The following is a 71,816-nucleotide window of genomic DNA, read 5'->3' as shown; positions in this document are numbered from 1 at the left end:
ATTTGAAGTGACCCCTATCAGGTGGCAGAGGCCCTGGCAGAGATCTGGGGTCTGGATGGGGTACTGGAGGTGGTGGCTGACTGGCTGAAATAATGATGTTTACCCAGGGTGCACCAGGTGTTTTGAGTGGTGACAGCTGCTGGGGTCTCCTCCTCTCAGACCACGTTTCTGAACCTTCTGATATACCACACGCTGCATGCCTCTCTGATGCCACTGGAATGACTGGAGTGTGTGTGTGTGTGTGTGTGTGTGTGTGTGTGTGTGTGTGTGTGTGTGTGTGTGTGTGTGTGTGTGTGTGTGTGTGGGTGTGTGTGTGTGTGTGTGTGTGTGTGTGTGTGTGTGTGTGTGTGTGTGTGTGTGTGTGTGTGTGTGTGTGTGTGTGTGTTATGTATCAAATCATTATTTTACGACGGCTACCAGACACTGTATCAGTGGCAAGGCTAATGATTCACTCCGATAAGACACACACTGCTGGGGGAGTCAAAGTCAGCAATCACCATAGTCATACTCTCACGTCAGTATTGCACACTGCTCATCAGGGACACTGTGCCACTATAGGTCAACAACAATATATTGTCCAGCTCCTCCACAATACCCAGCGTTGAGGCTTGTTTAAGGCTCCCACTGGGTACAGACTTAATGTCAATGTCTTGTTTTGATTTACATTTACATTTACAATACAGTTGGTTGCGATATCAACTAACGTGAATTCAACGTGAAATCAGCAACAACAAAATCCCCATGTCATTGGATTTAGGTTCAAATTTGGGTGAAAGAAAGACAAAATTCCCTTACGCGAATTACTTTTTGCAAATCTAATCCGTTTTCCATGTTGAGTCAACGTCATCAACAAAAGAATTGTTGAAACAATGTTGGTGCAGTCAGTTTTCTCGCAGCCAGAGCTGTTTTTCTTTCTGTCTCTTTGTCTGTTTGTCTCTCTCTCCTGGGTTAGTTTAGGGGTGTAAGGACCGTGTAGTGGGCTGAGGCAAGCCCTGAGGGCAAAGAAGGAAAACCACAGGATGAAAAGCCAGAAGACACAATCTGCCTGCAACACACACACACACACACACACACACACACACACACACACACACACACACACACACACACTTTTAACAAAACTACCGAAATAGCCAAGCAAAAGCCAAACGTGTTTACTGAAAAAGCCAAACACACACACACAGGTCAAAAATAATTGAGCTAAGTAAACATGAGGTTCTGTGGAAGCTTTGTTAGAACTGGTTCTGTTTAAATCAATCAAATCAGGTCAGGAGCTGCATGCAATGGGGGGGGAGAGAGAGAGAGAGAGAGAGAGAGAGAGAGAGAGAGAGAGAGAGAGAGAGAGAGAGAGAGAGAGAGAGAGATGGGGGAGAGAGTGTAATGTGTAAAGTTTACTGTTAATTTTTATTGTTTACTTCACTTTTGTATATTATCTACCTCACTTGCTTTGGCAATGTTAACACATGTTTCCCATGCCAATAAAGCCCCTTGAATTGAGAGAGAGAGAGAGAGAGAGAGAGAGAGAGAGAGAGAGAGAGAGAGAGAGAGAGAGAGAGAGAGAGAGAGAGAGAGAGAGAGAGAGAGAGAGAGAGAGAGAGAGAGAGAGAGAGAGAGATGGGGGAGAGAGAGAGAGAGAGAGAGAGAGAGAGAGAGAGAGAGAGAGAGAGAGAGAGAGAGAGAGAGAGAGAGAGAGAGAGAGTTCTCTGTAACAGCCATTTGTTCCACTGCAGGAGAACACTTAATTCGGATCGTCCCATTGGTAGCGGTGGACAGGGGGATACAGTGTCACCCGGTGAGTAAACAGGATGGGTCCTTCTGGGCAGAGCAGCTCTCAGACACAAACAAAGGCTCTCTATCTCTCCCTCTCTGCTGGCTCCGTGCTGCAAACTTCCTTCCCAAAAGCTGCGCTAACCAAAATAAAACGCCTAGAACAATCGCTGGCTCTGACAGCACTGGGCGCCCCCCAGGGAAAAGGTTCATTGTCCATGAGCATTGGGACTCCGTCACGTGAAAATCTCCACAGACAGGTGGAGAGAGAGCGATGTCCCCTTTATGTGATGGTGAAACCCAGTGTCCCGAGGACATTGATGACTAGATTTTTTAATATTAAGAGATTGGAGATGACATCACAACGTTAGGGAAATAGATGACAGTAGTTCACTGATAAAGAAAAGGGAAAAACGCGCCGGTATAAATACGTTTAGGATATGCAGATCTCCCTCCTGATTTTCATGGATTAGTTCACTGAACAGCGTAAAAACCTAGTGTAGAAAGCTATTTTGTAGGCCTACCATGTGTTATCAGACCCTTAGCTTCCCCCATGAATATTCAGCTGCTCAGTGGATACCTATGAGCTGTTCCTCAGGTAAAGGCACTACACAAATACGGCACTTAATAATAATCTGAAAAAACAGTTGGGGCGGGGGAATTAGACTGCATGCAGATGTTTCCAGGGGCTTCCAGCTGTTCTTGTTCCCTACCTGGCCCTCAGGTGACCGGGGGAGGGGGGAAGATACAGCCTGATGATACACGCACACACTGGGCCCTGACGCCCCAGGCTGTCATTTATCACTGACTCACTGGCTTATGTTCTCTACTCCTACACACACTTAAATATCACACACACACACACACACACACACACACACACACACACACACACACACACACACACACACACACACACACACACACACACACACACACACACACACACACACATGATTCATGAAAACACGGGATACTCATAGAGAGACTGCATGGATCAGATAAATATCCTAATGGAACTGGCTGAACAAGATCCTTTACTTCTGGCAAATCACACATCATATTCAAACATGATGCCTGTACGCCAGTCATATCATACGGAGGCCTTTTACAGCTAGCATGTGTGTGTGTGTGTGTGTGTGTGTGTGTGTGTGTGTGTGTGTGTGTGTGTGTGTGTGTGAGTGTTCGTGCGTTTGTGTGTGTGTGTGTGTGTGTGTGTTTGTGCGTGTGTGTGTGTGCGTGCGTGTGTGTGCGTGTGTGTGTCATCAGAAGGAATGTAAAAAAAAGAGTCTCAGTGGTCGAGGTACGTACAAACACACTTTGTTTAATGTGATTGCCCAGAGATTTCACTGAGTACACACAGGAGGTAGGGGAGGAATTGACATAAGTACTTTAACACCCAGTCCGAGTCCTTCACATTCAGTATTGGCCATGTGCAAGACTATTGGTATTTGTATGTTGCTGTGTTATGTTTAGATAACTAGGCCTACAACTAGAGGCAAGATAGTAACGGGTTTGTCAGTCTTGAGATTAGATTTGCACTAATCCATCCATGGGAAAGTGACAGCTGCTGTATCTACTGAGATATTATCCTGTTGTTCATTAATGACAGATAAAGTATAATATATTTGCAACCTGACTAAATAAACAAAAACCTGAACTGATAAAAAAGTAATGAGTGTATTTGTATCCAGTACATAGTCATTTCATATCTTCAAATTCAATGCATATCTCACTTGGGAGCCCAAAATAAGGCAAGTGAGTGCTTGTGTGCTTTTTTTTGTTTTGTTTTTTACCTTTATTTAACTAGGCAAGACAGTTAAGAACTAATTCTTAATTACAATGACGTCCAGAAATAAATAACAATTGTGTGGAGCCTTAGTGTTTTTCATCTATCTGCCTTGTCAGATAGATGTTGTGTGTTGGTTGTGTAATGTTTGCCTATGCTCTCATCTCACACGTCATACTGTATTATTCCCTTGGAGCCCAGAGTGCTGACAACCAGGCTTCTTCCCAAACAAGGACTATGTTTTTTCCCCCTTCTCCAGGAGAATAAAACACACTGTAAAGCCACAGCCACGGAAACAACTCCCATGAATATGACTCTATATCTGAGATTTCTGACAGGAATGAATGACCGAAACCAGCCATAACGCTCCACAGTTTACCATATACTTTTCCGGAAAAAAAAAGTTGGAGCATTTTCATAAACAGTTTATCTAACACTTCTCTCATAAACACCAAAACTGAATAGCAGAGAAAAAAAAGCCTTAAAATGGAAGTAGTCTGAAACACATCGCTGGAGCTCAACGGCCATGTAATGTGCCATTAGAAAAACATTTACTGACAGGTTGGAACTTTTCGAGGGAGAAATTTCAACCTCTCGTTTCTGTCCTCAGGAGTCCCTTTGGACCAGACCACTGGGGAAGAAGAGGGAATCAATCAGGGGTCATTTAGGACAGAACCACTTTGAAAACGAGGGAAGGGGAGCTATCCTGAGGGGGCATGGTAAATATGCTTTTTGGCCTTTGATTGAAACGGAACTCTATGGTTAGAAATGGGAGAAGTTCCATCATTGTTGTAATGTCTTACAGTGTCTCCTTTGAACCGTCAAGACATGTGACTCCTAGCTGACTAAGGCCATTACCTTCAGTAAGTAAAGGGGTTATAGACACTATAAACAGTCTGCCAAGCATACGGTCTGGCTGTAGGTAAATAGATAATGCACTGTACTCTGACACAGAGCACGAGAGATCCTCTGACTCAGATCAATGCATCTGTGAATCACAGTCTAACATTAACGCAACGTAAAACAAACATTCTCAAACCCCTCTCTTAGTCAGGCGACCCGGCGCAATACGATGGCTCGAAAACATTTCCCAGTAATCCCTAAGTTAATCATTGAATAAGTCTGGTTTTCAGTCTGCTCCCAAGGCTAAACAGACAAGCAGTTATTCTCCAGAAGTGATGTAATGTAATAGATAAAATATGGGTGTGTTAGTGGGCCACGGAGCGCTGTGTATTTGACCCACTTTGAGCCACCACAGATCACACTCTGTCCACACATCTTTTACTAAAGGGTAAATACACTCTGACCTTCCATTGATGAGAAAGCACACTGGCACACACCCATTGAACATAGCTAGACATGTTATGTCTGATATAGCAGTGGTATGGCATATTTAGAGTCATGTAAATGTTTTGGGATTATGGTTTAGCTACTGCACTACAAATTACTGTGAGTTATTTATCTTTATTGACAGTATAGTACAGTATACTGTGTTTGTGGGTGTGTGTGTGTGTGTGTGTGTGTGTGTGTGTGTGTGTGTGTGTGTGTGTGTGTGTGTGTGTGTGTGTGTGTGTGTGTGTGTGTGTGTGTGTGTGTGTGTGTGTGTGTGTGTGTGTGTGTGTGTGTGTGTGTATGTGTGCGTGCGTGAATGTGTGTGTGCATGCGAGTGTATGTATGTGTGTACTCATTGAGTGTGCAGCCAGCTAAAGGTGGGCTGGGTTCGAGTCCACAGATGGGGCGTTTATTTGCTCAGCCCCTAGGATGTGTGTGTGTAAGCACACAGAGGCCGCTCAGAGTGTGTGTGTGCCATGGAGTGTGTGTGCTCTCCCACACTACTCCCATGAATGAGCAGCCTGAGCGCGGGGGGATAAAGGTGGTCTGTGCCTAGACTCGGCCCTTGGTCCACTGACCCTTAAAGGCCTTATTGATGGAGGTGCTGCAGTAGGCCTTAGAGGAGTTGCACTGCCAAGGGCAAAGGGCTCCATGTAGGTGAAGAGACTCTCTGTACCAAACACATGGGAACTGGGCCTGATTTCCCAGCCAGAGGCATGGTCATGTAATAGCTTCAAGTTTCTAGTTTTATTAGTTGTATGTACGGGATACGCATGGAATACATTGTCCAATTAAATGCTTACTTGCAGGTTCCTTCTTGACAATGCCACAACAATAAGAAATAATAGAAGATAAGAATATGAACACAAGATAAGAATACGAACATAATACCGGTAATATCTGTGTAATAACACGATATGTGTGATAGACAGTCCAAAACATGACTCGGATTACAACAATCAGGTTGATGGTAAAGGCAGAATGGTGACACCCCAACATTCGGTTGATGACTTTCTCGAAACGCAACACACTTTACATTGTATGGGGTAACTCACCACTCCACTACCAATGTTTATCCCCCATTTGGGTGATGCAAGGCAGCCATAGTGCACCAGAACACTCAACACATTGTGGGTCAAAAGATACATCTTAGTTAGGAGGATGTGGATAACACACATAATGTGTTTCGATGAATGCTAAACCAGTGTGTGTATGGGTATGCAAAATCCTAACACAACTAGCCTATATATGTGGTTAGGTAGAGTAATGAGACAGACCAAAGGAATTAGGAATAAATAGAAACATAATTCGCGTGTACAAACAGTTATTTCCTGCCCTCAGTAAGGAGATTGTATCAAATCAGCCTTTGTTTGAAAACCCAGTGATATGAAATATGGACGTGAGTAAGAGCACCAACACCAGAGCCAAACCCAGCCGTCTCTCTCCCGAGCAGTTAGTCAGTCTCCCCAACAACATTCGTCTGCAGACGACCTTTGACCTCTTTAACTTCTTCCCAGATTCAGGTCAAACCTCAAAGGCTTTCTCGTGCCGTTTTAATGGAACTGGCTCTCTGTAGCTTTCATAGAAAGAAAAAAAACGTTCCAACTGCATGACAATTCCACACAGCCTCGCCTGGGTAATCACTGAGAGGACACACTTCTTCACGACGACACTCTCCTACAGTACACCACGGCAACTCCGCATAGCTACGCTATTTGTGTAGTATAAACATTTTGGATGATTATACGTAATTACTCAGTGGTGCACAAACACACACATATATATATATATATATATATACAGACACACACACACACACATGCATGCACACAAACACCCACACACACAGACACATATATACACACACACACACACACCTCAATGATTTCTGTTCCATGCTCCAAACTGTTTACTCTGTAATATCATAAGTGAAAGGAGTCATGGACTTCAAACCTGCCAAGAACTACCTCAAAGAAACAATGACATATTTTCAAGTAAAATAAACTACCATAAATAAGATGTTTTATTGTCAGATACACCGGATAGGTGCAGTGATATGTGTTGTTTTGAAGTACCGCTCCCACTTAAGGTACTATTCCATAATTCTACAGTGTGTGAGACTCTGTGTGCTCAACCCACAGCAACCATAGTGAGGGTTCATTCATTGAAATTGTGAAACGACATGCACTGCCAACATTCGGGGGTGGTAAGTAGCCTAGTGGTTAGAGCATTAGTGCCAGTAACCAAAAGGTTGCTAGATTGAATACCCGAGCTGACAAGGTAAAGATCTGTCGTTCTGCCCCCGGCAGTCATTGTAAATAAGAATTTGTTCTTAACTGACTTGCCTAGTTAAATAAAGGTTAACTAATAAAATAAAATCAGGTGTGTAGCTCACTATTTCAATACTATGGGCCTAAGGATGTGTACAAGACCACATAATGAACATAAGTGGATCCTGTATTTACACTAACAGTGGCCTTTTTTTTTAATAGACCACCCTCTCAGCTCACTGACACCTCCCTATCACCATGCTCTCAGATGTCAATCATGCGTGAGTCACACCCAATCTAAGTAAAGCTTCACTGAAATGGCCATGTCACATTTCAGAGCTTCCCCAAATACCCAAGCCAGACTTTGACCCTCCCTTCTCTGTGTGATACACACACACACACACACACACACACACACACACACACACACACACACACACACACACACACACACACACACGCGCACACACACACACACACACACACACACACACACACACACACACACACACACACACACACACACACACACACACACACACACACACACACACACACCATGTTTGGCTGTTAATTGTACATGTGTGAAGGCGGCACATATAGAACATCGAAAAAAAAAATTCTACTTTGGAACAAAAGTATACACCTCACACATGGTTATGGCCTTTAAAAAAAAGAAGACATCTGTACCATGTCAGACATAGAGTTGAAATGTATTGAAGTTTGAGTTTGCATCCTAATACTACACTTTACATACATCGCAGAAGACTGAAATATAACAAAACCGTTTGGCAGGTTTAAAAAAAAATATGTGTATTAATTATGATAAATATTAATAACATTCCACCCATGAGACCACTAGAGGGCGATTTGGTCCTGCGACTGCAGGAAAGGGCTACACCAATATGTTGGATGTACCACAAGGAGATAATAACATAATACTACACCTATCTAGTCATTTTATATTAGTGAATACTGATGTAGGAGTACTTAGGAAAAAGGACTGGAGACTGAAATGGCACACTAGTTACATTCTAAAGAGAATAAAAAATAAAAATAAAGATTTAATGAGAATGTTCCACCTGCAACGATGTGATGTCAGAGCCTCAGCCTGTATACAAGGCAGACCGAGGTAAACAAACACAGCAATCCCATCGTCTTCGCCTCGCGATGGGGTCAACACCCATGCTTACCCCAGGCCTAGAGACCATAGTCCAGCCACGTGCCTGTCCCCCATCCATAACTGTTGATTCATGTTTTTTTACTCTGGGGCTTTGTCCTAAATGACCCTTATTCCCTATTTAGTGCACTACTTTTGAAAAGGGCCATGTGTTAGTAAACTGTGGAGGGGCATGGGGAAGTATGTAAACTGACACATGCTGCCCTGGTTTACTCTTGGCGTCTATGGATGTCGTCAGCACTCTAGCTGAGCGTCGCCCATCCCCAGTAAACACTAACCTCTCGCTGATGCTCTGTAAATATTTATCGTCAGGCAGACTGCAAGGGGAAAGGAACGTGGAGTGCCCAGCGCGCCAGGAGAAATGTGACTATTTCCCTCAAGTTGTACACTAACTCAACCAGCACCATTCTTTTTCTCACATCCCGCACCTGGGCTCGAATTCATTAGGGCACACGTAGCAAAACATTTTGCAATGGAAACGAAAACATGGATGACTTATTGGACAAATTCAGGTAGTCCCTCCCTGTTTTTTTTTATTAAGAGTTGCATTGTAATAGTCATGATGTTGCTCACGCCTTACTGAGCATGACAAAAACAATGTCAGGGCAAGCCAAGCTGCCCTCAAGCAATGCACTGTTGCTCAAATAGTAACCTCTAGAAGCAGCCATCCTACTGGACCCGTCAGTAGAGGAAAGTAATAGGACAAAAACAGCTGGGGAGAGAAAAGGTGGAAATGGGTGGTGGTGAGGAAGTGGGCTCTTCCTGCCATAATCAGAACTCTGAATATTTCCTGTCATTGTAAGAGCTCCTGAACCATTAACCGGCAAGCCACACATACACACACACACAAGCATATGCGCGCTCACACACACACACAAGCGCGCGCACACACACGCACGCACGCACACACACACACACACACACACACACACACACACACACACACACACACACACACACACACACACACACACACACACACACACACACGCACACACACACACACACACACTTATATACAAACAAAAACAATACAGGTATGTGAATCCTACTTGGCACAGGCGTTCTGCATTGTGGGCCCTTTGGCTCTCCTCTTGATAAACACATCTTGATAAATACTTCATTATGAAATCCTGAGGACACTGTAAATATTTGCTCATCCTTTATCACCCTCCCTTATCTTGGTGTGAACCTTCCGCACTACATGGCTTCTAGGGCTTTATTTTTTTGAATGACTTTGTGGGTTCTGATAACTTCACAGAATAGAACATGGAAAAGAGTGGAGAGTTCCTTGAGAGGCTCCTGGAAAAACAATTATTGCTGCAATACATTTTAAATGGTAATGATTTCCTTTGACTACATATCTATAACACATTCATTACACATCTATAAGCATTTCATGAACGTGTTATAACAGGTCCCAACCACATTATTAAAGGTTGGTTAATAAAATATATCCATATCAAATATATAGTGCATTATTGTCATGCAATAGCTCATATTTAGGTATCTAATAGATGCATCATTTTACCTTTATTTAACTAGGCAAGTCAGTTAAGAACAAATTCTTATTTTCAATGATGGCCTCGGAACAGTGGGGTAACTGCCTTGTTCAGGGGCAGAATGACAGATTTTGACCTTGTCAGCTCGGGGATTTGATCTTGCAACCTTTCGGTTACAAGTCGAACGCTCTAACGCTCTAACCACTAGGCTACCTGCCGCCCCAAGCCAGTTGGGGAAATGGGGCTGGTCAGGCTATACAGCAACATTTTCAAAACCTGGTTTGGCCTTTTGGCATATTCAATAACACTGGTATGGCAGAAGCACACTTTTGAGAACAGCCATAATGATGACATTTAACTGTCATTGTAATGATGCATCTAATAACATACCTAAAGATGAGTATAGCATGACATGAACGTGCTATAGATATGCTACGGATACGTTTAATTAACCTTGAACAATGCAGTCGGGACCTGTTATAACAGGTTCATAAAATGCTTATACATGTGTAATGAATGCGCTATGAATACGTAGTTAAAGGAAATCATTTCTGAGTAGGAGACTGAGGCCTCTGCATATGTATTTCAAGACCAATCATAACAGAGGGTATGGCTACTCTCATCCATTCACAGATAAAACATACCATGTGGGGATGCAGGAAGTTGATGTCATATGTGACTCAACTTCTTGGCATCCCATTAGTGTAGTATGCATGGAGACTGCTTTATTTCCTAACACACACCACACCCTACCTACTCACAATTCAGATTTGTTCCTAGGTCTGTAAGGGTAATAAAACCAAATTCAAGTAAAGGTAGTAAGTTCCTCAACCTTACCTCCCACTAGCGCGGGATTGGGCTGTACTTGTGGAGTCTGAAAGTGTGGAAGGGCTGCTCTACAGTCAACACAAAGCCCCATTGGCCCCTAGCCAAGACAAGTAGGCTGTGTTTACACAGGCATTACAAATCTTATGTTTTTCCCCCCACTAATTGGTCTTTTGACCAATCAGATCAGCTTTCTTGCCAAGAATTTGGCAAAAGATTAGAATTGGGCTGCCTTTGTAAGCGCAGCTATACAGTCACAGAGCAGGCCTTGGAGACCAGCCACTGTACAGGTATGCCAGAGATGGGGGTGCATTCACACTAATGGTTCCAGCCTTTCCCCTCAAATGATGGGGGAAGAGTTAATGGGAAAGAGGTGATTTGTATTTAGCACTTAGTGTATGTGTTAAAGCTGTAATCCTTAGTTGATACATAGATTTTTGGATGTATAAATGGTTTATGTATACCCATTGATTCATGAAGAATAACTTATGACTCAAGAGTTTAGTTCAGCTCTTGTACCCCATCAGAACCCAAAATATACATTTGTTTTACTCCAATGCTTGCGAAGAACATAAACAAACACTATAGCTATATAGACTCAAAACTATAACTTTGATATAGGTGGCCAGTCCTTTCATCCACAGCCATCTATGAATTTAAGTGGTTACATTTCTCCAGGCCCATCCATCAGCTTTTTAACAAATCAGAGGCAGGGTGCCAAGGATTCTAGCTTTCAGAACATGGCAGAGCAGAGCTGACCACTGCATTTTCAGGAGGCAGTATCGGTCCCTTAGTATGAAGTGATGAAAGGGGGCACTGTTGAAAACATAGGTTTAGAATTATAATTTCTATGGATGACACTCTACTAGGGGAAGGTCTTACTGGAAATTCCAACACACTTGCATCATTCTTTATGTAAAAGATAAAACCAAGCAGCACAATACTATTTTTCAAAATGATTTTATTGGGAGAACTACAAAAAAAATGTACAGTACAAAGTTAAGTCTTACACTCAATTTGTAGTGAACCGACTCCCCCCGCAAAACAAATTACTACAACTGTCTTTTTGTCCGTTTTTAATTACATTCAAAAAGCTTTACTTCTGATAAAGTAGTCAAAAAGCACAGTGCGCAACCCCTGTACCTACTATGTACAAACGTTCAATCACTCCCCCATCCAGAAAATTCTGAAGACTGCTTTTTCCCCCCTTGAGATTGTTTGACTAGTCAATCTAAATAAGTGTAGAGAAACAGGGAATCTCCCCCCCAAAAAAGGTATAGTTGTCCCAAGATGTCTTATAAAAGTGGTAACCACCTGCAAAAGTAATTCAGCTCCAACACTACATTCAATTCAACTTGTGTAAAAGATACATGTAGGAAAAATACTTTATTTGGTTAATGTTAAGGCATGTAAGATGGTGAATTCCGTAGGCACTACACAATAATACTGGAGCACAAGGGGTTGCTACATTCTTTAGCACGTGGCTGGAATCAGTGTGACCTCGTGCAAACAGAAGAAAACAAAAATACTTTTTTGGTTAATTTATTTACTTGGGTTCTTTGTCACTGAAGTCTGATCTATATAAAAAAATAAAATTAAAATAAAAACGTAAGGCTAGCTCAGGTTTGGACGGTCTGCACAACCACATCGTTTATACAGAAACATCTAGACATGGACTCAAAAAAAAAAAGAGAAAAAAAAGGCTTCCACAGCGCTTACAAGCAAACTCTGAACAAACAGCAATCACGCAAACTTGTTTTAATAAACGTAAACAAAATTAATGAAATAAATATCACGTGTCCTCTTAAATTAAGATCTTTTTTTTTACCCATTTACAATAAAAATAAGTGAAGTTACAAAATGGAAACCAAAAACAAAATATATATTACTGTGAAAAGAACATACACTCCACTTTATGCAGATTAATAATGGCGATCATAATTTAAACATAAAAGAATATAGATCTATTGCTTCATCATACTTGATAAATACAGTATGGACACAAATTACCAATGATGTATAGCCTATACTTTTCACAAGATAATAAATAAGTTAAATAGTTCATAGCCAGTTACACACTGCTATGTAAATCACTCAAAACAGCTAAAAAAAAATATATAATGATTCAACCATCAGTGATTTCCCCAAACAAACCGAACTCGAGTGCTTTTCAACTAAGCAACAAACCACTGTTGTGGTGCTGTGAAACAGATTAAAGTCCTGGAATGGAAGTTTAAACGTTCATAAAGGAACACATACTTTTGAAAAACAAATGTTACATTGTGTCAAGGCATATTCTTGGCGGGATGGAGGAAATCTGAAACCACTTTGCAGTGTCAGTGTCAAGTTCTGTACACATCTATCCCAGGGAAGTGTGGCTTGCCTGATAGACCAAAAATACTGCCATTAATTGCAGCTCAAATAAGTAAGTCGCTGATGGAATGCCTTCTGTTGATATCTACTTTTATACAGCTATACCATTACAAAAAGGAAAAACAACTAATGCCATATCAAGGATAATTTTCATCCATTGAAAACAACATGATAGGATGTTTAGTCATCTGAAATCGACAGCCTGCTGAAGATTGGCAGACGTTTCCCAGCATCCAAACTTGGGGACTCGGAGCCGCTGAGACTCCCAGAAGAGCTGAGGGACCCGCTCGCATAGCTCTCCAGGTCTGAGAGGGAGTCGGGTGGGCTGGGAGGCGAGTCGAACACCGGCGACTCGTTGAGGCGGCGCAGGGACTGCAAGTGGCTCATGTTGTATGAAGGGGGAGAAGGGGGGCACACGTTAGCTTGAATGTTCCCGTAGTAGGCGTTGAACTGGTTGTTGGCATAGCCGTTCTGAGTTTGCATGGCAAGGGGAGCAAGTAAGGCTTTCAGGTCCTGCCCAGGAAAATTGAATGCACTGTTCACACAAGACATGGAGTTGGGAGACAGCATGTCCTCATAATAGTTGGGAGAGCAAGAAGAGGGGGGTGGTGGGGTGCGCGACGTGGGGCTCTCGAGCAGTGGCGACTCAAGTCCATGGTGGCTGGAAAAGCCGGAAAAACTCTGGCTGTGGTGAAGCTTTGGTCTGTCCCGGTTGTGCCCACCTTGCTGCGGAACAACCTCCCTTTGACCATAGCCACAGAGCTCCCGAGCAGACTTGGGTTCCCCCTGCATGTTGGCGTTGATTGGAGCAGGTCTGCGCTCATCAGCGTTGTGGATAAAATGACAGCGGGGACCGTAGGGGCAGAAGCCAATAGTGTGGAAAGTGCGACATGGCTCGGTTTTGTACTTGGGGTGACGAGACAAATTTCTCAGCTCGTGGTAGCCGTGAGCAAACTGGCACTTCTCTCCATATTTGCATGCCCCGTTCTCCTCGAAGGGCCTGCAGAGTTCGGTCTTGTAGCGCGTGGAGTTGATCTGAGAGCCCGGCTTCTGCTGTAGGATCTGCAGCTGCTGGCTGCGGTCACTGTTCTCGCTGTATGCCCTGTCACGGAACTTGTTCTCCTTGTTCATAATGGCAGTGCTGCTGCTGCTCGTGTTCTCCTTCAAATTAGTGTAGGAGTTGACGGAGTACTTGTTGCTGTTGATCATTGCTTCCATGTTGCTGGTCGAGTTTCTACGGAAAAATCCCGGCGTGAAAGAAAAACTGTTGGAACTCTGTGTAGGTGTCAGTGGAGCCCCCACCGCTTTATTATCCAGCATGCTATTGATGTGATTCATAGCGTTCATGTTCATATCTTGCTGTTGAGAGAGAAGACAAACATAAGCAATGCATTTAAACTAACACGGTTTTGGCCAAATGCATATTCAATTCTGATAAGTTCTGAGTGCAAACGTAAACTTAGTAACAATGGAAAAACTATGGCGGGCTCACGCTAGCAACAAGTGATTGCTTACTCTACGCCGCTAGTTGTAGCCTACTGAAAATAAAAAGGCATGCTCAAGCGATCAGACCTGGTAAAGAACAAGACTTTCCATCTACAATGGGGAAATATACTTTACCTTGTAAAGCATGTCGATGTCGTACAAAGCGGACAACATGGTTGCAGACATCTCTTTTTCGGATGTTTGTCGCAGTAGATCTCTCATAGAGGACCAACCAGGATCCTTCAATGCACGAGGCAACTGTTGTAGATTGTGCCACGACTGGTTTTTAGAACGCTTGAAAGTTCTGAAAAATCGAAATTTGCAATTCCAGTGGTGGAGATGAAATTAACAAGTTGTGGAAAGTAAGTTCCTTGTATTGGGTTGTAGATTCTTCCCTCGAGAAGCGCTGAAATAGAGTGCTTCACTAACTACCTCTCCTCTGCACATGCATATAAATGCTTCGCAGTGGCTCGAGGGTGGAGCTTTCTGAAGTTGTAACAATGTTTTGTAGATCACGCCCCCGTATTCGAACGTCTTCCAGTCACTGGTTGGCCTCTAATTATTATACTCCACCTCGAAATCTAGTGTTTCCTCCAAAATTCTATCACGCAATTTGTGAAAGTTGGTCCCTTTTTGAAAGAGGGGCAAGGTTGTTGAATCAAGCAATAGGGTACAGTAGGAGTTGCTCGAAAAGTAATTTATCTTTGTACACGTTTAAGCAACTATACAAACTGGAGACCACTGCGCTTCTCTCTCTCTCTCGCAGGTGCGTGAGTAGGAACGCAAGTGTCGGGAAAATGGTATTAGAAACCAGAGTGACATATTTTTTCTGTTTAGGTTTGTTAGTGATTGCATAAACCACACACCACGAAATTCTGTCCTAGTTCAGGGCTCTCCATACCTGTTCCTGGAGAGCTACAGTCCTATAGGTTTTCACTCCAACCTTAATTTACGGTACCGGATTCTAATAATGAACATTAGCTGGTTGGTAAACTGAACCCGGTTAGTTACAAGTGGGGTTGGAGAGAAAACCTACAGGAGGGTAGAGACAGTAATTTAATTTTACCATGACATAAGAATAGAGTTGATTGGCCTCCCAGCAATCAAATGTATGCGCATCACGGTGCATTTACATATAGGATGGCTAATTGAAATGACACAAGGTCACATGGATAGAAAACAAAAGTGAAGTAATGAGTCGGCACGGAATGATTTCCAATCAGCCACTTGTTATATAAAGAGCGTTCAACCATCTATTACACTGTGGCTCAGCCGCACACAATCTCAGAATACTGCACAGAGAATTGACTAAAGGAATGTGAATATGTAAAAAGCAGTGCAACACTGCCCCCCTAAGAGCAAAGCCCAAAATGACTGACTTGAGCGCCACCTGCTGAGGTTCAAAAAATACATTTGAAATACTTAACGTATTTGTATACGTTTAAAACAGCCTATTTGACGGTGTGATGTAACAAACGCTCACAACCATCCGAAAGCTATGAAAACGGAGCCTAACAAAGTTCACAGCCACATACAAAGATGGCATAATTAGCAGTGAGGAGCAGGGCTATATTAGGGTCCCACAAGGGAGATATTTTTGTTGCTATAAGTATTTTATAATTCTGTAGAAAATATATCACCATAAATTGTAGGTTTTTGTGACACCAGTTATCTTTCCAAATCTGGAAGTGGTTAAAAAAAAATGTTATACGATTCTGCATCATTCAATAGTCCCACTGAGTGAGTGGTTTAGCTGCTGAGAGCTGGATATAAAGAAAGCCAAATAGCAACAGCCGAAAACAAATGACATAACGGGTTGGAATCTACTACTACAAACCGTTAAATTAGAGCTGGGGCTGTACTCTGCCTAAATGAGCTTGAGCGTTTATGATAAAAGACGGTCTGACGTCAAAGACAGATGGGCAAGCCTCAAACTTTGAGAAATCCCTTGAACATGTCCTCATCCGCAAAAAAAACCACACTCATCACACAGTGCTGTTTTTATTGGGGGATGTTCAAGCGTTCCAGAACATGACATCATTTTAACAGTAACAGGGAACATTGCCATACTACAGCGCAAGACTGCCCAGCTGTCTGGGCAGTCGCTGACACAGGACAGTGGACCATTGTGTTGCCCTCCTAATTACGTAACCTAGGAAACCAAGGCAAAGGGATGAAAAGAGTCCACTGGAAATCGTGCTAATACATATTATATATTTTTGAAATCCATACACATACCGCCCTGTGGTTGTTTTCAAGAATTGCGAGACATGAATTAGGCATCTTTACTTTGAAAAACATAGACAAAACTCAAAACGTATACACTTTCAGCAGTACATTCCCTTCGAAAACCTATACACCCGTCGCTGATAAAACAAACCATTTTAGTCATGAAAAATGTGTATACTGCTTGCATAAGTGTTAAATTCAGAACGTTTCTTGGAGTCTAAAACCCGTAGCCAGTGTGGCCCTCTCCTGCTGCAGGCCAGCCAGGCGTGCTCTATGGTGCAGGAGAACTGGGCCAGGGCTGGGAGGCCCTCCAGAGCCTGCTGGGTGGCCAGGGACAGGGCATCTTCCTGGGCTGACAGACTGAGGAGCTCTGCCTGGTTCTGGTTCAGAGCCTTCAGCTCTGGGGCTTTGAAGAGGACACCCAGGTATCTGTGTAGCAGCCGCATCCACTGGACAGGCTCGGCCCACAGGTTCAGATCTCCCCTCTCAAACAGGAACACCTCCTCATCCTGAGCAGTGATGAGAGTGAATGGAATGCGATAACGGATGTGTTAGAATGGAAGGGGGGAGAGGGTCATGAATAGGAATCAGATTGAATTAAGTTCATTTGATGCTTTTCTATCAATTCAGATATTGGTAGTAGAGGGATGATGAACAAGAGAATACTCTGCCAAAGGGCATAGATATCTCGCCATTCCATCCCATCTTATCCAGTCGAATCCCGACTCTTCAGAAGGTGTGTGTGTGTGTGTGTGTGTGTGTGTGTGTGTGTGTGTGTGTACATGAGTTATAGCTTTCTTTCCCAGAATGGGTTTTGTATAAGCTTCACATTGAGCCTGTGTCGGACAACAGATTGAGAACGGCTTTTTCTGTCTCTCCCACTCCTTATTTAGTGTTCTATGGGTCTTGTGGTAACAGAGTGCTATGAATAAAAATAACATCCTCATTATATCTTCATCAGTGCTACTGTACTATAACAGTGTTTGTCTTTCTGGTGCCTGTTTCCCCTAAAGACTCCCCTGCTCTCCCAACCATACTTGCCGTCTCTCCAGGATCGGGGTCAATCCCATCTAAATTCACTTACAATTTCAGTTCACTTCCTGAGTTGACTAAATGGAATTGGTTTTAACTCCTACCCCGCTTTTCTCTCTAGATCCTCAGAATGTAGAAATAGGTATGTGAGCCAACATCCCGTTGTTGGCTCTGTCCCCTGTGTCCCTAGACGTGGTGTGTGTCTCTGTGTGCCCACCTGTGGCCCTGGACATGACTGTAGGGTTGCTGTGCCAGCTGTTCCAGTTGTGGGGGCAGGTGCCAATGGGCATCCTCACCCTGACAGAGTGGCTGCCGGGAGACGGCGAAGGAGAGCAGGAGCAAGAGACAGCCACATCAGGCAACTGACCTGGTAAGAAAGGACACACACACACACACACACACACACACACACACACACACACACACACACACACACACACACACACACACACACACACACACACACACACACACATCCAGTGTATTAACACTCATCCAGCAACAGGCCCAAGACTGAACGACTCCAGTTGTCCATGTATCGACTTGAAAGCGCTCTGAAACTGTGTGTGCGTGTGTGTATATTTTTGTGTTGTTATCCCTTGACCATGCCCTGTACAGTTGATACCCGGAGATAACACAAGGGACTTCAAAAGTCATTCAGACATACCAGTTAAAACACTACCACCATGGGGGGGAGGACTTAACCCCATCAACATCCCCAGACAGCATCCCAACCCCACTCCTACTGCCGTGCTGGAAATCCTGGCCATTCAGGAGGATTGGTTTTCCCTTCTAAGAGGGGGGGTGTAAAACCAAGTTCTTGAGATTCAGGGAAACCCACTCGGGAACCTAAGAAGTTGTTGACTGTACAGTATTATCAGAGATTTAGTGGGTCGAGCCAGAGTGGCATGTTCCTTTCTCGAACCAAAGGGCTGTGCCGCCCCTCTCTGGGTTGGCCCGGCTCTGATGTCACCCCAGCCATTCATCCCAGAGGGGAAGAGGGCGACAGGCTTTACCGCTGGACCCGGGCCAGCCTGCTTCAAAACACAACCAGCCCCAAACATTAAGACATAATAGGGAACTCTAGCCGCTCTTTAATCTATGGACTTTCGGGAGGTTTCACACTTCACTAACGCAATTTCCCCTCGTCTCTCCTCGGCTTACAGTACACAACATCCACTCCTCTCAGTGGATTGTCTTTCCCCTGCTATTACTGTGTGTGTGTGTGTGTGTGTGTGTGTGTGTGTGTGTGTGTGTGTGTGTGTGTGTGTGTGTGTGTGTGTGTGTGTGTGTGTGTGTGTGTGTGTGTGTGTGTGTGTGTGTGTGTGTGTGTGTAAGAGTGCCAGTGTTAGTGTGTTGTTTATGTGAGTAACAGTGTTTATCCGAAAATGTTAAATCAGAGAGATGACAGGGCGGTGCCAACATCTTCCGATTGGTGAATGGAGCTGGCGAGGGGGTGACTGTTCTACTACTACTATTACAGCTGGCACATTGTAAGCCTGTTGGAACAGGGTGGATAGTAAAGGACAGGACAGGAGTGGAGAGTAATCCAGGAGTATGCACTCTACAAAGTAAATGGACTCCTACGATTATGGATCTCATAATAACCAGTTCTGTAAAACGTATTCACTCTACCATAACATGACATGAGGAAAGGTACTGTAGGCGATTGTATGAGCTATAGCTGCACTGGAAATAGATGTAGACTCATTTCAGAGAGATCAATGACATCCTCCAAAAAATAACTGCAGAAGCCAAGTGAAGCCTGTTCCAAGTCCTGCCCTTCTGTCACGTCCATGGTATTTTGGGGTGAATTTGTCTCATCTGTATCATTTCGCAGCCAGCAAGCTCTGTGCCATACATACGAAGGACGTTTCGCTATGACACGGAGACAGATTCCGACGGGAAAGGAGGACGCTTAATTCCCGAAATCAATATGTGGTGGGAGTCTTGGGCTGGAACTAATTAACACACTTTTTAAGTAAGGAAAGAGAGAGGAGGGAGCTTTCGGTGTTCGGCAAATCCAGGACTTAGCTTCTGCAGCTGGGGGGTGTTGGGTGTCCCAATGACAGAGGGGGATTTTGGGGGAGGCGAGCTGTAATGATAGTGGTGAAATAAGAGAGATTGGTGGACCTCCCTCCCTCTCCCCCATCTCTCCCTGGTGTCATCATGCTGTGTGTTCAGCCACCTCTGCTCAGTTACCCACATCAGAGGGATATGGGGCCACAGTACCTCTATTCCCAGTTTTACCTCACCTGGGCCCCTAACCTGGGGACCACACCAGCCCCTGCCCTCCACCTGCCTTTTTAACAAGGCCCTGCTCTGCTTAACCCTTCACTCTCCACAGCTCAGAGAAACCAATCGGTTTTGAGTGCTGGGACTCAAATGGTTCAAATCTTTGTATACCTGTACCCATATGCCCACACATGTTCACTGGCAGTTACACACACACACACACACACACCGTGCAGAGGAGCAGAGACCAGGAAGTGTTGAGGTGTGTGTGTGTGTGTGTGTGTGTGTGTGTGTGTGTGTGTGTGTGTGTGTGTGTGTGTGTGTGTGTGTGTGTGTGTGTGTGTGTGTGTGTGTGTGTGTGTGTGTGTGTGCGCGTGAGAGAGGGGTGTCAAATGAACACATACTTTACAGCCCCAACTTCCTGCTATGTCTCCGCAAGAACCAGAGTGTGAGATCAAGGCTATAGCTTCTGATACCAATAGCCTGTACTGTAGTACTCAATAACAACTATCACAACAAATCTGTAATCATAAACATATAAAAGCTGGTTCAGGAAGGTTAAAGTGAAGTCAACCTTCAATAATGGCAGCTGTCAATGGCCACCTAGGTCATTCTCCAGAGGGAGCCTTAAGGACTGTACTTAGACCAGGTACAGCTACATTAACCTCTCCTTCAGCCTCTGCCAACGTTTGTATGCCAAAACTTGGAACCTGGTGGGACTCTAGGTGTCCGTCTCCAGGCTAGACTAGAGGAACTAACACCGAGGAGTGATTTTAGCTCTTGTTCTAAATGTAGGTGATTTTCTACAGAGGATCACTTTCTCTATATGCTTTTTCTTCAGTCATTGTTAGTAAACTAATCTGGGCCTCGGCTCTGACGGATAGGGGATTCCAGGCCAAAAGGAGACTTTTAGTTGCACGCATGCTACATTCATACACCACCAACCCAGGTTTAACGATTGAATGATCCCCAGTTAAAAACAGGACTAACCTGGTTTATAAGTGAACGATCCTTTGCTACATCAGGATATCCTCCGATCCTCCTGCCCTTTGATTTACTGTAAATGAATGGACAGAGAAACACACACACATATTACATAATATTGAAGTTAATATTGACATGGGCTGAGGCAGTGTGGATTCAGTGATGGTTCATTGACAAATGATGGTTGATGGTTCATTGAGAATGGCCTAGATAAGCACAGACAGGTCAGCAAATCCCATAGACGGGTTGGTTGTTTAGCAACAAAACTGCCGGGTGCGCAACTATGGGGCAAAACAGACGGGGTTGGTTTAGATTGTTGATAACATGTCAACTTTATTTAGTCTCCATAGGTTTATTGAAAAATAATAATAATAATTGCACAATGAGCACTTGTCTTGCAAATACATTGTTAGTTGTTGGTTAGCTAGCTAGCACATTTTTTGCTATATTAGCATTGGCATGAAATCAGTCCAAACACCTCAAAATAACACATGGTATCAAGAACAAGATAAAACTAGCTGAAACGAGCCACATACAATTCCCAACATGGCAGCTTATTGTCATTGTTGCTAGCTATGTGATGGGTCAGAAGTTTACATACACTAAGTTGACTGTGCCTTTAAACAGCTTGGAAAATTCCAGAAAATGATGTCATGGCTTTAGGAGCTTCTGATAGGCTAATTGACATCATCTGAGTCAATTGGAGGTGTACCTGTGGATGTATTTCAAGGCCTACCTTCAAACTCAGTGCCTCTTTGCTTGACATCATGGGAAAATTAAAAGAAATCAGCCAAGACCTCAGAAAAAAAATGATAGACCTCCACACGTCTGGTTCATCCTTGGGAGCAATTTACAAACGCATGAAGGTACCACGTTCATCTGTACAAACAATAGTATGCAAGTATAAACACCATGGGACCACATGGGACCACCAGCCGTCATACCGCTCAGGAAGGAGACGCGTTCTGTCTCCTAGAGATGAACATACATTGGTCAGAAAAGTGCAAATCAATCCCAGAACAACAGCAAAGGAAGTTGTGAAGATGCTGGAGGAAACAGGCACAAAATTATCTATATCCACAGTAAAACGAGTCCTATATCGACATAACCTGAAAGGCCACTCAGCAAGGAAGAAGCCACTGCTCCAAAACTGCCATAAAAAAAGCCAGACTATGGTTTGCAACTGCACATGGGGACAAAGACTGTACTTTTTGGAGAAATGTCCTCTGGTCTGATGAAACAAAAATAGAACTGTTTGGCCATAAAGACCATTGTTATGTTAGGAGGAAAAAGGGGGAGGCTTGCAAGCCGAAGAACACCATCCCAACCGTGAAGCTCGGGGGTGGCAGCATTATGTTGTGGGGGTGCTTTGCTGCAGGAGGGACTGGTGCACTTCACAAAATAGATGGCATCATGAGGCAGGAAAATGTTGTGGATATATTGAAGCAACATCTCAAGACATCAGTCAGGAAGTTAAAGCTTGGTCTCAAATGGGTCTTCCAAATGGACAATGACCCCAAGCAAACTTCCAAAGTTGGTGCAAAATGGCTTAAGGACAACAAAGTCAAGGTATTGGAGTGGCCATCACAAAACCCTGACCTCAATCCTATAGAAAATATGTGGGCAGAACTGAAAAAGCGTGTGCAAAAATGGAGGCCTACAAACCTGACTCAGTTACACCAGCTCTGTCAGGAGGAATGGGTCAAAATTCACCCAACTTATTGTGGGAAGCTTGTGGAAGGCTACCCGAAACATTTGACCAAGTTAAACAATTTAAAGGCAATGCTACCAAATACGAATTGAGTGTATGTAAACTTCTGACCCACTGGGAATGTGACGAAAGAAATAAAAGCTGAAATAAATCGTTCTCTCTACTATTATTCTGACATTTCACATTCTTAAAATAAAGTGGTGATCCTAACTGACCTAAAACAGGGACTTTTTACTAGGATTAAATGTAAAGAATTGTGAAAAACTGAGTTTAAATGTTTTTGGCTAAGGTGTATGTAAACTTCCGACTTCAACTGTAACTAACTACCTGCTAACCATGTGTACTTTAATAACATTCATAACCACAGTCATAATCACCATAATTAACTTACATAATTAATATTACTAGGGGTGTGGGGAGTGTTTTCTGGTCAGGTCAGGGCTTAATTAGAAAAGGACTCTTGTCCTTTATGTTTGGTATCGAGTTTGTCTTAAAAATGTGCTCTTAAAACAGCCATAATCATGTTGGTTAACCCAGATCAAGTAGCCCCCTGTCCCCATCTTTCCTTTCCCTCCAACCCAGTATTTTATTTATTTTTTATTTCACTTGGCAAGTCAGTTAAGAACAAATTCCTATTTTACACCCCGGCCAAACCCTCCCCTAACCCGGACGATGCTGGGCCAATTGTGCGACTCCCTATGGGACTCCCGATCATGGCCGGTTGTGATACTACAGACCCAGGTTCGATCCCAGGCTGTTACACCTCTAGCACTGAGATGGAGTGCGATAGACCGCTGCGCCACTTGGGAGCCCAGTACAGTAGTGTCCCTCTAATGACATTATGTAGCCTAGTGTCCCACCGCTGTCCGAGCAGGTGAAAGTGTTAAGGGGTGGTGAGGTGAAGAGGTTTTGATTTCAACCTAATCAGCAGAGTCATTTGGGGGGGGGGGGGGGGGTGGGGGGGGGGGGGTGTATTGGATATATATGGTGCTCTTTGGTAAAGGGTTTAATTGGCCATTGAAAATATAACACACTTTCCAAGTCAATGGACCATCTACTGTACAACATTGTAAGTACACCCAACTGTACTTAACTCAAGCACTCTTCCCTCTCCCTCCATACACCACTCCTATGTTGAAATAAGGAGTCGGTGGATATGAAGTAGAGGTTGAAGATAACTCCTGAGGTCTACTGGGGTGAAGGGGGAGGGTTACAGATCAAACATCTTCACATCACTGATTCACTTCCATATCAGAGGCAGAGAGCTGTCATTACATGGCCATGGATAAACACCTCCACTACTTTAGCCTGCTACGTTAGGTCGTAAACATGCCCTGGACAACTCTGCTGCTATCAATATCAAAACATACAAATCACTTCAAATAGGACACCAACACACTGTGTCCTTTTGGACAGCAGACCATCTGTAGTCCATGAAGAATTCTGGACGCCCACACATCAGGGTTGAACTCTCAGGCAATGACGAGTGTGGTGAGTAGGGAGAAAAAGGACACACACACACACACACACACACACACACACACACACACACACACACACACACACACACACACACACACAGCAATTATGTTCATTGTATTCCCATCCGGTTGTAGAAAAAGCATCTTAGTTTTAGTCATCTGGTTCTATCATATCTGATGGTGAGCTGACATGGTATCTGACCCTGCTCTGCCCCAACGTACACATGGATGTATAGACATGGATGTTCTTTAGATTAGAGCGCAATGAGGTGATGTTATCAGTGGAGGCAGACGCAGGGACAATAAGGGTGGCTCCTGTGTTTTCACCGGGAGAAGAAGCTGGGAAAATAGAGGAAGGGTGTTTCTTGAGGAGAGAAAGTCACACTCTTAATATTTCCGTGTGTGTGTGTGTGTGTGTGTGTGTGTGTGTGTGTGTGTGTGTGTGTGTGTGTGTGTGTGTGTGTGTGTGTGTGTGTGTGTGTGTGTGTGTGTGTGTGTGTGTGTGTGTGTGTGTGTGTGTGTGTTAGTTTGAGAGTCCATCAATGTCCCAAGACCTGAGTCACAAAATTCTTTGGAAAACAAAGATCAAAAGCTTCCTAGCCACACACACACGCAGACACACAACCCAAATGATATCCAGCCCTAGGGTAACCCCCTGCCAAACTAGATTTAGCACCCCTCATTCCGGGAACACTCCCCAATCCTAGTGAGAAACCACGTCAGTGCTCCTCACCACCTCCAACATGTGTATGTGTTTGGCACTGTGGCAGAGACGGCAATAGAAAAACATAGATAATATAAAATGACCCCGTAATCTAAGTATTTACAACATATCCACTAGGGTTGGGCAATGTCAACTTGTGTTATCGTGAGTATGTACTCATAAAACATTGTGATATATGATAGTATCTCCCCCTATTGGCCAACCCGTTTTTGTTTTATTACAAAACAAAACAAAAAAACGTGCATGCTACAACTGGATGAATCATGACAAAAGATAGTTGTTGAAAGCCTGGACAGAGGCTAAGTACAGGAAAATATTTTATAAATTATTTTGATGGTGCTTCAGCATGGAACAGGTTTGTGTGTCTGTCTGTGCACATGACAGAGCAAAGCGACAGTCGACTGATGAGGAACAGGGTGCCTTGCCATAGTGAGTTTGGTTCTAAATCATTGGCTGGATAGAATCAAAGTCTACCGTCTACAGAACTGGATAATTTGCCCCATCTGCCTCTTTACATATTTTTTTGTTCAATCTATCATAAAGCTGTGATTGAGATTACTCTAGGCCTATAGACTCTGAATTGTATTCTTGTTCTTTTTGAAAGCGGCACGTTTAAGACAACACCTTCTTTGGCTATTAGAATATTTGGTAAATAGGCTACGGTTCATAACTTTAACTTGTCTTAAAGCTTTTATGATAGGCCTAGTAGGAGGATAGGTTATTGGCCATTTGGTTTTCAACCTCGCATGAAGGGATTTTCCCGTCCCGCATGGATAATTTCTTTCTTAATAAACTTAAACTACAAAGCCAGCCCGATTGCGTTAGCTTGGGTCCTTATTCCAGCATACCCGGAAGATACAGAGACAGAGGAACCGAAACAAGCAAACAGAGCTAACAATAAACGTCACTTAAAATAAGAATGAAAGCTTTTCTGCATATTCCTTATACCATTCCAAACTGTTACTGAGGGGAGGTAAGAATAATGTGTGTAATGTATGAAGTGAGATCCCTAAGTTAGCAATGTGGGTCAACACACAAGTTAACTTAGCTGAAAACGGAGCAGGGGGAGATGAGTGTGTGTGTGTGTGTGTGGGCGCGTTCGCTCACCAAATGCTGCCCGCGGCCAGTGACGGACTTCTCCGTCACAGTTAGCTAGCTAACGTTACTGTTTCATACCCTCTCGACTGAGGTGAATTAGCTAATTAGCTAGCTAGTAGCTACGACAGCCAGTTCAGCTCTAGCCTCCAGCTATCTGTCAGATAGTGATATGAGGTGGCTATTATTATCTAATGGCTGTTCTTTGTATGGAAATGTTTTGTAACCTTTGTTTTGTCCTGTTTCAACAGAAGTAAATGAACTTGGCTAGCTTTCAACAGTTGATGTACCGTTAGAGCTGGCCAAAAGTTGGCTAGCTCTCTCTCTCTCTAATATCTAGCTTGCAATTTTTTTGGCCTCAATCACACTAGACCTGAATCAAACCATGAAACCAGTGGCCAAATGATTGAAGGCCGATATTCAGACGTTTTTTCTGTGCAATGCAAGTTTTCATTAGAGTCAGTGTAGTAATGTAGCATTATTGATCGGTCAGTTTCCCTAGCCAATTCCTTACTTTTCACACGGACACAGTAGCTAATAAACAGCTCTACAGGCTTCACTGTCATGGTGCACAGTCAGTCAGTACACAACACTATGCTCACCATGTCTTAACAGGATCAGATGGTGACAGGTGTCCCAGCAGGGTCAAACAACCGGAAGACCAGTCTACGGAGCTCAGGTGAATTTTACAGTATATTAACAATATCAGTGAATGATACAAAGTTACATCTTGACTTGATGGGTAGACCTATAGTAGCTATAGTAGAGCAGCTTAAGCGTAAAGCTACAGTCTGGGATCTGGGAATAATGGGAATTTTAATTGTTGAACCATTGATTTTATTCTTGGATAATATAAATGTACTGTACACCAAGTTATTCTTTGTCGTGCTTCATTTAAACATAACAGATGTTGACAGGGGTCTCAGCAGGGTCAGGCAGCCAGGAAGGACAAGTCTGTGACGGACCTGAGGTGAATTAGTGCAGATACAACACTTTCTCTCTGTGCAGCAAACACTGGACAAGCCGGATGCTTTAAAGACTGCATTTTCCCGATGACACAACATGAAAAAACTCAAATGTGAGGAAGACCTGGTATAAGATATTGATGATGAATGGCTACAGATGTGTTTGAATTCCCAGCCACGTTCATATAATCTCAGACATAAATTACTACAGTTGAAGACCACCCACAGAACGTACTCTATCCCAGTGAAACTGAATAACATGCACTCAGAAATGTCATTCCTCTGCTGGAGATGTAAAAGACAAAAAGGGGACAGGCGGTGGCATTCAGAAAGTATTCAGACCCCTTGACTTTTTCCACATTTTTGTTACGTTACAGCCTTATTCTAAAATTGATTAAATAAAACGTTCTCCTCATAAATCTACACACAATAACCCCACAATGACAAAGCAAAAACAGGTTTTTAGAAATGTTTGCAAAAGCAGAAACACCTTATCTACATAAATATTCAGACCCTTCGCTATGAGACTAGACATTGAGCTCAGGTGCATCCTGTTTCCATCCATCATCCTTGAGATGTTTCTACAACTTGATTGGAGTCCACCTGTGGTAAATTTAAATTGATTGGACATCATTTGGAACGGCACACACCTGTCTATATAAGGTCCCACAGTTGATAGCGCATGTCAGAGCAAAAACCGAGCCATCAGGTCAAATGAATTGTCCATAGAGCTCCGAGACAGGATTTAGTCGAGGCACAGGCCTGGGGAAGGGTACCAAAAATGTTCTGCAGCATTGAAGGTCCTCAAGAACACAGTGGCCTCCATCATTCTTAAATAGAAGAAGTTTGGAATCAACAAGACTCTTCTTAGAGCTGGCCGCCCGACCAAACTGAGCAATCAGGGGAGAAGGGCCTTGGTCAGGGAGGTGACCAAGAACCCGATGGTCACTCTGACAGAGCTTCAGAGTTCCTCTGTGGAGATGTTAGAACCTTCCAGAAGGACAACCATCTCTGCAGCACTCCACCAATCAGGCCTTTATGGTAGAGTGGCCTGATGGAAGCCACTCCTCAGTAAAAGGCACATGACAGCCCGCTTGGAGTTTGCCAAAAGGCACCTAAAGGACTTAGACCATGAGAAACAAGATTCTCTGGTCTTATGAAACCAAGATTGAACTCTTTGGCCTGAATTCCAAGTGTTATGTCTGAAGGAAACCCGTTACCATCCCTATGGTGAAGCATGGTGGTAGCAGCATCATGCTGTGAGGATATTTTTCAGCAGCAGGACCTCAGACTGGGGCGAAGGTCCACCTTCCAACAGGACAAGGACCCTAAGCACACAGCCAAGACAACGCAGGAATGGCTTCGGGACAAAGGCGCAGCCAGAGCCCAGACTTGAACCCGATTGAACATCTCTGGAGAGACCTGAAAATAGTTGTACAGCGACGCTCCCCATCCAACCTGACAGAGCTTGAGAGGATCTGCAGAGAAGAATGGGAGAAACTCCCCAAATACAGGTGTGCCAAGCTTGTAGCGTCATACTCAAGAAGACTTGAGGCTGTAATCGCTGTCAAAAGGTGCTTCAACAAAGTACTGAGTAAAGGGTCTGAATACTTATGTAAATGTCATATTTCAGTTTTTTATTATTTGCAATAATGTCAAAAACTGTTTTTGCTTTGCCATTATGGTGTATTGTGTGTAGATTGATGAGGAAACAAAACAATTTAATCTTAATTTTAGATTAAGGCTGTAATGTAACAAAATGTGGAAAAAGTCAAAGAGTCTGAATACATTCCGAATGCACTGTATTGGCACATGTCAAGGTCTTTGTGAAGGCTGGCTGAATTATGAATTTTCCTTTCTCCCTGTTTTTGTTTGCTTGGAAATGTTGATAGTGGAGACTTCCATCAGAAGAAACTGTGTAACCAAGCATTTATATCGGCTAAGAAATGCATCGCAATTAATTGGAAGGTTGGTTATCCTCCAACAAACGTCACAATGGATGGCAGAAATGTCAAGGTATGTCACTAGGATTTGATTTATTACAATATTCAGGTTATGCTAGTCAACTTTCATAAGGTCTGGATGCCTTATATGGAATACAGTATGACAAAAAGGAGTCTGTATTGAAACCCTTATTTCCATGAGTTTGCCTACAACTCCAGCACCTGCGGAAAGTACCTGCATGTGCATAAGTTCTTCAGCTTTTGTATTGAAAACCTGCCCACATCAGGGGCGATACCTATTTAGGCAATCCCTAGCTGCTGGGCTGCTCAGTCCTGGGACTGGGGGTCTGCCGTCCTGTGGGTTGTCACTCTGGCCTTGGCCTAACACACCCAAAACCAATCATGAACGTTTCACTAAGATCCTAAAGCTGAGTGGGGTGTGTTAGGTTGGGGCGCTGCAGGGTGGTGGACCCCTAGGGGCAGGACGGGCGACCCAGCTATATTGTGTGCAAGTAAAATGAGCTTTACAGTACTATTAGGCCTGTACTTTTGTTTCCAAACCTTTCCCTTGGGAATAAAAAAAAAAGAAGGTGGGAAGGAAATAGTGTTGGGAGAGAGTTGAGTTATTGACTAGACTGGTTGGGGCCGGGCGTGCAGGCAGCTTGAGCTGGCTGGGCTGTTTGACTGAAATTTGACAGAGGATGTCTTAAAGACAATCAAAAGTATTCCTACTTTTTTATTTTATTTATAATTTATAATAATTTGTTCAGCTATTGGTTAAAGGTGCAACACAATATAGATTTTTGAATTACATTTGATCTAGTTCAGTCATCAATCACTAAACATATTTAATAATGATCTCGTACCTAGCTTGATGAATGTGTGCAGTTTTGCTTCTTTTTTGCTGTTCTAAATAAAGATGTCTAGAAGGGCCATGGGTCATATTGGATGGTGTAGAAATGCAAGAAATGGGCTTTAGATGCCCCCAAAGAAATTATGGTGGAGGACCCCCCGCCCGGTTATGTCCCCCCCACTTCTAAAACCAAAGTTGCGCCCCTGGCCCCAGACACACTACTGCACCCACACCCTGATCAGAGAGACACAAACACACACACATTTATGTTACAGCAGAGCATGGTAGACCATGGTACCACCAGTCTAGAGGCCAGGATCAGGGCAGCACAGTACAACACACACACACACACACACACACAAAACTGCAGTAACACACTGCACAAATGGACCCCTACTACACAACACCATTCAATTGAGATGTGTGTAAAACAGAGCTAACATGCCATTACACCACATGGAGACTAGGGCAGGAACCCAACCGTCTGTTACACAACTCTAATCATAACCTTGAAAAGCCTCCACAAAAGGAAAAGTGATCCTGCTCACACAGATTGTGTATTTTTCCTGAGAGGCAAGTCTTTGTAATCCAATCCTTACTCTCCACTCTCATTCACTCATTGTTAATACAGCGGTGTGTGTATTGGGGCCCCTACACACACACGGACGGACACAGACACACAGTCGGCCAGCTCTCCACAACTGTCGCCAGGTGCTGGGCAGTTGGGCACCTAACATGGGGCCTAGAGTGAAGTGAGACTGCTGGGTAAATCTATCTCCTTCATCCACGGTTCTGTCTCTGAATACAGGAGTGACTGCCTCACAGCCACAGGTATGTGGGTTCTTTCATAGATGGACGGAGAGAGAGAAAAGGAGGGAGGCTACGCCTCACCTACTGTACTCCCACCTTTCCATTAATGCCTGTACATAAATCACAGACGGCTTAGGGCTGTTTGGCAGCAGGGTTTCAATGGAGGACAGGGTACCATTACCGGTGGCCATTTTGACATCACTCTTAAAGTTCCAGTACCAGTCAAAAGTTAGGACACACCTACTCATTCAAGGTTTTTTCTTTGTTTTTACATTGTTAAATTATAGAATAATAGTGAAGACATAAAAACTTGGAAATAACACATACACAGCATTAGTAACTAAAAAAGTGTTAAACAAATCAATATATATTTTAGATTTTTCAAAGTAGCCACCCTTCGCTTTGATGACAGCTTTTCACACTCTTGGGATTCTCTCAACTAGCTTCACCTGGAATTTTTTTTCAACAGTCTTGAAGGAGTTCCCACATATGCTGAGCACTTGTTGGCTGCTTTTCCTTCACTCTGCGGTCCAACTCATCCCAGACGATCTCAATTGGGTTGAAGTCGGGTGATTGTGGAGGCCAGGTCATTTGATGCAGTACTCCATCACTGTCCTTCTTGGTCAAATAGCCCTTACACAGCATGGGAGGTGTGTTTTGGGTCATTGGCTTGTTGAAAAACAAATTATAGTCACACTAAGCGCAAACCAGATGGGATGGCGTATCGCTGCAGAATGCTGTGTGCCTTGAATTGTAAATAAGTCACCAACAGTGTCACCAGCAAAGGCACCCACACACCTCCATGCATCAAGGTGGGAACCACACATGCGGAGATCATCCGTTCACCTACTGTGCGTCTCACAGAGACATGGCGGTTGGAACCAAAAATCTCAAATTTGTACTCATCAGACCAAAGGACAGATTTCCACCAGTCTAATGTCCATTGCTTGTGTTTCTTTGCCCAAGCAAGTCTCTTCTTCTTATTGGTGTCCTTTAGTAGTGGTTTCTTTGCAGCAATTCGACCATGAAGGCTTGATTCACGGAGTCTCCTCTGACCAGTTGATGTTGAGATGTGTCTGTTACTTGAACTCTGTGAAGCATTTATTTGGGCTGAAATTTAGGAGGCTGGTAACTCTAATGAACTTACAGGTTCATCATAGCGCTTGATGTTTTTTGCGACTGCACTTGAAGAACCTTTTAAAGTTCTTGAAATTTTCCAGATTGACTGACCTTCATGTCTTAAAGTAATGATGGACTGTCATTTCTCTTTGCTTATTTGAGCTGTTCTTGCCATAATATGGACTTGAACTTTTACCAAATAGGGCTATCTTCTGTATACCAACCCTACCTTGTCACAACAACTGATTGGCTCAAACACATTAAGAAGGAAAGATATTACACAAATTAACTTTTAACAAGGCACACTTGTTAATTGAAATGCACTCCAGGTGGCTACCTCATGAAGCTGGTTGAGAGAATGCCAAGAGTGTGCAAAGCTGTTATCAAGGCAAATGGTGGCTACTTGAAGAATGTCATATATAAAATATATTTAGATTTGTTTAACACTTTGGTTACTACATGATTTCATATCTGTTATTTCCTAGTTTTGATGTCTTCACTATTATTCTACAATGTAGAAAATAGTACAAATAAAGACAACGCCTTGAATGAGTAAGTGTTCTAAAACTTTTTACTGGTACTGTTTATATACACTGCTCAAAAAAATAAAGGGAACACTAAAATAACACATCCTAGATCTGAATCAATGAAATATTCTTATTAAATACTTTTTTCTTTACATAGTTGAATGTGCTGACAACAAAATCACACAAAAATTATCAACGGATTTGGAGTCACACTCAAAATTAAAGTGGAAAACCACACTACAGGCTGATCCAACTTTGATGTAATGTCCTTAAAACAAGTCAAAATGAGGCTCAGTAGTGTGTGTGGCCTCCACGTGCCTGTATGACCTCCCTACAACGCCTGGGCATGCTCCTGATGAGGTGGCGGATGGTCTCCTGAGGGATCTCCTCCCAGACCTGGACTAAAGCATCCGCCAACTCCTGGACAGTCTGTGGTGCAACGTGGCGTTGGTGGATGGAGCGAGACATGATGTCCCAGATGTGCTCAATTGGATTCAGGTCTGGGGAACGGGCGGGCCAGTCCATAGCATCAATGCCTTCCTCTTGCAGGAACTGCTGACACACTCCAGCCACATGAGGTCTAGCATTGTCTTGCATTAGGAGGAACCCAGGGCCAACCGCACCAGCATATGGTCTCACAAGGGGTCTGAGGATCTCATCTCGGTACCTAATGGCAGTCAGGCTACCTCTGGCGAGCACATGGAGGGCTGTGCGGCCCCCCAAAGAAATGCCACCCCACACCATGACTGACCCACCGCCAAACCGGTCATGCTGGAGGATGTTGCAGGCAGCAGAACGTTCTCCACGGCGTCTCCAGACTCTGTCACGTCTGTCACATGTGCTCAGTGTGAACCTGCTTTCATCTGTGAAGAGCACAGGGCGCCAGTGGCGAATTTGCCAATCTTGGTGTTCTCTGGCAAATGCCAAACGTCCTGCACGGTGTTGGGCTGTAAGCACAACCCACACCTGTGGACGTCGGGCCCTCATACCACCCTCATGGAGTCTGTTTCTGACCGTTTGAGCAGACACATGCACATTTGTGGCCTGCTGGAGGTCATTTTGCAGGGCTCTGGCAGTGCTCCTCCTGCTCCTCCTTGCACAAAGGCGGAGGTAGCGGTCCTGCTGCTGGGTTGTTGCCCTCCTACGGCCTCCTCCACGTCTCCTGATGTACTGGCCTGTCTCCTGGTAGCGCCTCCATGCTCTGGACACTACGCTAACAGACACAGCAAACCTTCTTGCCACAGCTCGCATTGATGTGCCATCCTGGATGAGCTGCACTACCTGAGCCACTTTCACTCATGCTACCACTAGAGTGAAAGCACCGCCAGCATTCAAAAGTGACCAAAACATCAGCCAGGAAGCATAGGAACTGAGAAGTGGTCTGTGGTCACCACCTGCAGAACCACTCCTTTATTGGGGGTGTCTTGCTAATTGCCTATAATTTCCACCTGTTGTCTATTCCATTTGCACAACAGCATGTGACATTTATTGTCAATCAGTGTTGCTTCCTTAGTGGACAGTTTGATTTCACAAAAGTGTGATTGACTTGGAGTTACATTGTGTTGTTTAAGTGTTCCCTTTATTTTTTTGAGCAGTGTATATATCTCGTGAATCACTCATAAGTTTGAAAAAAATCTAGATATTGTTTTTAGGCCATATCGCCCAGCCCTAATGAGTCTTTTGCCCCTGTTAAAAACAGTCCTAGGGGCAGTCCAAAACAGAGCTCATTTGAAGTATCCATCCCCTAGGCTAACAAGTGAATGCAGTTTGGGCATTGTAAAATAGGAAAAATACTTTGCAAACAACTCTTGTAAGTGCACATAAAGTAAACATCCACAGTTCTGGTACTGTAGCTCCCCTCCTTACATTTACCTCTGTCCTCATAACATACAGCTGGATACATTGTCTCACATTCCTACCTGCAAAAGGACCTACCGCAAGGACAACCGGTAATTAAGTTAAAATATAATTTTATTCAACATTCTGGCTTGTAGAGAAACTTTCCTGATCGAAACACTCATTTATGCCCGATGTAGAATTCAATCAAATCCAAATTTGGGTTTCCAGGCTACCTCTCTCCTTTTGTCTCTCTCTGTACTTCTCTCACTTTTCCCGTATCCTTCTCTCATTTATGCTTCTCTCACTCCCCCCCCCCCCCAACACCTGTTGACATTCCTTTTGCATATTTCTCTGAGTATTATTTATTTAACAGTGCGGCGCTGTTATTAAACCTTTTAAAATGAAAACCCCTTTATGGTGTGTGTGTGTGTGTGTGTGTGTGGTGTTGTAGTGAGTACGGGACATGAGCAGGTTATATGGCTTCTGTGGCCCTCAGCTCGTGACTGTGCTGCTGTCTCAGACAGATATTAAAGTAGCATGCCCCCACAGCTGGTCTCTAGTCTCTCTATCGGTCTCTCTGCTGCTCCATGGCTTTTACTTTTTACTACCCCCTTTAATGAGCTCCCGTCTCACCATGCACTGAATCACACACAAGCGCTCTCTCCCAAACAGACACACGCATACACACACAAACGCACACATCCTCCACACACACATACACACACAAACACATCCTCCACACACACACACACACACACACACCCTCCACACACACACACACACCACACACACACACACACACACCTTACTCAGCAAATCAGATCAGAGGCAGTAGGGATGACCAGGGACGTTCTCTTGATAAGTGTGTGAAATGGACCACTTTTCTGTCCTGCTAAGCATTCGAAATGTAACAAGTACTTTTGGGTGTCAGGGAAATTGTATGGATTAAAAAGTACATTATTTAGGAATGTAGTGGAGCAAAAGTAAAAGTTGTCAAAATTATAAATAGTAAAGTACAGATACCCTTGAATACCCTGCTCTATTAAAGACCACCAGCTCCATCCCACACAGGAAGTCAGTCCAAACGCTGTGTTTTCTCCCAGAATGCTTTACTGGAGCAGAGGCTCGCCATGGAAACGGTGTCTTTGGCGCGGAGATGCACGACTTAACGGGCTGGCAGGTTAAAGATTAACGGTTGGGCAATAAAACTGCTCTCAGTAAAACACACACACGCACAAACATGCAGACACACGCACAAACACACGCAGACACATACACTCAGACACGCATACACATCCCAGCAGCGATGAGTCCTGTCAACTCTAACACAGCTTAATGATAGGAATGGCAGAGCAGAACGCTGGGTAACGGATGGCTGTCCAGTGTTTATGAGGAATTTAAAGATGATTCCTAAACAGGCTGCTCTTTTGACTTAAAACTCCACCGTATGGAGCGGTGCTGCCTGGTGGTGGAGTGGAACGTTACCAAACCTCAGAGGGACCGAGGAGAAAGAGAGACACTGAGGTTCCCTCTGCCTGTGCTGTGTGCTTGGCGTAACCTCGTGGTGCTATTAAGCTCTCACGCAATAACGGATTTGCACCTGTAATCAATTCGCTATAATTGTCTGAGGTTTGTCACTGGGGAGAGTGGAGGTTGAATGAAATTGAGGTGCGTGGAGTTGTGGGTTTGATTCCCCCATAAGGTTTCATTCGTTGAAAATAGGTTGACTTAATAGTTTTGGAATAAACCACCAGCTAAATTACGAACTACCAAATAACCATACAATCATGAGTTTATCCTGAAAACATTACCAGACTAGAGGAAAACTCTGGTCCTAGTGGCCCTCAGTGGGACATTACCTTGGAGGCTGAAGCTGGAGACTGAGGGTGGGTCTCATGCAGGGCCAGGGTAGTGAGGGTAGAGATGATTGTCTCCTGGGGCCAGAGGGTGCCTCTCGACCCTTCTCCATCCCTCTCCTTTCCTTCCTTCCTGCCTCCTCTCTTCCAGCCACCTCAGGATCTCTCCCCGGGCCAGCTCACAGTGTGCGAGTACTGCAACAGACACCCCAGAAGCAGGGGTCTTCGCAATGTGGTTCCCTCTTTCTCCTCCTCCATGCCTCACAGCGTAGGGCTCTCCACGCTGGCGCTGAGTGCACATGTTTACAAGAAAGTCCAGTGTCTCCTCACGCAGCTCCTTTATCTCTGAATTTGAGGGAGACAGAAACTGAGTATATTAGAGAACTCATTGGCACACAACTGACAAACACTTAGGGAAGGGAGGTGCTGCCAACCCTCTGGGGTCTCGTCAACAGGTGAGGGGTGTACCGCCTTGTTGTACTCTGTTGGAATGGCTCATCATGACTCATTCCGTCTGTCCGGTCCAGGCTCCAATGGCTGACAGACGTACAATGACCACAAATGTACAAACACCAGTTTCCTCCAAAACACAGCCTTACAGCACTACCAGGCCGGTTATTGGTAACTCAATATTATTCTGTAGCTCCATTCCCCTCCACCCCTAAGCCTTACTACAAACGCCCCAAAACTGTCCATCCAAGACATCTCACATGGCCTCTGACGACCAGCTCAATTAGTTTAACACACACACACACAACTCCTCCTCTTTTTCCTCATTCTCCTCTTATTTGTCCCTCCCCTCCACCCAAAAATGACGCAACAACAGTGCAACTCAATCTGGCCCCTGAGCGCCGCTCAAGATGGGCCGGACAAAAGGGCGGGAAACGTCGCATTCCCCCGGAGACGGCCTAGGTTTACTGTGGAACCAAATCCTCAAAAGGGATTGGCTGCCACGAGTGGCCCGTAATAGCCATAATGGGAGGACAGTAATGATGAAGGGATGAGAGAGGTGGGAGAGGGACTGGGGGGATGAAGATGACTGGAGAAGATTGGGAGCATGTCAGAGAGAGAGAGAAAGCGGGGCTGTCTGGATTTGGGGGAAGGGGTTGTATGTCGACGGGATAGGCCGGTTGGGGTTCGGGAAAGGGGTTGCCAAGCCTTTCCTCTCAGTTAAACCCCCATGTAAAAGCATACACGTGCATGCACGCTCAATCAAGACATTACACAACTCAAGTGTACCAGAGTCTCACACCCCCCACACACTGGTTCCTGGCAGAGCTGGAGGGAAGTGAATGGGAGCAAACAGGGAGCAGCCCAAACTCCTGACTCTGGCTTCCCTTTCAACTAGCTCCAGACACTCATTATACCAGCTGTGTGTGTGTGTGTGTGTGTGTGTGTGTGTGTGTGTGTGTGTGTGTGTGTGTGTGTGTGTGTGTGTGTGTGTGTGTGTGTGTGTGTGTGTGTGTGTGTGTGTGTGTGTGTGTGTGTGTGTGAGAAAGAGAGATGGAGAGAGAGAAAACATCATTAGGCAGAGAGCAGAGCTGTTTTTATAATGGCATTTATTAAAATAGCTGAGACTCTGGGGGGGGGGGGACAGAGACATAATTAAGTTTGGAAATTAAAGGCGTTCCTCTACTGGCCACACTGGGCCAGACGGGCTGTGTGTGTGTGTGTGTGTGTGTGTGTGTGTGTGTGTGTGTGTGTGTGTGTGTGTGTGTGTGTGTGTGTGTGTGTGTGTGTGTGTGTGTGTGTTTATAAGGTCCAGACAGTAGTCAGAGGAAACACACACGGTCATACAGAGACCTGCTGTCACCATGACCACGCAACCACAGTACGACCATCAACCAAACTCAAAACAGACCAGGGGCACACTGACTGACCACTGGTTCTAAATGACTCAATAGCCCGTCCAGTTTAGCAGCAAATCTTATTAAAAAAACACTAATCATAACACAAAATAACAGAAACATACAAACTATACAACAATATTTCTCCCCTCCCTCCTCAAAAAATGTAAATGACAAAAATCTTAAAATAACCAAAAACCAGCACTCGCAAAACTGAGAAAAAAACTAACGTTTAACATGTCGACAAGGGGTGATGGTGTGAGGGAGTGTATTAGAGAACTATATTAGCATTATACACTACATGACCACAAGTATGTGGACACCTGCTCGTCGAACATCTCATTCCAAAAACATGGGCATTAATATGGAGTTGGTCCACCCTTTGCTGCTGTAACAGCCTCTACTTTTCTAGGAAGTCTTTCCACTAGATGTTGGAACATTGCTGCGTGGACTTGCCTCCTTTCAGCCACAAGAGCCTTAGTGAAGTCGGGCATTGATGTTTGGCGATTAGGCCTGGCTCACAGTCGGCGTTCCAATTCATCCCAAAGGTTTTCGATGGGGTTGAGGTCAGGGCTCTGTGCAGGCCGGTCAACTTCTTCCACAACGATCTTGACAAACTATTTCTGTATGGACCTCGCTTTGTGCACGGGGGCATTGTCATGCTGAAACAGGAAAAGGCCTTCCCCAAACTGTTGCCACAGTGGAAGAACAGAATTGTATAGAATTTCGATTTCTGTAGTTTTCCCTCTACTGGAACTAAGGGGCCTAGCTCAAACCATGAAAAACAGCCCCAGAGCATTATTCCTCCTCCACCAAACTTTACAGTTGGCACTATTCGGGCAGGTAGTCTTCTCCTGGCATCCGCCAAGCCCAGATTTGTCCGTCGGCCTGCCAGGCGGTGAAGCGTGATTCATCACTCCAGAGAACGCGTTTCCACTGCTCCAGAGTCCAATGGTGGCAAGCTTTACACCAGTCCAGCCGACATTTGGCATTGCGCATGGTGATCTTAGGCTTGTGTGCGGCTGCTTGGCCATGGAAACCTATTTCATGAAGCTCCCGGCTAAAAAGTTATTGTGCTGACGTTGCTTCCAGAGGCAGTTTGGAACTCAGTAGTGAGTGTTGGAACCGAGGACAGGCGATTTTTACGTGCTATGCGCTTCCGCACTCGGCGGTCCCATTCTGTGAGCTTGTGTGGCCTACCACTTCGCGGCTGACCTGTTGTTGCTCCTAGACATTTTCACTCCACAATAACAGCACTTACAGTTGACTGGAGCAGCTCTAGCAGTGCAGAAATTTGACAACTGACTTGTTGGAATGGTGGCATCCTATGACGGTGCCATGTTCAAAGTCACTAAGTTCTTCAGTAAGGCCAGTCTACTGCTAATGTTTGTCTATGGAGATTGCATGGCGGTGTGCTCAATTTTATACACCTGTCAGCAACGGGTGTGGTTGAAATAGCCGAAACCACTCATTTGAAGTGGTGTCCACATACTTTTGTATATATAGTGTATGTGTGGGTCTATTCAAAACACGGGTCTAATATTTAAACAAAAATGAATTCACAACATTTGATTTAAAAAGGTAGACTCAGCTAAATTACATTGCCACGAGCAGCACCGCAGATATTGAGAAGAGCGAGATGTAGGGCCATATGAAATCTGTGTTGCGGAGAACGCAGAAGGAATCACGGAATCCAGACATTAAAATGGAATTCAACAATATTAAAACACGTATTGAACTTTAAAAAAATGCAATAATTGGTCCAAGTTAATCATAAAACATGAACAAAACGCATCAGTGATTCATATTTTCTGCACTCACATGAGCGCTACACAAACATCACTAACCAAACAACGGTATCTTATCTGGTGTGCACTTGCATTCATGGTTAACTACACATAAAAATATATATCAAAAAAGTGTGATCTTGAGAGTGATACCTGAAAAAAGTTGTTAAAGGGATCATTAGAGATTTTAGAGATCCACTTCACATGAGTCAGATTTTAGATTTGATTGATTAGGATCCCCATTAGCCAACACCAATGGCAGCAGCTAGTCTTACTGGTGTCCGACACATAACGAAAAAGACATTACAGACAAAAGATATTTACATCTTACATACATTTAAAAACATTAACATGTAGTGTGTGTGCACATCTATCAGTTACACATACAGTCCCTTCGGAAAGTATTCAGAAATATCACATTTACATAAGTATTCAGACCCTTTCCTCAGTACTTTGTTGAAGCACCTTTGGCAGCGATTACAGCCTCAAGTCTTCTTGGGTATGACGCTACAAGCTTGGCACACCTGTATTTTGGGAGTTGATCCCATTCTTCTCTGCAGATCCTCTCAAGCTCTGTCAGGTTGGATGGGGAGTGTCGCTGGACAAATATTTTCAGGTCTCTCCAGAGATGTTCGAACAAGTTCAAGTCCGGACTCTGGCTGGGCCACTCAAGGACATTCAGAGACTTGTCCCGAAGCCACTCCTGCATTGTCTTGGCTGTGTGCTTAGGGTCATCGTCCTGTTGGAAGATGAACCTTCGACCAAGTCTGGAGGTCCTGAGCGCTCTGGAGCAGGTTTTCATCAAGGATCTCTCTATACTTTGCTCCGTTTATCTTTCCCTCGATCCTGACTGTTCTCCCAGTCCCTGCCGCTGAAAAACATCCTCACAGTATGATGCTGCCACCACCATGCTTTATTGTAGGGATGGTGCCAGGTTTCCTCCAGATGTGACGCTTGGTATTCAGGCCAAAGAGTTCAATCTTGGTTTCATCAGACCAGATAATCTTGTTTCTCATGGTCTGAGAGTCTTTAGGTGCCTTTTGGCAAACTCCAAGTGGGCTGTCATGTCCCTTTTTACTGAGGAGTGGCTTCCGTCTGGCCACTCTACCATAAAGGCCTGATTGGTGGAGTGCTGCAGAGATGCTTGTCCTTCTGGAAGGTTCTCCCATCTCCAGATTGACAGAGCTCTAGAGCTCTGTCAGAGTGACCAACAAGTTCTTGGTCACCTACCTGACAAAAGTCCTTCTCTGCCAGTTGCTCAGTTTGGCCAGACGGCCAGGTCTAGGAAGAGTCTTTGTGGTTCCAAATATCTTCCATTTAAGAATGATGGAGGCCACTGTGTTCTTGGGGAACTTCAATGCTGCAGAAATGTTTTGTTTTGGTACCCTTCCCCCAATCTGTGCCTTAACACAATCCTGTCTCGGCGCTCTACGGACAATTCCTTCGACCTCATAGCTTGGTTTCTGCTTTGACATGCAGTGTCAACTGTTGGACCTTATATTGACAGGTGTGTGCCTTTCCAAATCATGTCCAATCAATTGAATTTACCACAGGTGCACTCCAATCAAGTTGTAGAAACATCAAGGATGATCAATGGAAACAGGATGCACCTGAGCTCAATTTCGAGTCTTATAGCAAAGGGTTTGAATAATTATGTAAATTTCTAAAAACTTGTTTTCGCTTTGTCATTATTGTGTGTAGATTGCTGAGGATTTTTTATTTATTTAATCCATTTTAGAATAAGGCTGTAACATAACAAAATGTGGAAAAATTCAGAGGCTCTGAATACTTTCCCGAAGGCACTGTACATGTCAGTACATACACACAACAAGTAGGTCACTGTAGGAGAGGCGTTGTGCTATGAGCTGTTGCTTTATTCGTTTTTTTAAACCATGTTTGCTGTTCACTTGCGCTATATAAGATGGAAGGTAGTTCCACGCACTCATGTCTCTGATGTTTCTTATAATTAAAAAAAAATAAAAATGTATGTTTCTTATAAAAACAAGAAGTGATGCAGTCAGTCTTTCCTCAACTCTTAGCCAAGAGAGACTGGCATGCGTAGTATTAATATTAGAGCTCTGATTACAATGAAGAGCAAAATGTGCCGCTCTGTTCTGGACCAGCTGCAGCTTAACTAGGTCTTTCTTTGCAGCGCTTGAACATGATATAAGATAAAACTAGAGCCTACAGGACTTAGTTTGTGGAGTGTGGTGTCAAAAAATGTTGAGTGTTGAACTTGTGGATACCATTTTTATGTCTGTGTCCAGTATGAAGGAAGTTAGAGGTAGTTTCACGAGCCAATGCTTACTAGCATTAGGACAATGACTGGAGGTCTATGGGTATCTAGTAGCATGCTGTTGACCCACTATGCTGTTTATTTTCTACATCTACGTCATATCTCGCTGAGTCAACCTTTAAATAAACTTCACCAGAGGAACACTAGACCGCTTCTAAAATGTGTAAATATCCATCAAAAACGTAAAATATACATTTTTGATGGATTTAGATTAAAAGTAAACAAACTTTTCGCCGTGTAGACTTTCATAATCCAATCCAAGACGTATCGTAAAAGTTCAATCCAGTCCAACTCACAGACCATTTCCTTTCGCTCCGTCTTAAAAAGTGTCTGTGTGCAAAAGCAGGCTTGAGTGAAAGTATGAGGCTTGGAGGTCATATGTCATTGTTATGTTATGCACTGGGCCAGTATGTTTGTGTGAGAATAAATGATTATGCTGTGTGTGCACGCTTGTGTGGATGAGAGAGAGAAAAATATTCTGATATCTGCGAGCCCACTATGTAAGAAAAGTGTGTGTGTACTGCTGTAGTCATGGCCCACGCTGACCCTGGTGTGTATATACATTAGTTAGGTTGAACAAAGTGATGAATGGAGTACTGGGCTGACACACTCAGAACACTCAAAATGTGTGCGTATCTACACAGAGTGTACAAAACATTAGGAACACCTGCTCTTCCCATGTCATAGACTGACCAGGTGGATCCAGATGAAAGCTATGATCCCTTATTGATGCCAAATCCACTTCAATCCGTGTAGATTAAGGGGAGGACACAGGTTAAAGAAGGATTTTAAGCCTTGAGACAATTGAGACATGGATTGTGTATGTGTGCCATTCAGAGGGTGAATGGGCAAGACAAAAGATTTAAGTGCCTTTGAACGGGGTACGGTAGTGGGTGTCAGGGCTCACCGGTTTGAGTGTGTCAAGAACTGCAACGCTGCTGGGTTTTTCCACGCTCAACAGTTTCCTGTGTGTATCAAGAATGGTCCACCACCCAAAGGACATCCAGTTACGTTGACAAAACTGTGAGAAGCATTGGAGTCAACATGGGCCAGCATCCCTCCGGAACTCTTTCGACACCTTGTAGAGTCCATCCTCGGGCGAATTGAGGCTGTTCTGAGCGCAAAAGGGGGTGCAGCTCAATACTACGAAGGTGTTACTAATGTTTTGTACGCTGACGTGTCGGTACAACACCTTCAGAAAGTATTTACACCTTCAACTTTTTCAACATTTCGTTGCGTTACAGCCTGAATATAAAACTGATTAAATTGAGATTGTGTCACAGGCCTACACACAATACCCCATAATGTCAAAGTGGAATGATGTTTTTAGACATTTTTATAAATTCATGATAAATGAAAAGCTGAACTGTCTTGAATCAATTAGTATTCGACCCCTTTGTTATGGCAAGCCTAAATAAGTTCAGGAGTAGAAATGTGCTTAACAAATCACGTAATAAGTTGCATGGACTCACTCTGTGCAATAAAGCACCAAAGGCTAGAGACACTAAGAAAGTCTGCAGGTCCAGACAACCTGGACCCCTACCTCTTAAAGATAGCAGCTGGTATTATTACTGAACCTGTGGCTCACATTTTCAACTTGAGTCTCTTGACCAATTCAATAGCCAGCATTTGGAAATCAGCTTATGTCCTCCCACTGCTAAAAGGTGGAGATCCCTCCGATGCTAATAACTATCGTCATCTCTCTAAACTCCCTATCCTGGCCAAAGTCTATGAATCCCTAGTGAACTCACAGTTAAAAAACATATTATTTGAAATGAACATACTGAGCGGGGTTCAGTCTGGCTTTAGATCGGGGCACAGCACCACAACTGCAGCTATGGCAGTGTCAAATTACATCATTAATGCACTTGATAAAAAGCAACATTGCGCTGCTCTGTTTGTGGATTTATCAAAGGCCTTTGATTCAGTTGACCATGAATTGTTGCTAGCTAGACTCCGAAACATTGGTCTCAGTGTAAGGGGCAGTAAATTGGTTTAGGAACTATCTTTCTGACAGAACACAATGTGTATATACTGACAATCACAAGTCTAGCTTTCTTGAGATTAATAGAGGTGTGCCCCAGGGTTCCATTGTAGCTCCTGTGTTGTTCTCAATTTTTATTAATGATTTGGAAAATGGGATGCAACCAGCAAAGTTCCATCTATATGCAGATGATACAGTCATATATTAATGTGCTCCTTCTCTGGTTCAGGCTGTTGAAGAGCTCCAGACTGATTATCAGTCACTGCAGGCCTCCCTTTATGGTCTCAAACTGGTCTTGAATGTACAAAAAACTAAATTCATGACCTTTACCAGAGCTAGAACATTAGCATTGTCACATCTGGTGGCTTATCCAATGAAAAAGTGTCATCCTACAAATACCTATGTATTGTTGCGCTTTATTACAAATGCCAAGTCACTCACCCACCATTGCACCAAATGGTAGGTTGGACCTCACGTTATATGCGCAGAAAGATACATTTGTATGTGTTCATCTACAATCCCTTTTGGGTAAACTCCTGTCTTACCTCTGTACTCTGGTCTCCTTCACCACCAGCAGTTACCATACCCGGTCTGCTAGGTGGTTGATACTTAAAGTCCCCAGGACATTCACAGTATTAGGCAAGACTGCCTTCTCTTCTTGTGCACCAGAAGCATGGAATAATCTACAATCCATGCTTCATCTAGATATGTTAGTGCCACTGAATGAATTTAAAATATTGATGGGAGACTGTTACAGAGGAGTGTACATGCTTTTTTTTAGGCTGGATCATGTTGTCGTATGTTTTAATTATGTAATGTATTGATTGTTGCTGCCTTCTTGGCCAGGTCTCCCTTGAAGAAGAGACTCTGGGTCTCAATGGGCTTTCCCTGGTTAAAATAAATAAATAATTAAAACAGGCAAAACCCTAGATGAAAACCTGGTTCAGTCTGCTTTCCAACAGTCACTCAGAGATAAATTCACCTTTCAGCAGGACAACAACCTAAAATACAATGCCAAATATACACTGGAGTTGCTTACGAAGACAACATTGAATGTTCCTGAGTGGCCTAGTTACAGGTTTGACTTATATCTACTTGAAAATCTATGTCAAGACTTGAAAATGGCTGTCTAGCAATGATCAACAACCAACTTGACAGAGCTTGAATAATTTTTTAAATAACAATGTGCAATATTGTACAATCCAGATGTGCAAAACTCTTAAGAGACTTACCCAGAAAGACTCACAGTGTCACGTTCCTGACCTGTTTTCTGTTGTTTTGTATGTGTTTAGTTGGTCAGGGCGTGAGTTGGGGTGGGCATTCTATGTTATGTGTTTCTATGTTTAGGTTCATTGGTAATTAGCCTTATATTGTTCTCAATCAGGGACAGGTGTTTGACGTTTCCTCTGATTGAGAACCATATAAAGGTAGGCTGTTCACACTGTTTGTTTGTGGGTGATTGTCTTCCGTGTCTGTGCACCACACGGGACTGTTTCGTTTGTTCGTTCGTTTGTCTAGTCTGTACCTGTTCATGCGTTCTTCGTGTATATGTAAGTTCGTTTGTTCAGGTCTGTTGACTTCGTTTATTATTTTGTAAATTCTCAAGTGTGTTTAGTTTTCATCTTGTTTAATAAATATCATGTCGTATAACAACGCTGCGCTTTGGTCCAATCCCTACTCCTCCTCTTCTTCCGAAGAGGAGGAGGACAACCGTTACACACAGCTGTAATCGCTGCCAAAGATGGTTCTAACATGTATTGACTCAGGGGTGTAAATACTTCGGTAAATTACATTTCAGTATTTAATTTTGAATACAATTGCAAAATAAATAAAAAATATGTGTTCACTTTGTCATTATGGGGTATTGTGTGTAGATTGGTGAGAAAAAAAATCTATTAAATCCATTTTGAATTCAGACTTTAACAACAAAATATGGAATAGGTTAAGGGGTATGAATACTTTCTGAAGGCACTGTGTGTCCATACTTCAGTTTCTTGAGTTCTAGTACCATTGCAACACACAAACAGCTGAATTTTACATCATGCTCCCCCGCCATTACCCAAACTGTGAAAAACAAACCCCCAGACAGTATGTGTTTCTGTCTGTCTGGGGGGGGGGGGGGGCACATCCCTTTCCAGAAATCCTCTAATAACATAAATACATGAGATTCAGCAGTAGGATCATGTCCAGATCTGTGGGTGCTAATGACTTTAGTGTGTGTCAGGGATTTTTCTGCCATTGAAATCCTTGGGGCGGGCCGCCAAAGCAAGTCCAAACACTGTAAAAACATTTATCATTTTTTCCCCGTTTGGGATGGAAAAATGCTTTCAGTGTAAACTTAAAACGACTAAAACCAGGTATAAAGTATGTCGAAAAGATAATGGACCTACATATTTGTTTTTAGACTATAACCTTTGTGAACTATCATTCACCAAAATAGTCAGGGAGAATTGATCATTCCAAAAACAATGAATTTAGCTGTATAGATTAGCATTATTGCTTGAACACAGCATTAGCCATGGCAAAACGCAAAGAATTGCAGGAAATTGGCTTTAAAAATGCTAAAATGTATCTATACCACAAAGATGCGTTTTAAAAAAAAATTCTTAAAAAAAATCACACAAAAAAATCACTTGCCGACCACAGCCATTGCCACGCCCCCTGGCACACCCACCACCTAAGCCTCTTTTTAATCCAGAAAAAAACCTGTGTGTTTAACTGAGATCATTTAAGGTGGATTCAGTTGTGTGAATAACCCATCTGAGAGGTACGGAGAGTGCTGGCCATGGAATCAGTGGGGTTGGATCTCAGAGAGAGAGAGAGAGCGCGCGCCTAAATCCAAAATGTGCTGCTGCTGTTTTTACTGGCTTGGTTGGAGCAGAGGAGCGGGGAGGGATTTACGAGTCTGGATGGATCAAACAGGCTGCCGCCAAGAGGCACATGTGGAGAGAAGTCCCCCCTAACCCGCCACCCCCTCTATTCTCCTCCTTCCCCCTCCCCCCTCTTCTCTCCCACTTTCTCTGCCTCAGAGATGGCTTGGTTACATAGTGATGGGAATGTCTGCAGGAACTGCCCAATACATTTCTAGTTCCTACTTAGTGGATGATGCCAGTAAAAGTGAAAAAGGAGGATCGTTAACCTTCTCCACCCCCCGCCCGCAGGTGCCCGCCGCTCTTAAAATGTCTTCTACCATTTAGAGTAGAGAAATATGTAATTTTTTTGTCATGAGTTCTGTCGTTTGAGGAATTTGCTCCCGCTCTCACTCCTACGCCTTGGCCCTCTGTGAGGAAAAATAGGGAACGGGAAAGCCAGAGACAGAATGAGGTAGAAAATAGGGAGGTAGAGAAGGACAGAGGGATGGGGCAGAGTTGGGCGGAGGCTGCCGTGTGTTTGTTATGTAAGGGTCCAGCGGGCCAGGCCTGGGCCAGGCTGAATGCAGGCTTGTTTTAAAAAGCCGTAAACGTTTCCACTCCCGGGACATGTGTTGAGCACATGAACCAAAAAAAACACACAACATCCCCTCACTCCCTTAACTGGGTCACAGGCACAATCCCCCATCTGTCAGAGGCTCGCCTTTGGTTTCGCATTCTTCCATTGTGGAGACCCCCCCATCCCACAAACAAACACACACACACCCATCTTACACAATGCTTCCCTAAAACACCCTTGCCACAGACCAATCAACACTTCCGTGAACAATTAGTTAAAATGGAGGACGGTGGGACAGGCCTTGCCAACAGACGTCAGTAGGTAGTTCTAAATTCATACTTAAATTCTTTCGAAAATGGAGAGGTCACCACTAAGTGATAGAAGTTAACTCTCCAGATCAGAGAGACAAGCCAGACGGTGTTTTATGGCACAACATTTACCAGGTGATAGAAATCACCCCCAGAAAAAGGCTTGGTCAAAAGTTTGTGGATGTTTTTCTGAACTAAACCTCATTTTACTGATATATTTACTCCAGGGGTTTCTTATGTCCCTCCCTCCACCCATATCAAACCAACCCAAATATGTAGGTAACTCTACAACCTGGACTCAAATCAATCAAATAAGCACTTTTCCATTGTCTTGCCTAATAAAGGCAGTGGGTGGCAGTGCAACACGTCAGTTGTGTGTCTGGTAACCTTACCTCCGACAGGAGCAGCCAGCACGTCCGCACGCGGCCCCCAGCACGTCCGCACGCGGCCCACAGCACGTCCGCACGCGGCCCCCAGCACGTCCGCACGCGGCCCTCGGGTCACTCAAGAAAGAGGATGGCGGGAGGAAGGAGAGAAGACACAGAACAATCAGGTTTCACTGTTCCTTGACTTGAGGCATAATAGCTGCTTTATTCACAGACAGGCATAACGATACTGTCAATACATGAAACTGTCAATACATACAGTAACAATACTGTCAATACATACAGTAACAATACTGTCAATACATAGATGGTCATCTGTTGACACAAGTCACAATAGTCAGTTGTCTGTACCAAGGTAAACTTTAGCACTGAACATTGTGCACTACTGTTATATGGATAAACACATCCATAATGGTTACTTTTTGATCAATAAATGGATCACCAGTTCTCAGATAACAGGGTGAACAAGAGGGTGAAGAATCCAAGGATAGACCCGCTATTCAGGCGGTCACATGGGATGCCATCAGGCATACACAGTCCCATACTCTGCATGGTGTGTGTGTGTGCGCGCGTGTGTGTAATATGTCTGTGAGTCACCATAGAGAAGAGACTTTTGTAAATATTTATTAATGTAAGTGAGTGTATATCCAAGAGACACTAGAGCTGCTTGTGTGGTCGTGTGAGCGTGTGTGTGAGCGTGTGTGCTCGTCAAACGTGTGACCACAGCACTGTAAAAGCCGAAAAGCGTGTGTGTGAAAACAATGGGAACAGTGTTCGAGGTTGACGTCACATTTTCATCACTAGGATTCGGATATTAACAACACGCACACAAGCACACACCATGGGAAGAGGAGAGTGTGGTGTGGAGAGTGTAGATTTAGTGAGAACAGATTTGTCCAGGGATGAGCCTCAGCCCAACCCAACCTGGCTGTGCCAACACGGAGGCTTCCTTTAAGAACCTAAACCCTCAGATCTCAGGCCAAACAATGCACTCCCTAGGAGTACTAGCCATATATGAAGACACTGGTATGGTGCTGGAGATGATGAAAATGAGGTTAAAACAAGCTGTGTTAGTTTAGGGCTCCTCTCCCTCTGTAACCAACGTTGAATACACTGCGAGAGCAGGCAGCCATCTTGAGGGTCAGCAGTCTTATGCTGACTCATACTAGCATATGGAAACTACAGTGACCACAAAGCCTAAACAGTTGGATGGTAACAACTGACTCGGGCTAGAATTCAAATCGTTGTGCATATTGTGCACTTACACATTGACATCAATGGAATTGTCTTAATCGGATATTGATGCAAAGTCACATTTGTCCTAAATCCCAACTATGTGGAGAACTGTAGATTATTGGGGTGTCTACTTTTTGTGCACTTAGAAGAGTTATTTGCAAAGTATTTTTCCTATTTTACAATGCCCAAACTGCATTCACTTGTTAGCCTAGGTGATGGATACTTCAAAATGAGCTCTGTTTTGGACTACCCTTTCAATTGTTTCTACCAGGGGCAAGAGACTAACTATGGCTGGGTGATATGGCCTAAAAATAAATTACCTAGATTTTTTCAATTTGTGTGAGATTCACGAGATATATACAGTACCAGCCAAAAGTTTGGACACACCTACTCATTCCAGGGTTTTTCTTTATTTTTACTATTATCTATATTTTAGAAAAATTGTGAAGAGATCAATCAAAACTATGAAATATCACATATGGAATTATGTAGTAACCAAAAAAGTGTTAAACAAATCAAAATATATATTTCATATTTGAGATTCTTCAAAGTAGCCACCCTTTGCATTGATGACAGCTTTACACAATCTTGGCATTCTCTCAACCAGCTTGATGAGGTAGTCACCTGGAGTGCATTTCAATTAACAAGTGTGCTTTGTTAAAAGTTCATTTGTGGAATATCTTTCCTTCTTAATGTGTTTGAGCCAAATCAGTTGTGTTGTGACAAGGTAGGGGTGGTATACAGAAGATAGCCCTATTTGGTAAAAGAACAAGTCCATATTATGGCAAGAACAGCTCAAATAAGCAAAGAGAAACAACAGTCCATCATTACTTTAAGACATGAAGGTCAGTCAATCCGGATAATTTCAAGAACTTGAAAGTTTCTTCAAGTGCTGTCTCAAAAACCATCAAGCACTATGATGAAACTGGCTCTCATGAGGACCGCCACAGCAATGGAAGACCCAGAGTTACCTCTGCTGCAGAGGATATGTTCATTAGAGTTACCAGCCTCAGACTGCAGCTCAAATAAATGCTTCAAAGAGTTCAAGTAACAGACACATCTCAATATCAAGACTGCGTGAATTATGCCTTCATGGTCGAATTGCTGCAAAGAAACCACTAAAGGACACCAATAAGAAGAAGAGACCTGCTTGGGCCAAGAAACACGCACAATGGACATTAGACTGGTGGAAATCTGTCCTTTGGTCTGATGAGTCCAAATATGAGATGTTTGGTTCCAACCACCATGTCCTTGTGAGACGCACAGTAGGTGAACAGATTATCTCCGCATGTGTGGTTCCCACCCTGAAGCATGGAGGACGAGGTGTGATGGTGTGGGGGTGCGTTGCTGGTGACACTGTCAGTGACTTATTTACAATTCAAGGCACACTTAACCTGCATGGCTACCACAGCATTCTGCAGCGATGCGCAATCTCATCTGGTTTGAGCTTTGTGGGATTGTCAACCAGTGTGTCTGTAGTGACGCCTCAAGCACTGAGATGCCTTAGACTGTGGCGGCACTCGGGAGATCATCAGACCTTAACTCAATTGAGATGGTTTCGGCTTAGTAGGACATTTGTTTTTCAACAGGACAATGACCCAAAACACATCCAGGCTGTGCAAGTGCTATTTCACCAGAAGGAGAGTGATGGAGTGCTGCATCAGATGACCTGGCCTTCACAATCACCCGACCTCAACCCAAATGAGATTTAACATTTTTTATTTCACCTTTATTTAACCAGGTAGGCCAGTTGAGAACAAGTTCTCATTTACAACTGTGACCTGGCCAAGATAAAGCAAAGCAGTGCGACACAAACAACAACACAGAGTTAAACATGACACAATAGAGAAAAAGTCTATATACAGTTTGTGCAAATTAGGTAAGATAAGGGAGGTAGGCAATAAATAGGCCATAGTGGCGAAATAATGACAATTTAGCAATTAAACACGAGTGATAGATGTGCAAAAGATGAATGTGCAAGTAGAGATACTGGGGTGTAAAGGAGCAAAAATAATAAAAGTATGGGGATGAGGAAGTTGGATGGGCTATTTATAGATGGGCTATGTACAGGTGCAGTTGTCTGTGAGCTGCCCTGAGCATGCATTTAGTTTTACTTGCATTTAAGAGCAGTTGGATGTCAAGGAAGGAGAGTTGTATGGCATTGAAGCTGGTCTGGAGGTTAGTTAACACAGTGTCCAAAGAAGGGCCAGAAGTATACCGAATGGTGCCGTCTGCGTAGAGGTGAATCAGAGAATCACCAGCAGCAAGAACGACATCATTGATGTATACAGAGAAAAGAGTCGGCCCGAGAATTGAACCCTGTGGCACCCCCATAGACACTGCCAGAGGTCCGGACAACAGGCCCTCCGATTTGACACACTGAACTCTGTCTGAGAAGTAGTTGGTGAACCAGGCGAGGCAGTCATTTGAGAAACCAAGGCTGATGAGTCTGCCGATAAGAATGTGGTGATTGACAGAGTCGAAAGCCTTGGCCAAGTCGATGAATACAGCTGCACAGTATTGTCTCTTATCGATGGCGGTTATGATGGTTTGGGATGAGTTGGTCCGCAGAGTGAAGGAAAAGCAGCCAACAAGTACTCAGCATATGTGGGAACTCCTTCAAGACTGTTGGAAAAGCATTGCTCATGAAGCTGGTTGAGAGAATGCCAAGAGTGTGCAAAGCTGTCATCAAGGCAAAGGGTGGCTACTTTGAAGAATCTAAAATCTAAAATATATATTGATTTGTTTAACACTTTTTTGGTTACTACATGATTCCATATGTGTTATTTCATAGTTTGGATGTCTTCACTATTTTTATACAATGTAGAAAATAGTAAAAATAAAGAAAACCCCATGAATGAGTAGCTGTGTCCAAACCTTTGACTGGTACTGTACATGACCACAAGTATGTGGACACCTGCTCGTCGAACAGCTCATTAAAAAAATCATGGGCATTAATATGGAGTTGGTATCCCTTTGCTGCAATAACAGCTTCCACTCTTGTGGTGGGGGCTTTTTAAATTAGATGTTGGAAGATTGGAAGCAAGTCCCCACAGCAATCAGCCACAAGAGCATTAGTGAGGTCGGGCACTGATTATGGGCGATTAGGCCTGGCTCGCAGTCTGCATTACAATTCATCCCAAAGGTGTTCGATGAGGTTCTTCCACACCGATCTCGACAAACCATTTCTGTATGGACCTCGCTTGTGCATTGTCATGCTGAAACAGGAAAGAGCCTTCCAAACTATTGCCACAAAGTAGGAAGCACAGAATCATCAAGAACGTTGTTGTATGCTGTAGCGTTCCTTTACTGGAACTAAGGGGCCTAGCCCGAACCATGAAAAACAGCCCCAGACCATTATTCCTCCTCCACCAAACTTAACAGTTGGCACTATGCATTCAGGCAGGCAGCCAAAACCAGATTCGTCCTTCAGACTACCACATGGTTGAAGCGTGATTCATCACTTCAGAGAACGCGTTTCCACTGCTCCAGAGTCCACTGTCAGCAAGTTTTACACCTCTCCAGCTGACGATTGGCAATGCACATGGTGATTTTAGGATTGTGTGCAGCTGCACGGCCATGGAAACTTTTTTCATGAAGCTCCCGACGAACAGTTCTTGTGCTGACGTTTCTTCAAGAGGCAGTTTGGAACTCGGAAGTGAGTGTTACAACCAAGGACAAATCATTTTTATGCGCTATGCGCAAAGTGCTGCAGCACTCGGCGGTCCCGTTCTGTGAGCTTGTGTGGCCTACCACTTCACGGATGAGCCGTTAATGAGCCTAGACGTTTCCACTTCACAATAACAACGCTTACAGTTGACCGGGGAAGCTCTAGCAGGCCAGACATTTGACGAACTGACTTGTTGGAAAGGAGGCATCCTATGAAGATGCCACGTTGAAAGTCCCTGAGCTGATATAAGGCCAGTCTACTTCCTATGTCCTATGTTTGTCTATGGAGATTGCATGGCTGAGTGCTCAATTGTATACACCAGTCAGCAACGCGTGTGGATGAAATAGCTGAAACCACTCATTTGAAGGGGTGTCCACATACCTTTGGGTATATACACTGCATTCTGAAAATATTTAAACCCCTTTTCCATATTTTGCTACGTTACAATCTTATTCAAAAATGGATATAAAAAAATACTCTGCAATCAACACACAATACCCACATAATGCCCTATAATGACAATGCAAAAACAGGCCCTGGTTTGGGACAGGAAAGTATGTGGTAGGGGGTGGAAGTCAGCTCCATTCAAATGGAAGCCTGTGTGGGGTGTGGAAGGAAACCAGCCAAGGAGGGGATGGGCAGAAGAAAAGGGAGAGTCTTCAATATCAGGAGTGGATGTCATTTGTGTCAGTGTGTGTGTGTGTGTGTGTGTGTGTGTGTGTGTGTGTGTGTGTGTGTGTGTGTGTGTGTGTGTGTGTGTGTGTGTGTATATATATATATATATATATATATAGTGGCTTCAGAAAGTATTCAGACTCCTTGACTTTTTCCATATTTTGTTACATTATAGCCTTATTGTAAAATGGATTAAATAAAACATTAAAATCCTCAGCAATCTACACACAATACCCCATAAAAACAGAAATACAGTTTTAGTCGGAAGTTTACATACACTTAGGTTGGAGTCATTAAAACTCGTTTTTCAACCACTCCACAAATTTCTTGTTAACAAACTATAGTTTTGGCAAATCGGTTAGAACATCTACTTTGCGCATGACACAAGTAATTTTTCCAACAATTGTTTACAGACAGATTATTTCACTTATAATTCACCGTATCACAATTCCAGTGGGTCAGAAGTTTACATACACTAAGTTGACTGTGCCTTTAAACACCTTGGAAAATTCCAGAAAATGATGTCATGGATTTATAAGCTTCTGATAGGCTAATTGACATCATTTGAGTCAATTGGAGGTGTACCTGTGGATGTATTTCAAGGCCTACCTTCAAACTCAGTGCCTCTTTGCTTGACATCATGGGAAAATGAGAAGAAATCAGCCAAGACCTCAAAAAAAAAAACTGTAGACCTCCACAGGTCTGGTTCATCCTTGGGAGCAATTTCCAAACATCTGAATGTACCACGTTCAGTTGTACAAACAACAGTATGCAAGTATAAACACCATGGGACCACACAGCCGTCATACCGCTCAGGAAGGAGACACATTCTGTCTCATAGAGATGAACGTAGTTTGGTGCGAAAAGTGTAAATCAATCCCAGAACAACAGCAAAGGACCTTGTGAAGATGCAAGAGGAAACAGGTACAAAATGATCTATATCCACAGTAAAACGAGTCCTATATTGACATAACCTGAAAGGCCGCTCAGCAAGGAAGAAGCCACTGCTCCAAAACCGCCATACAAAAAGCCAGAATACGGTTTGCAACTACACATCGGGACAAAGATCGTACTTTTTGGAGAAATGTCCTCTAGTCTGATGAAACAAAAATCGAACTGTTTGGCCATAATGACCATCGTTATGTTTGTAGGAAAAAGGAGGAGGCTTGCAAGCCGAAGAACACCATCCCAACTGTGAAGCACGGGGGTGGCAGCATCATGTTGTGGGGGTGCTTTGCTGCAGGAGGGACTGGTGCACTTCACAAAATAGATGGCATCATGAGGTTTGAAAATGATGTGGATATATTGAAGCAACATCTCATCAGTCAGGAAGACATCAGTCAGGAAGTTAAAGCTTGGTCGCAAATGGGTCTTCCAAATGAACAATGACCTCAAGCAAACTTCCAAAGTTGTGGCAAAATGGATTAAGGACAACAAAGTGGCCATTGGAGTGGCCATCACAAAGCCCTGACCTCAACCCTATAGACAATTTGTGGGCAGAACTGAAAAAGCGTGTGTGAGCAAGGAGGCCTGCAAACCTAACTCAGGTACACCAGCTCTGTCAGGATGAATGGGCCAAAATTCACCCAACTTATTGTGGGAAGCTTGTGGAAGGCTACCCAAAACGTTTGACCCAAGTTAAACAATTTAAAGGCAATGCTACCAAATACTAATTGAGAAATACTAAACTTTTGACCCACTATGAATGTAATGAAAGAAATAAAAGCTGAAATAAATTATTCTGACATTTCACATTCTTAAAATAAAGTGGTGATCCTAACTGACCTAAGACAGGGAATTTTGAAAAAGAATTGTCAGCAATTGTGAAAAACTGAGTTGAAATGTATTTGGCTAGGGCCTCCCGGGTGGCGCAGTGGTCTAAGGCACTGCATCGCAGGGCTAACTGCGCCACCAGAGTCTCTGGGTTCGCGCCCAGGCTCTGTCGCAGCCGGCCGCGACCGGGAGGCCCGTGGGTCGACGCACAATTGGCATAGCGTCGTCCGGGTTAGGGAGGGTTTGGCCGGTAGGGATATCCTTGTCTCATCGCGCTCCAGCAACTCCTGTGGCGGGCCGGGCGCAGTGCGCGCTAACCAAGGGGGCCAGGTACACGGTGTTTCCTCCGACACATTGGTGCGGCTGGCTTCCGGGTTGGAGGCGCGCTGTGTTAAGAAGCAGTGCGGCTTGGTTGGGTTGTGCTTCGGAGGACGCATGGCTTTCGACCTTCGTCTCTCCCGAGCCCGTACGGGAGTTGTAGCGATGAGACAAGATAGTAATTACTAGCGATTGGATACAACGAAAATTGGGGAGAAAATGGGATAAAAATTTTAAAAAAAAAAATTAAAAAATGTATTTGGCTAAGGTGTATGTAAACTTCCGACTTCAACTGTACCTTATTTACATTAGTATTCAGACCCTTTGCTACGAAACTCGAAATTGAGCTCAGGTGCATCCTGTTTCCATTGATCATCCTTGAGATATTTGTACATGTGCCTTTTACCTGTGGTAAATTCAATTGATTGGACATGATTCCGAAAGGCAGACAGCTGTCTATATAGAGGTCCCACTGTTGATAGTGCTTGTCAGAGCAAAAACCAAGCCATGAGGTCAGGTCGAAGAAATTGTCCGTAGAGCTTCGAGATAGGATTGTGTCAAGGCACAGGTCTGGGGAAGGGTACCAAAAATGTTCTGCAGCATTGAAGGTCCCCAAGAACACAGTGACCTCCATCATTCTTAAATGGAAGATGTTTGGAACCACCAAGACTCTTATTTGAACTTGCTGCGCGGCCAAACTGAGCATTTGGGGGAAGGGCCTTGGTCAGGGTGGTGACCAAGAACCTGATGGTCACTCTGACAGAGCTCTAGAGTTCCTCCTTGGAGATGGGAGAACCTTCCAGAAGGACAACCATCTCTGCAGCACTCCACCAATCAGGCCTTTATGGTAAAGTGGTCAGACAGAAGCCACTTCTCAGTAAAAGGCACATGACAGCCTGCTTGGATAATGTCAAAAGGCACCTAAAGACTCTCAGACCATGAGAAACAAGATTCTCTGGTCTGATGAAACCAAGATTTAACTCTTTGGCCGTAATGCCAAGCCTCACGTCTGGAGGGAACCTGGCACCATCCCTACGGTGAAGCATGGTGGTGGCAGCATCATGCTGTGGGGATGTTTTTCAGCAGCAGGGACTGGGAGTCTAGTCAGGATCCAGGGAAAATTGAATGGAGCAAAGTACAGTGAGATCCTTAATGAAAAACTGCTCCAGAGCGCTCAGGACCTCAGACTGGTGCGTAGGTTCACTTGCCAACAGGACAATAACCCTAAGCACACAGCCAAGACAACAAATCAAAATTAGCAAAAAAAAATCTAAAAACCTGTTTTTGCTTTGTCATTATGGGGTATTGTGTGTATATTGACGAGGGGAAAAAACGAACATTTAATCAATTTTATAATAAGGCTGTAGCGCAAAAAAACGTGGTAAAAGTCAAGGGGTCTGAATACTTTCCAAAGGCACTGTATGTGTCCATAAGTGTGAGTGAGTTAGAAATTACCTGGAGGCGAGCCACAGTCGTGGTTGGAGGGCTTTGCTGATGTCACTTCCTGCCGCCTGGGGTCTGTGTGTGGCCGTCTGGTAGGAACGCAGCAGGTACAGCACATAGACAATACACACACACACACACAAAATGTCATTTCAACTGGTTTAGTAATAACTGTGTGTGTGTGTGTGTGTATCTGAATTACTGAGGAGTGAACTGCTATGAGTTTGACTAGGCAAACAATCGCTGAGGTTCGTAGACAAACAAAGTAAAGTAGTTTACGTTGGCTGATGATGAACAGTCTGAAAAAAGTTGTGCGGTTACCAAGTGGCTGTTTGGGACCAAGAAAGATATAAACACAATGATGTGAGAATATGCTTTCTACGTGTATTATAAAATGGCCTAATGATAATATTATTCAGCGGAGATATTGCAGATGCTATAATGGAGGCCAGATATTCTGAGGCTAGGTCAGATGCAGTGTATTCTGAGGCGGTGTACTCAGCCTCCTCGGTCCTGTAGTCCGTGTACACTTGTGTATTCTGGGCCATAGTAAGTATACTCTTTAGCTGAGCTACGGCCACAGTGGAGGAAGCCATTCATTACACCATGCAGGGTAGGCAACGGGGGAAAACCAAGCCGACCAGGGCCACCACGTAGCACCAGCCCTGGGTCACCGAACCCTGCTCACCCCCCCTGTACCAGCCACCCTCCACGCCCTCCCAGCCAACACCCACTGGCTCTCACAAACAGCATCCACCACACCCCTCCCTTCTCCGTCGTTCCCTGCCCCCTCGACGATTCAGACTGGGAAGTCCCTAGTGGGAGTCTAGGCCGGCTTAATCCGGCCTTGCTTGAAGGAAATGGGAATATTTATAGACCCCAAACCGTCCTCCAAAAAGCATGACATGGAGCAAAAAAAAACAGAGGCGGGACGAGAAAGAGAGATGGGATAGGACGGTGCTAAAATAAAGATGCCACAGTCAGATGAGATCCATAAAGCAGAAGGAAAGGGTCATGGTCCAGACATTTTAACCCAGGGAGGAGAAGGGAAATGGGTTGAGAGGTCACTGTTGTGTCCCTGTCTGGAGATGGAGCAGTGGGGGAGGGGACCAGGGTTTTGACCTGTGCCGTTTTGATGAAGGGCACCACCGCTTTGGGGAAACTTTATGAGAACGGTTTGGCAACGTTTGAGCTATATACGAAACAAATCAAACCGTCTTTGTACAGGTTTTTTTTTTGCGAGGCGTTTTACAGTCGGTGTTGAGCGTGTGTTGTGTGAGTATGTCACATTTAGCCTGGTAAAAATAGCGGTGGTGTGTGAGGGCTGTTATCAGGCTGCAGTCACTCCCACATCCATGACCAGGGACTGACCACAGGGCACGGTTAGACGCGCACGGCTAGACGCGCACAGGTACACGCGCACAGGCACACAGAAAAGTGCACCCAAACGCAAGAAACCACCAGAAAACACACATGCACAACACACAATCCCTTGAACAAGACACTTACACAAAAATACAAACAAATAAGCACACACTCAAATACGTTTGCTACATTTACACCTAAGCATGAGCATCCAAAGATACAAACACGCAAACAATTCAGAACTAATGATAGAGACATGGTCCTACACACACACACACACACACAAACACGTTCTGAGACAAACAAGCCCTGTGGCATGTGTGAACAATGACATCTTCAATCTTTACCCGTCACGGAGTTGTGGAGCTCAACTGCACCCCAGGGACTTGCTTGTTATTGCCACTGTGCAGACGAGGGAGAGAAGCATGACCAGTGTGTGTCTGCGTGTGTGTGTGTGTTATGTGAACGATCTGAGCAGACAAAGCAGCTAGGGTTGTTGTATTAGAACAGTGAGCCAGAGAGAACATGGAGGAGTGGTGACCTTCTGTGTCCTCTTTCATTACGCATACTAGTACTACTCACCCTAACTAACTAAACCCTGGTCCCACATCAGTTTGTGCTGTACTAGTACTACTCTACAGACCCTGTTAAGCTAAAACTTGTCCCCAGATCTGTTTGTGCTGTACTAGTACTACTCTCTACAGACCCTGGCTGAGTTCAAGAGCATCAAAACCATGATGTATGATGGGTAAATTGTGACTGACTGATCTTCAAAATAATAGTGAGTGGTCATTTATGATGCAAGGTGATTTGTAGATCAGTCAGTATAGACGCGCCTTTAAAGTCAGCTGCAATGTTGAATGGCCCCTGTCTAGCTATAGTCTGGACCCAGATCTGTCTGGGTGGTCAACCATAGGACTTGGCAAGACAGCACAAACAGGTCCGGGACCAGGATAAATCGGGCTACAACCTAAGAAACAGCACTACAGCTAGACTTCCGTCGGCCTCAGAAAAGCTCTGAGGCTACACACATAGTTACATGAATTTTTTATTTCACCTTTATTTAACCAGGTAGGCCAGTTGAGAACAAGTTCTCATTTAGAATGGCAACCTGGCCAAGATAAAGCAAAGCAGTGCGACAAAAACAACAGTTACTTACACATGGGATAATTAGAATTTAGCAATTTACTCTGGAATGATATACTGTATGTACAGATGAGGATGTAGAAATACTGGTGTGCAAAAGAGCAGAAAAACAAACAAATATGGGGATGAGGTAGGTAGTTGGTTGGATGGGCTATTTACAGATGGGCTGTGTACAGCTGTAGCGATCGGTTAGCTGCTCTGAGAGCTGACGCTTAAAGTTAGTGAGGGAGATATGAGTCTCCAACTTCAATGATTTTTGCAATTCGTTCCAGTCATTGGCAGCAGAGAACTGGAAGGAAAGGCGGCCACAGGAGGTGTTGGCTTTGGGGGTGACCAGTGAAAAATACCTGCTGGAGCGCGTGCTACGGATGGGTGTTGCTATGGTGACCAGTGAGCTGAGATAACGCGGAGCTATACCTAGCAAAGACTTATAGATGATCTGGAGCCAGTGGGTTTGGCAACAAATATGTATCGAGGACCAGCCAACGAGAGCATACAGGTTGCAGTGGGTAGTATATGGGGCTTTGGTGACAAAACGGATGGCACTGTGATAGACTGCATCCAATTTGCTGAGTAGAGTGTTGGAGGCTAATCGTAAATGACATCGCCGAAGTCAAGGATCGGTAGGATAGTCAGTTTTACGAGGGTAAGTTTGGCAGAATGAGTCTTTGCTGTGAAATAGGACGCCGATTCTAGATTTAACTTTGGATTGGAGATGCTTAATGTGAGTCTGGAAGGAGAGTTTACAGTCTAGCCAGACACCTAGGTATTTATAGTTGTCCACATATTAAGTCTGAACCGTCCAGAGTAGTGAGGCTAGTCGGGCGGGTTCGGGCAGCGATCGGTTGAAGAGCATGCATTTAGTTTTACTAGCATTTAAGAGCAGTTGGAGGCCACGGAAGGAGTGTTGTATGACATTGAAGCTCGTTTGGAGGTTTGTTAATACAGATCGAGATTTTACATTTACATTTTACTCATTTAGCAGACACTCTTATTCAGAGCGATTTACAGGAGCAATTAGGGTAAAGTGCCTTGCTCAAGGGCACGTCGACAGATTTTTCACCTAATCGGCTCGGGGATTCAAACCAGCGATCTTTCGGTTACTGGCCCAATGCTCTTAACAGCTTGGCAGATACAGGTAACTGCCAAAATAATGGAAACATTTGAGTAAATGGGGGATACAAAGTATATTGAAAGCAGGTCCTTCCACACAGGTGTAGATACTGAGTTAATTAAGCAATTAACATCCCATCATGCTTAGGGTCATGTATAAAAATGCTGTGCAGGCCCTTATTTTGGCTACGCCCTCATATAGGATGACAATGCCCCCATGCACAGGGCACGAGTGGTCACTGAATGGTTTGATGAGCACAAAAACGATGTAAACCATATGCCATGGCCGTCTCAGTCACCAGATCTCAACCCAATTGAACACTGATGGGAGATTTTGGAGCGGCGCCTGAGACAGCATTTTCCACCACCATCAACAAAACACAACATTTTGGAATTTCTCATCGAAGAATAGCATCTCATCCCTCCAATAGAGCTTCAGACACTTGTAGAATCTATGCCAAGGTGCATTGAAGCTGTTCTGGGTCGTGGTGACCCAAAACCCTATTAAGACACTTTATGTTGGCGTTTCCTTTATTCTAGCACTTACAGCTACAATGCTGTTTAGGTAACGAACCCTTCCTCCAAACACTTAAGAAGAAAAAAAAGTGTGTCCATGGGCAAGTCTACTGTACAACTCCTGATTTGTGTTGTGGAAATACACAAAGGATTAATTCCCCACCGCGTGACCTAAAACGCTACTGACCAACGCTATGCATGCTGGATAGACAGGCCTGGTGCGTGTCGGGTGCGGGCGTCGGGTTCTGTTAGTGCTGGTCCGTCTGTTCCCTTGTTAGGCCGGTCCAGGGGAAGCCCGGGGAGGTTGTGTCAACAGAACTTATCGGGTGGACCGGGACAGTGTTGGCTAGCACTGTGTTTGGTGGTGCTTTAACCAAAGAGCCATCTCTAATAACTCTAACCTCTGTCTGCTGATGCATGACGCTCTGGGGATGGTCTCCTGGGGACGCTGAAGGTCACACAGCTAGGGGTGTGGGAGAGAGAGCTGGGAAGACTTTATCAGTGTACAGGGAATGTGTACTGTCTACGCGCCCTGTTAATGGATGTGAAAAGGGGCATTCTGGATAGCAACAGAAGCTTTAAGTTAAAATCAGCAAATTAAAGCTAGGAAGGTTTTTCCCAATAGGGCAGAGACAGCCACATCTGCAGCCTGTTACACACACACCAACTGACTCCCGGACAGTGGCCGTAACACATTAACATACATTAGCCATCCCCTGCAGCTGAACACACTGTCCTCATCACTTCAGCATAAACAGGGCCTCAGTATGATGTGCGCATACACACTATCTCCTCTATCTAGTGGGCCCTGGGTGATGCTCCAGTCCACACGTACACTCTGTCTATTTTGGTCTCTCCTCTATACTCTACAGTGTGTTTACAACCAGAACGTTTGCGTACCGACCCCAGCGCTCTCCACAACAACCCTCCCCCCTCTTGGCTACCCCCAGCCAAGCGCTCCTCCAGATCTCGACCCAGTGTCTCCAAACACTCCCGTTTATCTGTAGTCCATCAGGGGAAAGACAACCCTCCGTATTCAGATTGAACGGGCAGGACCTGACACGCTGGCCGGTCTATCTGTGGTGGATCGTCTAAAGTAAACAAGTACACTGACGCAAGGGCCCTTATACGCACAGGCATGCATGCACATACCACACACACACACACACACACACTAGGGATGGGCATTTGAAAGAATGTCTGTGTTCAAGTACTCTCGTCAACAAAGAATCTTGAGTTCTCGCAATGTTAGTGTGAAATGAGGCTGAGGGCAAAAAAAGGTTTGCAGTATGCTATCCATTTTTCCAATTAAGCCTTCTGGTTGTTTTGAAAATGAAATGTAATATCACAGTATTTTCAAGGCAGTTGACTTCCCCCCCACATTTAACCTGCTAAATAGTTGAATAAAAAATAAGCAATCTAATACAAACCTTGAATCGAGTACTCAAGCCCATCCCTAACACTCACTACTCCAGCCCATCCCTAACATTCACTATACTATGACTTGGCTGTCCACTCTCCCTAGGATATTCGCTATACTCGACTCGAGTGGGTTGAATCACTGACGTGATCTTCCTGTCTGGTTTTGCGACCCCACAAGGCTCGTGTGGTGGAGGAGATCTTCGTGGGCTATACTCAGCCTTGTCTCAGGGTAGTAAGTTGGTGATCTGTTGATATCCCTTTGCTGGTGTGGGGGCTGTGCTTTGGCAAAGTGGGTGGAGTTATATCCTCCTTGGTTGGCCCTGTCTGTGGGTAAGTTTGGATGGGGCAACAGTGTTCCCAGACCCACAAGTCTCAGTCCCCAGTATCTATGCTGCAATAGTCTATGTGCCGGGGGGCTAGGGTGGGTCTGTCCTATTTGGTATCATTCTCCTGTCTTATCTGGTGTCCTGTGTGATCTAAGGAATGCTCCCTCTAATTCTCCTCTCCCAGAGAACATGAGCCCTAGGGCCATGCCACAGAACTACCTGGCCTGACGACTCCTGGCTGTCCCCGCCCCAGTCCACCTGGTCGTGTTGCTGATCCAGTTTCTGCTGTGGCTATGGAACCCTGACCTGTTCACCAGACGTGCCCCTCTCTCTTTCTCTCTCTCACTCCCTCTGGCCTTAGTGGCCATGTACTCTTATAATCTTCACCCGACAGAGCCGGAAGAGGACTGGCCACCCTTCGGGTCCTTCTTCCTCTATAGGTTTCTTCCTAAGTTTCTGCCTTTCTAGGGGTTTTTTCCTAGCCACCGTGCTTCTACATCTGCACTGCTAGCTCTTTGGGGTCTTTGGTGTTTTAGGCTGGGTCTCTAGATGGCACTTTGTGACAACTGCTGTTTAGAAATATGATTGATTGACAACAGAGTGTCTTCTTCCCTGTCTAATATGGTAGACAGAGGTGGAGAGAGTGTGAGGGCTGAGGTAATGAAATTATTTTGAGGAAACTTCGGTTGCAAGCTTTGGCTCTATTGTATTACCCCGTAGAGTATACACGCATCACATGGATCTTACAATCATCTTATCCTCCCTGTATGTTCTCAAAGTGGTCGTCTCTATTTCTCTCCTCCCTCGACCCTCCCTCCCTCTCTATCGATCCCTCCCTCTCTCCTCCCTGGCCACAGAGACACGACTCTCCTGTCATCCTCAACTCCCAGAGAGAGAGAGGGACATCTGTGAAAACTCCACACATGGCCACCATGACCGGAAATAAAATAAACCCTGCTCTCACAAAGCCACCCGTAAGCCTCTGCGAGCCCATCTCTCCTTTTCTGGCTCCTTTTCTGGCTCCTCCTCCCTCTCTTTACTTATTTTTTATGCTCCCTCTCTCCTACTCACTGTATACTCTTTCCTTCTCACCCTGTCTCCATCGCTCTCGCCCCATTCCTCTCCCTCTATCCCACAGACCTCCCTGAAACACAGCCAGTATTTAAGACAAGAAACCACTATCAAATCATAACTGTCAGATCATGAAAGGAAAATACAAAACAAAGTTATTAATTGCTCCCCCTGACACTAACACCCGATTTGGGCCAAGCTGTCCCATTATGAGTAAGACTGTGGCAACATCTCATTAGTATGTGTTGATATTACTGTGTGAGTGTTCACTTGTTGTCAGAGTGTGTTGACAGTACTAAATCTGTATTTACGCTGGACTGTAACAGTGTGATAATGGGGTTGATGGGACGTGCACTGTGTGTTAAAAGGATGTGTTGAGAGCTGTGTCTGCGAGTGTGTGTTGAGACTGTGCATACTGTGTCAGAATGTTTGTGCGCGTGCAAATGTGTGTGCGTTGAGACAGTGCATTCTTTTTCAGTGTGTGTTGCCAGTATTAGAGAATGGAATGGGTTCTAGACCTGGAATAGGGTTCCGTGGATGTGGTTCTCCTGGGTTCTAGGTCCGGGTTCCAGAGGCAGGTCCTCCGAAAGGGTCTGGAGGGTGGAGGTGGAACTGGGTTACCATGACGAACGGGGCCATGGACCCGCCAGCCATCTCAAGGGTCTGGTAGACCGCAGAACAACCACACCAGAACACACAAACAACATACAATGCAGGTTAGAGAAGAGGGATTCTATCAAATACAATTGAATTGGTTGCATACACATATTTAGAAGATGTTATATTATATAACATATATACACAGTTGAAGTCGGAAGATTACATCCACTTAGGTTGAGTGATGAAAACTCGTTTCTCAACCACTCCACACATTTCTTGTTAACAAACCATAGTTTTGGCAAGTCGGTTACGACATCTACTTTGTGCATGACAAGTCATTTTTCCAACAATTGTTTACAGATTATTTCACTTATAATTCTCTGTATCACAATTCCAGTGGGTCAGAAGTTTACATACACTAATTTGACTGTGCCTTTAAACAGCTTGGAAAATTCCAGAAAAGGATGTCATGGCTTTAGGAGCTTCTGATAGGCTAATTATCATCAATTGTAGGTGTACCTGTGGATGTATTTCAAGGCCTACCTTCAAACTCAGTGCCTCTTTGCTTGACATCATGGGAAAATGAGAAGAAATCAGCCAAGACCTCCACAAGCCTGGTTCATCCTTGGGAGCAATTTCCAAACGCCTGAAAGTACCACGTTCATTTGTACAAACAACAGTACGCAAGTATAAACACCCTTGGACCACGCAGCTGTCAAACTGCTCAGGAAGGAGACGCATTCTGTCTCCTAGAGATGAACATACATTGGTGCGAAAAATGCAAATCAATCCCAGAACAGCAGCAAAGGACCTTGTGAAGATGCTGGAGGAAACAGTTACAAAAATATCTATATCCACAGTAAAAAAAAAAAAAAGAGTCCTATATTGACAAATCCTGAAAGACCGCTCAGCAAGGAAGAAGCCACTGCTCCAAAACCACCATACAAAAAGCCAGACTACGGTTTGAAACTGCACATGGGGACAAAGATCGTACTTTTTGGAGAAATGTCCTCTGGTCTGATGAAACAAAAATATAACTGCTTGGCCAATGACCTTCGCTATGTTTGGAGGAAAAAGGGGAGGCTTGCAAGCCGAAGAACACCATCCCAACCGTGACGCACAGGGGTGGCAGCATTATGTTGTGGGGGTGCTTTGCTGCAGGAGGGACTGGTGCACTTCACAAAATAGACAGCATCATGAGGACTGAAAATTATGTGGATATATTGAATCAACATCTCAAGACATCAGTCAGGAAGTTACAGCTTGGTCACAAATAGGTCTTCCGAATGGACAATGACCCCAAGCATACTTCCAAAGTTGTGGCAAAATGGCTTAAGGACAACAAAGTCAAGGTATTGGAGTGGCCATCACAAAGCCCTGACCTCAATCCCATAGAACATTTGTGGGCAGAACTGAAAAGGAGTGTGGAAGCAAGGAGGCCTACAAACCTGACTCAGTTACACCAGCTCTGTCAGGAGGAATGAGCAGAAATTCACCCAACTTATTGTGGGAAGCTTGTGGAAGGCTACCCGAAACATTTGACCCACATTAAGCAATTTAAAGGCAATGCTACCAAATACTAATTGAGTGTATGTAAACTTCTGACCCACTGGGAATGTGATGAAAAAAATAAAAGCTGAAATTAATAATTCTCTTTACTATTATTCTGACATTTCACATTCTTAAAATAAAGTGGTGATCCTAACTGACCTAAGACATGGAATTTGTACTAGGATTAAATGTCAGGAATTCTGAAAGACGGAGTTTAAATGCATTTGGCTAAGGTGTATGTAAACTTCCGACTTCAACAGTATACATATATATATATATATATATATATACACACACACACATACATACACACACACACACACACACACACATATATAAAACAGTACCAGTAAAAAGTTTGGACACCTTCTCATTCAAGGGTTTTTCTTTATTTTTACTATTATCCAAATTGTAGAATAATAGTGAAGACATGAAAACTATGAAATAACACATATGGAATTATGTACTAACCAAAAAAAAGTGTTATTCAAAATATATTGTAGATTTTAGATTCTTCAAAGTAGCCACGCTTTGTCTTGACGATAGCTTTGCACACTCTTGGCGTTCTCTCAATCAGCTTCACCTGGAATGCTTGCCCAACAGTCTTGAAGGAATTCCCACATATGCTGAGAACTTGTTGGCTGCTTTTCCTGCACTCGGCGGTTCAACTCATCCCAAACCATCTCAATTGGGTTGAGGTCAGGTGATTGTGGAGGCCAGGTCATCTGATTAACCACTCCATCACTCTCCTTCTTGGTCAAATAGCCCTTACACAGCCTAGAGGTGTGTTGGGTCATTGTCCTGTTAAAAACAAATGATAGTCCCACTAAGCACAAACCAGATGGGATGGCGTATCGTTGCAGAATGCTGTGGTAGCCATGCAGTGTCACCAGCAAAGCACCCCCACACATCACACCTCCTCCTCCATGCTTCATGGTGGGAACCACACATGCAGCGATCATCTGTTCACCGACTCTGCGTCTCACAAAGACATGGCTGTTAGAACCAAACATCTCAAATTTGGACTCATCAGACCAAAAGGACAGATTTTCACCAGTCTAATGTCCATTGCTTGTGTTTCTTGGCCGAAGCAAGTCTCTTCTTCATATTTATGTCCTTTAGTAGTGGTTTCTTGGCAGAAATTTAACCATGAAGGCCTGACTCACGCAGTCTCCTCTGAACAGTTGATGTTGAGATGTGTCTGTTACTTGAAATCTGTGAAGCATTTAGGCTGCAATCTGAGGTGCAGTTAACTCTAATGAACGTATCCTCTGCAGCAGAGGTAAATCTGGGTCTTCCTTTCCTGTGGCGGTCCTCATGAGACAGTTTCATCATAGCACTTGATGGTTTTGACTAACCTTTGACTGGTTTGACTGACTTTGATGCCTTAAAGCAATGATGGACTGTTGTTTCTCTTTGCTTATTTGAACTGTTCTTGCCATAATATGACTTGGTCTTTTACCAAATAGGGCTATCTTCTGTATACCAGCCCTACCTTGTCACAAAACAACTGATTGGCTCAAACACATTAAGGAGCAAAGAAATTCCACAAATGAACTGTTAACAAGACACCTGTTAATTGAAATGCATTCCAGGTGACGACCTCATGAAGCTGGTTGAGAGAATGCCAAGAGTGTGCAAAGCTGTCATAAAGGCAAAGGGTGGCTACTTTGAAGAATCTCAAATATAAATACATTTAGATTTGTTTAACAGTTTTTTGGTTACTACATGAATCCATTTGTGTTATTTCACAGTTTTTTAATGTCTTCACTATTATTCTACAATGTAGAAAATAGTAAAAAATAAAATAAAACCCTGGAATGAGTAGGTGTGTCCAAACTTTGGACTGGTACTGTATGCTTGATTGAGCCCAGGGCTGGCCCATCCAATACGAGCCAGAACAGCTTCAATGTACATTACCAGTCTGGACCTGTCTATCACCTGGAATGCATTTCAATTAACAGGTGTGCCTGTTTCATTGCCTTATGAAAACTACAACCAGGAAGTGGGATATCTGAGGTTGGTCGATTTTCAAATCATCGCCTATTGAATTCACAGTGGGATATGGATCTGTTTGCACTTCCTACGGCTTCCACGAGATGTAGACAGTCTGTAGAACCTTGAATGAAGCTTCTACTGTGATGTGGAGCCGGATGACAGGGGAATGAGTCAGTGGTCTGGCAGAGAGCCAGGTCCTGGTCACACGCATTCCACATGATATCGACTTGCGTTCCATTACTTCTATAGACACAAAGGAATTCTCCGGTTGGAACGTTATTGAATATTTATGATAACAACATCCTAAAGATTTATTCTATACTTAGTTTGAAATGTTTCTACGACCTGTAATATAACTTTTTGAAGTTTTCGTCTGACGTTCGCCTGGACCTGCACGAGCGTTTGGATGTGTGTACTAAACGTGCTAACAAAAGTAGCTACTTGGACATAAATAATGAACATTATCAAACAAAACAACAATTTATTGTGGAACTAGGATTCCTGGGAGTGCATTCTGATGAAGATCATCAAAGGTAAGGGAATATTTATAATGTAATTTCTGACTTCTGTTGACTACCCAATATGGCGGATATCTTTTTGGCTGCTTTGTTGTCTGAAAGCTGTACTCAGATTATTGCGTGGTTTGCTTTTTCCGTAAAGTGTTTTTGAAATCTGACACAACGGTTGCACCTAACCATAAACATCAATGCCTTTCTTAAAATCAATACACAAGTATATATTTTAAACCTGCATATTTAGTTAATATTGCCTCCTAACATGACTTTCTTTTAACTAGGGAAATCTCTTGCGTTCCGTGCAAGCAGTCAGGGTATATGCAGCAGTTTGGGCCACCTGGCTCATTGCAAACTGTGTGAAGACCATTTATTCCTAACAAAGACCGTAATTAATTTGCCAGAATTGTACATAATTATGACATAACATTGAAGGTTGTACAATGTAACAGCAATATTTAGACTCTAAGGGATGCCACCCGTTAGATAAAATACAGAACGGTTCCGTATTTCACTGAAAGAATAAACGTTTTGTTTTCGAAATGATAGTTTCCGGATTTGACCATATTAATTAACTAAGGCTCGTATTTCTGTGTGTTATTATGTTATAATTAAGTCTATGATTTGATATTTGATAGAGCAGTCTGACTGAGCGGTGGTAGGCAGCAGCATGCTCGTAAGCATTCATTCAAATAGCACTTTCGTGCGTTTGCCAGCAGCTCTTCGTTGTGCTTCAAGCATTGAGCTGTTTGACTTCAAGCCTATCAACTCCCGAGATTAGGCTGGTGTAACCGATGTGAAATGGCTAGCTAGTTAGCAGGGTGCGCGCTAATAGCATTTCAAATCGGTGACGGCACTCGCTCTGAGACCTTGAAGTAGTTGTTCCCCTTGCTCTGCATTTGTGGAGCAATGGATAACGATGCTTCGAGGGTGGCTGTTTTCGATGTGTTCCTGGTTCGAGCCCAGGTAGGGGCGAGGAGAGGGACGGAAACTATACTGTTACACTGGCAATACTAAAGTGCCTATAAGAACATCCAATAGCCGAAGGTATATTAAATACAAATGGTATAGAAAGAAATAGTCCTATAATTCCTATAATAACTACAACCTAAAACTTCTTACCTGGGAAAATTGAAGACTCATGTTAAAAGGAACCATCAGCTTTCATATGTTCTCATGTTCTGAGCAAGGAACTTAAACGTTAGCTTTTTTACATGGCACATTTCGCACTTTTACTTTCTTCTCCAACACTTTGTTTTTGCATCATTTCAACCAAATTGAACATGTTTCATTATTTATTTGAGTCTAAATTGATTTTATTGATGTATTATATTAAGTTAAAATAAAAGTGTTCATTCAGTATTGTTGTAATTGTCATTATTATAAATAAAAAAATAAAAAAAAAATGTAAATATTTTTTTAATATAAAAAAACCAAATCGACCAATTAATCGTTCTCAGCTTTTTTTGGTCCTCCAATAATCGGTGTCGGCATTGAAAAATCATAATCGGTCGACCTCTAGTGCATGCATGCCTCCTGAGTCGGACTAAAGTCGGACTCCGACTATCTCTTCTCCGCCGGTGGCGTCTTGGAACAGCCTCTGGGATAAGTGGAATTGCCTTGGGGGGTACGAACAAAGGATCCAATTTAGGAAAGTCGTATTTATGGTCAAAATGCTGGTGAGTTACAGCTGCTCTAATATCTAAAGTTTTTTTCCAGCTGTATGTCAGAATGCAAAAAGTGTTCTGAGCTAATAATGTGAGAAATAACACTTTTTTTTTTTTAATACTGCAAAGTTGCTTAGGAGCCAGGCGACCATGTTTGTCGGCGTCATCTTGTCCTATGAAAGCCCTACTAAGCGTGCACACCTACATCCACACAGCTTTGTTTTAGTGAAACTTCAGGACTGTTTGGAGTTTAAAAACATTTACCATTAGAAATCCTATATTCCCTAACCCCTAAAACTAAACCTAACCCTTAAGCTTAAAATTGCATTTGAACAAATTCAGGACCTGAAAAAAGTCCTGACCTGAAAAAAAAGTTCTTGTTTTCCTACCTTTTCAGGACATTCGGGTGAATTGTTAGAACATTGGGGTCCTGATAATGTAGGAAAATAAGAAAACACACACACACACAAACGTCCCTGTATTTGGGTGAATAGTTTATTGTAGGAGAACAACTTGTTCCAAAACTCCAAACAAATTAGTGGACTGATATCTAAGACTGAATATACATCCCACCTATTCAAATAGTTATCAGGGAAGTAGGATGACCTTTCACCTACACACACAAACACAGTCCTCTACTGTATTATACTGTACATGGAGGTGTAAGGGAATGTGGTCACTGGCCAGTCACCATTAACACCTGCTAAAATTAGCCTTGTTTACAAGTGACTGTCTGTTTGTACCACTCTAATGTCACAACAAAACTGGCATGGAGGCAGAGTGGGTTGGACCTGGGTGAGACGTTTGAGGGAGGTGGGAATAAGGGCCTTTTGGCTGACTGAGGACCGATTGATAGACTAACTAACTGACTAACAAAAGTTAATTTACATTAAGACAGACAGAGAGACATTATCACGCCCTGATCAGTTTCACCTGTCTTTGTGATTGTCTCCACCCACCTCCAGGTGTCACCTGTTTTCCTATTAGCCACTGGGTATTTATTCCTGTGTTCCCTGCTTGTCTTTTACCAGTTCATCTTGTTTGTTAAGTCAACCAGTGTGTTTTTTCCCCAGTCTCCTGTTTTTTCTTCTCTCTATTTTGCGAGTCCTCCCGGTTGTGACCCTTGCCTGTCTGGACTCTGAACCCGCCTGCCTTACCATTCTGCCTGTTGTGACCTCGAGCCTGCCTGCCTGCCACTCTATCTCCTGGACTCTGACCTGGTTTTGATCTTTTGCCTGTCCACGACCATTCTCGTGCCTACCCCTTGGATTGTAATAAATATCAGAGACTCTAACCATCTGCCTCCCATGTCTGCATCTGAGTCTCGCCTTATGCCCTTATAGACATGGCCTCTGCGCATTGTCTGAATAGCTCACTAGGGCTTTTCAGCATATCATTCCCCAGCCAACACTCTGGAGCACCACATGGAACTTGTTGACAAACACACACAC

At 43.9% G+C, this 71,816-nt stretch overlaps 1 protein-coding gene and 1 long non-coding RNA gene across 3 annotated transcripts; both read right to left on the bottom strand.

The window, feature by feature from the left end:
* Positions 1–11,609: 11,609 nt before the first annotated feature.
* On the bottom strand, positions 11,610–14,976 carry LOC120046502 (mRNA decay activator protein ZFP36L2-A-like). 2 transcript variants are annotated; one of them, XM_038991788.1, is made up of 2 exons: positions 14,659–14,976; positions 11,610–14,393 (listed from the first exon to the last, which is right to left on the bottom strand). In XM_038991788.1, exon 2 carries the CDS (start codon positions 14,389–14,391, stop codon positions 13,219–13,221), a length of 1,173 nt encoding a protein of 390 aa, XP_038847716.1. In that variant the 5' UTR covers positions 14,392–14,393; positions 14,659–14,976; the 3' UTR covers positions 11,610–13,218. The 2 variants fall into 2 exon arrangements, with proteins under 2 accessions (XP_038847716.1, XP_038847715.1); XM_038991787.1 differs by having other exon boundaries at positions 11,610–14,397; positions 14,659–14,975.
* A 1,532-nt stretch (positions 14,977–16,508) lies between these two features.
* Positions 16,509–49,594, bottom strand: LOC120046501. The gene is made up of 5 exons (XR_005476818.1): positions 47,970–49,594; positions 35,930–36,271; positions 21,010–21,076; positions 18,002–18,151; positions 16,509–17,261 (listed from the first exon to the last, which is right to left on the bottom strand). It is a non-coding gene; the product is annotated as an uncharacterized LOC120046501 (long non-coding RNA).
* Positions 49,595–71,816: the final 22,222 nt, after the last annotated feature.

Source organism: Salvelinus namaycush, chromosome 4, assembly GCF_016432855.1.
Source record: "Salvelinus namaycush isolate Seneca chromosome 4, SaNama_1.0, whole genome shotgun sequence".
Lineage (NCBI taxonomy): Eukaryota > Metazoa > Chordata > Actinopteri > Salmoniformes > Salmonidae > Salvelinus > Salvelinus namaycush.
The sequence above is the reverse complement of the archived record's forward strand: the minus strand, read 5'-3'. Positions and strand labels throughout refer to the sequence as shown.

Coding starts and splice junctions, on each gene's coding strand:
- LOC120046502 (XM_038991787.1), bottom strand. CDS start 14,745: ATGAGAGATCTACTGCGACAAACATCCGAAAAAGAGATGTCTGCAACC. Junction 14,398..14,658: donor ACATCGACATGCTTTACAAG/GTAAAGTATATT, acceptor CTCTCTCAACAG/CAAGATATGAACATGAACGC.